The 71267-nt window shown below is 47.3% G+C and overlaps 4 protein-coding genes across 4 annotated transcripts in view; 3 read left to right on the top strand and 1 right to left on the bottom strand.

The window, feature by feature from the left end:
• The window catches only part of pde12 (phosphodiesterase 12), a 17858-nt gene extending 14872 nt beyond the window's left edge, over positions 1-2986 (top strand). The window contains exons 8-9 of the mRNA XM_056274408.1: positions 730-935; positions 2680-2986. Of these exons, the coding sequence (XP_056130383.1) occupies positions 730-935; positions 2680-2799 (326 nt within the window). The 3' untranslated portion in view covers positions 2800-2986. The remainder of the gene's footprint in view (positions 1-729; positions 936-2679) is intronic.
• A 5781-nt stretch (positions 2987-8767) lies between these two features.
• On the top strand, positions 8768-27289 carry LOC130107714 (zinc finger protein 271-like). Its single transcript, XM_056274438.1, has 2 exons — positions 8768-9170; positions 24401-27289. Exons 1-2 carry the CDS (start codon positions 8858-8860, stop codon positions 27088-27090), a joined length of 3003 nt encoding a protein of 1000 aa, XP_056130413.1. The 5' UTR covers positions 8768-8857; the 3' UTR covers positions 27091-27289.
• Positions 27290-35420: 8131 nt separating this feature from the next.
• Positions 35421-51260, top strand: LOC130107898 (serum amyloid P-component-like). Its single transcript, XM_056274694.1, has 5 exons — positions 35421-35582; positions 43820-44002; positions 45783-46084; positions 47015-47142; positions 49667-51260. The coding sequence occupies exons 1-5, from the start codon at positions 35465-35467 to the stop codon at positions 49863-49865; spliced, it is 930 nt and encodes a 309-aa protein (XP_056130669.1). The 5' UTR covers positions 35421-35464; the 3' UTR covers positions 49866-51260.
• Positions 51261-60443: 9183 nt separating this feature from the next.
• The window catches only part of dennd6aa (DENN/MADD domain containing 6Aa), a 28207-nt gene continuing 17383 nt past the window's right edge, over positions 60444-71267 (bottom strand). The window contains exons 11-19 of the mRNA XM_056274178.1: positions 69714-69809; positions 69329-69423; positions 68543-68608; positions 67779-67843; positions 66837-66926; positions 66359-66522; positions 62792-62894; positions 61992-62066; positions 60444-61011 (exon numbers count right to left, since the gene is read on the bottom strand). Coding sequence (XP_056130153.1) covers positions 60880-61011; positions 61992-62066; positions 62792-62894; positions 66359-66522; positions 66837-66926; positions 67779-67843; positions 68543-68608; positions 69329-69423; positions 69714-69809 — 886 coding nt within the window. The 3' untranslated portion in view covers positions 60444-60879. The remainder of the gene's footprint in view (positions 61012-61991; positions 62067-62791; positions 62895-66358; positions 66523-66836; positions 66927-67778; positions 67844-68542; positions 68609-69328; positions 69424-69713; positions 69810-71267) is intronic.

The following is a 71267-nucleotide window of genomic DNA, read 5'->3' on the forward strand; positions in this document are numbered from 1 at the left end:
CTCCTCATCACGTTCTTTATAGTATATCTTATACATCCAGATAATTTTGTTATCCTGCTTCATTGTTGTGTCCTTCTCTCTCTCTGATGTGCGACTGTTGTCTTTTCTTGTCTCTTCTCCCATGTATGTGACTGGTGTGACGTGAGTCCCCCGTGTGTGTCGGGGTCGTCTGTCCCCCTCATATATTTATTTAAAGCTGCTGTTTGCAGGTTCTGTGGCTCATGCTGCTCTGCACCGCGTTTTTTTTCTTCATGTCAGTAATATTTTATTGAAAGGAACATTGGGTGTCCAAAAAACCCCATACAAATACATCGGAAATGATTGTCCCTCCATATTTTGGTAACCCCCCCCAGCTCCCTCCGACCCAACCCTTACCCATTGCTGATGCAAAAAATTAACAATTAAGATAAACATGGGCGCCTGGGATGTGTAGCGGTCTGTTCCATTGCCTAACAACATGGGGATCCCTGGGTTCTAATCCCAAATTTATTTTTGTTGAGTCTCATTATAGCCACAGAAAAAGACAGATTAAGATTGAAGATTTCCATTTTATATGCTAAATACCATGCTTATGAAATACCATACAATTTACTGGATGTCATGTATGCATCATAGGCTATTTATACACTTTACTGTCTTTTAACCTATTTACTATTTATACTATTATATATTAATCAAGGCTTTCTTTCTTCGTTTCCTGCTCTTCCACCTCCTCTTCCTCACCCCCAGGTGTGTTCCTGTTGGCCGGCCAGGGTCACGTTCCAGAGATCCACCCTGACTGGAACTCAAACGGCCCAGAGGAGGACTGTTGCATGGAGCTGGCTTCCCCCTTCCCCCCCCTGCTCAGCGCCTGTGGGGAACCGGCATACACCAACTACGTGGGCGGCTTCCACGGATGCCTCGACTACATCTTTCTGGAGCCGGGAAAGATGGAGGTAATGATACTCAAGGACAGCAATAGTTAAGATTGCTTTTTGGTAAATGACGTTATAACTTTCACCACTAGAGGGGGTATTGATATTCCTCATTCTTATTGACGAAAGACCCATGAGCGATTCGTTCTTAGTGACTGACTCCTCGTAGATAGTTGGGAGTCGGGACTCGTTCTGACAAAGGAGCTGTCAGCTGATGGCAACGCCTCCACACGTGCCAAACATGTTATAACTGACATGGTTTATTTATGTAGCGTGACTTGTGGACATGCCGATATTTCTCTCTCTTCCCCCTCCACACACCCGACACATCCCGTTCACAGAGACTCAAGTCCCGCAACATTGAATGAGAAATGTTTTTTTGTTTTATTTCCCCGGTTTTTCTCCCCAATTGTACTTGGCCAATTACCCCACTCTTCTGAGCCTTGCCGGTTGCTGCTCCACCCCCTCTGCCGATCCGGGGAGGGCTGCAGACTACCACATCCTCCTCCCATACATGTGGAGTCGCCAGCCGCTTCTTTTCACCTGACAGTGAGGAGTTTCACCAGGGGGACGTAGCGTGTGGGAGGATCACACTATTCCCCTCAGTTTGCCGCCCCCCCCCCAAACGGGCACCCCGATCGACCAGAGGAGGCGCTAGTGCAACGACGAGGACACACACCCACATCCGGCTTTCCACCCGCAGACACAGTCAATTGTGTCTGTAGGGACGCCCGACCAAGCTGGAGGTAACACGAGGATTCGAACCGGCGATCCCCGTGTTGGTAGGCAACGCAATAGACCGCCACGCTATCCGGATGGCCCCTGAATGAGAAATGTTAATCACTTGCTCACCTCTACTGGATTCTTGAGATTGAGATCCACTTTGATGAGGTTCTCTGATGCCATCTAGTGGTTCTTTTCCAGACATGACACTGTTCACAACTCTCCTTATGTTATATCAAGCGAATGAGAATCACATGAAGCCAACTGAGTCTTCTGATTCCCGTTCACTGGAAGTCCTCCCTCCTTGTGTCACCCATACATTTAATAACGATTTGAATCAAACAAACAAAGAGTCAAAACATGAAGTACTTGTTTGACTGAATGAGAATCGACAGTCGTAAAATCAGGAATCGGGAATCTGGAACGTTTATTTGTCATTTCATTACATGCACTTGCATACATGAAATGTATGCAACACAAAAACAAGAACACATATCCAACTACAGGTGTCCGGGTAGTGTAGCGGTCTACTTCATTGCCTACCAACATGGGGATCGCCGGTTCAAATCCCCATGTTACCTCCAGCTTGGTTGGGCGTCCCTACAGACACAATTGGCCGTGTCTGCAGGTGGGAAGCCGGATGTGGGTATGTGTCCTGGTCGCTGCACTAGCGCCTCCTCTGGTCGGTCAGGGCGCCTGTTCGGGGGGGGGGGACTGGGGGAATAGCGTGATCCTCCCACGCGCTACGTCTCCCTGGCGAAACTCCTCACTGTCAGGTGAAAAGAAGCGGCTGGCGACTCCACATGTATGGGAGGAGGCATGTGGTAGTCTGCAGCCCTCCCCGGATCGGCAGAGGGGGTGGAGCAGCGACCGGGACGGCCTCGGAAGAGTGGGGTAATTAGCCGGGTACAATTGAGGAGGAAAGGGGTGGGGGGGGTAGTCTAAGTACTCCTAACTCGTTACTTTGAGCACTGTTGGTGGCCTGCGCATGCTGGCTATGAAACTGCATGCGGCTAACGACCTCTCGCGTGTGACCCCACAGGTGGATCAGGTGATTCCTCTGCCCAGCCACCAGGAAGTGACCACACACCAGGCGCTGCCCAGTGTGGCGCATCCCTCTGACCACATCGCGCTGGTCTGTGACCTACGCTGGAAACTGTGACCTCTGACCTCGGCCTAACCATCCCCCTAAACAAACTGCCATCACACGAGGCGCTTCACCCCACCCCCCCCACCCCGCCCCCGTAGAGCCGCCCGGTGGCCGACAGTAGAAGGCTGTGGTGCCTGCTGTGTGCTCAGTAAACGCTTCCTTTGTGAAGGATAAAAGATATTAATAAAAAGAATTTTTATTCCCATTTCGCTGACGTGTGGTTGTGTGGAACTGCAGGACTATAAGGTTGCAGCTTGACAACATTTTTTTTTTTTTAATGATCCTTTAAGTGTTGCCTCGTCCAGACGCCAGCCCTGGTGATGTGTCGGCGAAGACGTCCTCTCACTAATACTCTTATCTGACGTTTCCTATACAAGAATGTTGACTGGCAGATTCCAAAGTAAACGTGTCGTGAGAGTCGAGACATTGTCCTCCGATCTCGAAGATGAGAAAACGCCGATCACGATGGCGTGATCGGCGTTTTCTCAGGCGGCGAGTAGTAGAAAGTAGAAAAGTTACCGACGGGACATGAGGCGTTTCTTTTTTCTCCAGCTGTTATTGCCTTAATCACCCGGTTGATTCCAGCTGCTGGAAATCTCTGCTGATAACCTGCACACTGTCCCAGACTCTGGAACACAACTTCATGTGTACTGTTATGGAATAAAGCACATCTGGGGCCTAATTTCACTCACTCGGTTGTTACAAGTTCTACCGAGTGAAACTAGTTTAATGAGCCTTCAGTGAACTAGTTATTTATTTTTCTTCCAAGAAACAAGGTTTGATATATCACCAGAGACTACTCAGGGGGCATCCGGGTGGCGTGGCGGTCTATTCTGTTGCCTACCAACACGGCGATCAGAGGTTTGAATCCCGTGTCACCTCCGGCTTGGTCGGGCGTCCCTACAGATACAATTGGCCGTGTCTGCGGGTGGGAAGCCTGATGTGGGTATGTGTTCTGGTCGCTGCACTAGCGCCTCCTCTGGTCGGTCAGGGGGCCTGTTCGAGGGGGAGGGGGAACTGGGGGGAATGGTGTGATCCTCCCATGTGCTACATCCCCCCCTGGTGAAACTCCTCACTGTCAGGTGAAAAGAAGTGGCTGGTGACTCCACATGTGTGGGAGGAGGCATGTGGTATTCTGCAGCCCTCCCCGGATCAGCAGAGGGGGTGGAGCAGCGACCGGGATGCTCGGAAGAGGAGGGTAATTGGCCAAGTATAATTGGGGAGAAAAAGGGGGGAAATCCTTTAAAAAATAAAAAAAAAGATGAATCAGAAACAACTACTACTACCGCTTCCAGCTGCTTCCGTTAGGGGGCGCCACAGCGGATCATCCGTTTCCATCTCTTCCTGTCCTCTGCATCTTCCTCTGTCACACCAGCCACCTGCATGTCCTCCCTCACCACATCCATAAACCTCCTCTTTGGCCTTCCTCTTCTCCTCTTCCCTGGCAGCTCCATATTCAGCATCCTTCTCCCAATATACCCAGCATCTCTCCTCCACACATGTCCAAACCATCTCAATCTTGTCTCTCTTGCTTTGTCTCCAAACCGTCCAACCTGAGCTGTCCCTCTAATATACTCCTTCCTAATCCTGTCCTTCTTCATCACTCCCAGTGAAAATCTTATCATCTTCATCTCTGCCACCTCCAGCTCCGCCTCCTGTCTTTTCATCAGTGCCACTGTCTCCAAACCATACAACATAGCTGGTCTCACTACCATCTTGTAAACCTTCCCTTTAACTCTTGCTGGTACCCTTCTGTCACACATCACTCCTGACACTCTTCTCCACCCACTCCACCCTGCCTGCACTCTCTTCTTCACCTCTCTTCTGCACTCCCCTTTACTTTGGACAGTTGACCCCAAGTATTTAAACTTGTCCACCTTTGTCACCTCCACTCCTTGCATCCTCACCATTCCTCTTATTCACACATAGGTATTCCATCTTGCTCCTACTGACTTTCATTCCTCTTCTCTCCAGTGCATACCTCCACCTCTCCAGGCTCTCCTCAACCTGCACCCTACTCTCGCTACAGATCACAAGGTCATCCGCAAACATCATCGTCCATGGAGACTCCTGCCTGATCTCGTCCATCTTCCATCACCATTGCAAACAAGAAAGGGCTCAGAACTGATCCTTGATGTAATCCCACCTCCACCTTGAACCCATCTGTCATTCCTACCACACACCTCACCACTGTCACACTGCCCTCACACATATCCTGCACCACTCCTACCTACCCCTCTGCCACTCCTGACTTCCTCATACAATACCACACCTCCTCTCTCGTCACCCTGTCATATGCTTTCTATAAAACTACAAAGACACAATGTACCTCCTTCTGGCCTCCTCTATACTTCTCCATCAACATTCTCAAAGCAAACATCACATCTGTGGTGCTCTTTCCTGGCATGAAACCATACTGCTGCTGCTGATCATCACCTCTCCTCTTAACCTAGCTTCTATTACTCTTTCCCATATCTTCATGCTATGGCTGATCAACTTTATACCTCTGTGCAGTTGCTACAGTTCTGCACATCGCCATTATTCTTATTTCTCAGAAACAAGAAAAGACAAAAACAGTCCCTCATTATTTTGAAGCTGAAAGAAGTAAAGACATTACCATAGTTTAATTCCAGACTAACCTTGCAAGCAAAAACCTCGACGTCCGGTTACATAGAAGTTAATCATATAAAATCAGTGGTACTCAAAGAAACGGTACATTTCCTACATCATCAAAGTGCAATGTGCCTTCCACGAAGTGAAAATGCACCAGTTAAGAGAAGGAACTGATAAAAGATGAAAACGGACAAAGAAATCACCTGGCCTCCGTAGGACGATGTCTTTCTCATCTGGGGTATGTGGTCACGTCACCTCTGAGACTCAAACCCAGATTTCTTGAGGTGGGACTCAAAGAACCATATGTATGGTTTTCATTTCAACCCAACAATAGCCAAGTCATATTTATTTGTATAGTGCAATGTCACAAACACAAATTTGCCTCAGGGGGCTTTACAGCAACACAACATCCTGTCCTTAGACCCTCACATTGGATAAGGAACAACTCCGTAAAAAAAAAAACCTTTAACAGGGAGAAAAAATAGGAGGAAACCTCAGGGAGAGCAACAGAGGAGGGATCTCCCTCCAAAGACAGACAACGTGCAGTGGATGTTGTGTTTACACAATTTACACAACACAACATTGAAAGAGGATAAACAGAATTATAATGGAATTATAAAGTCCGTTCAGTTCAGTCCATTCAAGACAAAATATCCAGTGCAGGTTGTTTTGGTAGCTGAGAGACGGATACTTTATCTCAACCCTCTTCGCCCTGACGGTTTTGGAGATGAGGCCTGAAGAATCATATTTAGGTTGACTAAAAACAATTTACCGGCCTTGTTCTATGGCCAAGCCTCCTCTCTGGCTACAAATTGAACACGAAGCCTTGTTCTCGGGCTACAAGTAGAACAGGAAGCCTTGTTCTCAGGCTACAAGTTCAACAGGAAGCCTTGTTCTCGGGTTACAAGTAGAACAGGAAGCCTTGTTCTCGGGCTATAAGTTGAACAGGAAGCCTTGTTCTCGGGCTACAAGTTAAACAGGAAGTCTTGTTCTCGGCTACAAGTTGAACAGGAAGCCTCTTTCTCGGGCTACAAGTAGAACAGGAAGCCTTGTTCTCAGGCTACAAGTTGAACAGGAAGCGTTGTTCTCGGGCTAGAAGTAGATCAGGAAGCCTTGTTCTCGAGCTACAAGGTCAACAGGAAGCCTTGTTCTCTGGCTACAAGTTGAACAGGAAGCCTTGTTCTCGGGCTACAAGTAGAATAGGAAGCCTTGTTCTCGGGCTACAAGTTGAACAGGAAGCCTTGTTCTCGGGCTACAAGTTGAACAGGGAGCCTTGTTCTCGGGCTACAAATTCAACAGGAAGCCTTGTTCTCGGGCTACAAGTAGAACAGGAAGCCTTGTTCTCAGGCTACAAGTTCAACAGGAAGCCTTGTTCTCGGGCTACAAGTAGAACAGGAAGCCTTGTTCTTGGGATATAAGTTCAACAGGAAGCCTTGTTCTCGGGCTACAAGTTCAACAGGAAGTCTTGTTCTCGGCTACAAGTAGAACAGGAAGCCTTGTTCTCGGGCTACAAGTAGAACAGGAAGCCTTGTTCTCGGGCTACAAGTTGAACAGGAAGCCTTGTTCTTGGGCTACAAGTTCAACAGGAAGCCTTGTTCTCGGGCTACAAGTAGAACAGGAAGCCTTGTTCTTGGGCTACAAGTTCAACAGGAAGCCTTGTTCTCAGGCTACAAGTTGAACAGGAAGCCTTGTTCCCAGGCTACAAGTAGAACAGGAAGCCTTGTTCTTGGGCTACAAGTTCAACAGGAAGCCTTGTTCTCGGGCTACAAGTAGAAAAGGAAGCCTTGTTCTCGGGCTACAAGTTGAACAGGAAGCCTTGTTCTTGGGCTACAAGTAGAACAGGAAGCCTTGTTCTTGGGATATAAGTTCAACAGGAAGCCTTGTTCTCGGGCTACAAGTTCAACAGGAAGTCTTGTTCTCGGCTACAAGTAGAACAGGAAGCCTTGTTCTCGGGCTACAAGTAGAACAGGAAGCCTTGTTCTCGGGCTACAAGTTGAACAGGAAGCCTTGTTCTTGGGCTACAAGTTCAACAGGAAGCCTTGTTCTCGGGCTACAAGTAGAACAGGAAGCCTTGTTCTTGGGCTACAAGTTCAACAGGAAGCCTTGTTCTCAGGCTACAAGTTGAACAGGAAGCCTTGTTCCCAGGCTACAAGTAGAACAGGAAGCCTTGTTCTTGGGCTACAAGTTCAACAGGAAGCCTTGTTCTCGGGCTACAAGTAGAAAAGGAAGCCTTGTTCTCGGGCTACAAGTTGAACAGGAAGCCTTGTTCTTGGGCTACAAGTAGAACAGGAATCCTTGTTCTCGAGCTACAAGTTCAACAGGAAGCCTTGTTCTCTGGCTACAAGTTGAACAGGAAGCCTTGTTCTCGGGCTACAAGTAGAACAGGAAGCCTTGTTCTCGGGCTGCAAGTTGAACAGGAAGCCTTGTTCTTGGGCTACAAGTAGAACAGGAAGCCTTGTTCTCGGGCTACAAGTTGAACAGGAAGCCTTGTTCTGGGGCTACAAGTAGAACAAGGAGCCTTGTTCTCGGGCTACAAGTTGAACAGGGAGCCTTGTTCTCGGGCTACAAGTTGAACAGGGAGCCTTGTTCTCAGATAACCCAAATAACATTTCCCACCCAAATTCTTCCCTCTGGCAAGTAAGAAAAAAAAGAAAAAGGGGGGGCATCTAGTTGTCATGTGGGTGAATGGTAGCCATCTTCAAATATTCGTTAAAGGGCTCCCAGGTCATGTCAAATGATTTACTGGGGGTTTTAAGTGAAAATCTAAATTTTTCAACTTTGATGTGAGGTAGTATCTCCTTGAGCAGCTATTGTGTGTGTGTGGGGGGGGGGGGGGGACACACGTTTCCACTTAAATAAAACGAGGCGCCTCGCTGAAGGAGTTGTAAAGGCCAACACACGCTGTTTTATCAAAGACAAATTGGGTGCTGTAGAGGGTGGGACTCCAAAGAGAGGCTCAGGCTTAAGGTTCATACCAAATACTGTCCCAAGTGTGTTACAAATTGTAAAATATTATTTAGTCTGTTTTATTTGTCATTATTCTGGTGTCTAAGTATTATGGTCACGCAATTGTACTGTGCCATCATTTCCACCATTGCTGATTTATTTCCATCCTTCATTTCGTATCTATTCCCAGGCTTGTTGTGTACGTTTTCCTTGTTTTAATAAAATAAGAAAAAGAATAATAATAATAATGACGACGACGATGACGGAAAAATAACAAGAAACAAAGGAAGTAGACGCATTCCCGCACTTCCGCTGAACGACTCGGGGTTCCGGTACGGATCGGGTGACGACAGCCAGACGAGCGATTCCTATTGGCCCGAACGGGCGCCGCCATCTTTGTTTCCTGTGTCCATTTCTCATAACAAACCCACGCCGTCAACGTCGGGACCGTTCAAGACTTTCGAGTTTGTCGTCGTCTTGGGATGTTTTTGCCAAACCTCCGGGTTCGGTGATGGCTCAGCCGGGTTCGGTGACGGCTCAGCCTGGCTCGGTGACGGCTCAGCCGGGTTCGGTGACGCCGGGCTCAGTGATGGCTCAGCCGGGTTCGGTGACGGCTCAGCCGGGCTCGGTGACAGCTCAGCCGGGTTCGGTGACGGCTCAGCCGGGCTCGGTGATGGCTCAGCACGTCATCGAAGTCTTCTTGGAGCGTGAGCGGAGGATCGCGGGTTACGAGGCTGAGATATGGCGTCTCCGGAGGGAGAACCGGCGGCAGAGGAAGCTGCTGGACGCCGTTTACAAACCCGAAGTGCGGCTCTACAAGTCAGGTTTGTGACCGGCCGGGTTAGCCTGTTAGCTCCTCTCAGCAGCCTGGTTTAAGTTAGCAGGGTGGCTTCTGCCCTTAGCAGGGTGGCTTCTGCCCTTAAATCAGGATGGCTTCTGCCCTTAGCAGGGTGGCTTCTGCCCTTAAATCAGGATGGCTTCTGCCCTTAGCAGGGTGGCTCTGCCCTTAAATCAGGATGGCTTCTGCCCTTAGCAGGGTGGCTTCTGCCCTTAAATCAGGATGGCTTCTGCCCTTAGCAGGGTGGCTTCTGCCCTTAAATCAGGATGGCTTCTGTCCTTAGCAGGGTGGCTTCTGCCCTTAAATCAGGATGGCTTCTGCCCTTAGCAGGGTGGCTTCTGCCCTTAAATCAGGATGGCTTCTGCCCTTAGCAGGGTGGCTTCTGCCCTTAAATCAGGATGGCTTCTGCCCTTAGCAGGGTGGCTTCTGCCCTTAGCAGGGTGGCTTCTGACCTTAAATCAGGATGGCTTCTGCCCTTAGCAGGGTGGCTCTGCCCTTAAATCAGGATGGCTTCTGCCCTTAACAGGGTGGCTTCTGCCCTTAAATCAGGATGGCTTCTGCCCTTAGCAGGGTGGCTTCTGCCCTTAAATCAGGACGGCTTCTGCCCTTAGCAGGGTGGCTTCTGCCCTTAAATCAGGATGGCTTCTGCCTTTAAATCAGGATGGCTTCTGCCCTTAGCAGGGTGGCTTCTGACCTTAGCAGGGTGGCTTCTGCCCTTAGCAGGGTGGCTTCTGCCCTTAAATCAGGATGGCTTCTGCCCTTAGCAGGATGGCTTCTGCCCTTAGCACGGTGGCTTCTGCCCTTAAATCAGGATGCTTCTGCCCTTAGCAGGGTGGCTTCTGCCCTTAAATCAGGATGGCTTCTGCCCTTAGCAGGGTGGCTTCTGCCCTTAAATCAGGATGGCTTCTGCCCTTAGCAGGGTGGCTTCTGCCCTTAAATCAGGATGGCTTCAGCCCTTAGCAGGGTGGCTTCTGCCCTTAAATCAGGATGGCTTCTGCCCTTAAATTAGGATGGCTTCTGCCCTTAGCAGGGTGGCTTCTGACCTTAGCAGGGTGGCTTCTGCCCTTAAATCAGGATGGCTTCTGCCCTTAAATCAGGATGGCTTCTGCCCTTAGCAGGGTGGCTTCTGCCCTTAAATAAGGATGGCTTCTGCCCTTAGCAGGGTGGCTTCTGCCCTTAAATCAGGATGACTTCTGCCCTTAGCAGGGTGGCTTCTGCCCTTAGCAGGGTGGCTTCTGCCCTTAAATCAGGATGGCTTCTGCCCTTAGCAGGGTGGCTTCTGCCCTTAAATCAGGATGGCTTCTGCCCTTAGCAGGGTGGCTTCTGCCCTTAAATCAGGATGGCTTCTGCCCTTAAATCAGGACAGCTTCTGCCCTTAGCAGGGTGGCTTCTGCCCTTAAATCAGGATGGCTTCTGCCCCTAGCAGGGTGGCTTCTGCCCTTAAATCATCTAATGTACGTGTGGTCGTGAGAGTTGTGGCCGGCGGACCCGGACTACAAGGCTGAGGAAGAACACTACAAGTTTCAAAAAAGCTTATTTTCTTTTTTTAGTGAATCTTTTTTTCCTTACATAAGTTTTCAAAAAGATATGAACAGAACAGTACAACAACATCAACACAAAAAAAGAATACAGTAAAGTTTACAAACAAAGTAATTTAAAAACAAAACAATAAATAGTTGTCTGGAAATATTCAGTACTCAAAACAAATATGTTCATTAGGCCTTCATGTAGTCGGCGTCTCTCCCCATATAAATGTTCCATTTTGTCTCCAGTTCTTTTTACATATGTTCTTGAAATGTATGTCCACTTCTCCATAAGAGAGACGCCTTGGACAGTTTCCACCCACAGTTCCTGTGAGTCTTACTCCAGTCTCCACTCCTCTGCAGAGCTACCAATCACCTGGTTTTGTCTTCTTTAGTCATCACGTTTACAAAGAAGACACGAGTAAGAGTCACTAAATAAGAAAATAAACTTATCATAAAAACTTGTGGTGTTTTTTTGTTTTGTTTTAGTCAGTCTAGTCCGTGTCCACTGACCTCAACACTGACCGTGTGTCACTCCATCATTTCATATCCGATTTAGAATCCAAAATCAGAAAATCAATCACGGGCTGTTTTTTCCATTGTTAGTTCTCCTCCTCCTCCTCCTCCTCCTCAATAACGAGCTGTTATTCATTGTTTTGATTTTGTTTTTGTTTTTCATTTAAAGTTTTTATTGTGTTTTGCAACAGTATAAAACAAAAATATAAATAAAAACCCATACAGGCAGTGTGGCGGCGCAGTGGTTAACGCGGTCGCCTCACAGCAAGAAGGTCCTGGGTTCGAGCCCCGGGGTAGTACAACTTTGGGGGTCATCCCGGGTCATCCTCTGTGTGGAGTTTGCATGTTCTCCCCGTGTCTGTGGTGGGTTTTCTGCGGGTGCTCCTGTTTCCCCCACCATCAAAAAGACATGCGTGTTAGGGTTAATACTCCTGTCTGTGCCCCTGATCAAGGCATGGCAAGACGAACTGGAGTTGGTCCCCGGGCGCTGCACGGCGGCTGCCCACTGCTGCTAGCTACACAGCTAGGGTGGGTCAAATGCAGAGAGGAATTTCCCCACGGGGATCATGAAGTATGCCAAATCAAATCATTTGTTCCCTCCACATTTTCAGTGTAGGAGTTTGAGGTTCCTTCTAACAACAAAGAATCATCCTGGCACTTGTTATTAACACTCTAAATGCAGATTTATTCAACTGTGGTACTACAGATTTATCCCCAAGGAGACATAATTCAGGTGATCTGGGCAATTCAGTCTGTCCATTCCCCCATATATTCCAGAACATTTCTCCATAAAGGGGAAACCATGAGACGCTCCCACAATGCGTGCATATAGTACGTACCTTGTTCTATTTTGCATTTCCAACATAATCTATCTTTAATCAGACCCATTTTATCGAGTTTTGTTGGGGTATGATAATATCTATGAAGTAATTTACATAGAATAAATTTGCCTCGGGCTTCTCTGATATATTTCCTATTGTTGGAAAGTATCCTCTCCCACCTTCCTTCAATCAAATGAACAATCCAAGTCTCTTTCCCATATCCCCCCGAGGCTTTTACAACCATTGTTATTTACCCACGGACATATCGCGCACCGTATTGATGCTTTATGACACATTGTTGGTGATGGTAGGTAGTACTCTATTGGGGTTTCTTCTTGGGGAAAGTGAATATTATCTTTAATACAGTGTCTGATTTGCAAATATTTCCAAAAATGGCCACGTCCCTCCGGATTGAATTTTCCTCTTATTCTGTTCAAATAGGTCATTCCGTGTTCCGATAGCTTTTCTTAACCATTGAGCCCAATAAATTGTCTGTTCATCTGTTTTTATTTTGGGGTTGGGCCATATAGATGCATATGTTTTGAATACTGTGAGAGGTCTTACACTTTTTATGTACTTCTTGCCAGACTATTTTTGAGTGAACTAGAATGGGATTCATCCCATTATTTTCCCCCTTTTGTGATGTTTGTGCTCGCACCTCGGTAGATTTAAAAGGAGACGTGAGCTCATGTTCAGCCTGTATCCAATCCAGTTCAGAGTCATGTCTGGCAAGCGTAGCCATTTCAAGAGATATTGTAATATTTAATGTTTGGCAATGACAGTCCTCCTCTCTCCCTTGGCTGACAGTTTGTCCATATGAATTCTAGGCTTTCTCCCATCCCAAAGGAAGTGTTTTATCATGTTGTTATGTCTTAGTAATAATTGTTGTGGGATATGCGTTGGTATCATTCCAGTCTTGTAATTTATCTGTGGGACTGTGACCATCCTTATTATGTTCACTTTCCCCCATAACGTCGGGCGTAGCTTGCTCCAGTTATTCAGATTCATTTCAATTTTATCTGATAGGGTTTCCAAATTGGGCAGCATGGCGGCGCAGTGGTTAGCGCAGTCGCCTCACAGCAGGAAGGTCCTGGGTTCAGGCCCCAGGGTAGTCCAGCCTTGGGGGTCGTCCCAGTTCGTCCTCTGTGTGGAGTTTGCATGTTCTGTCTGCATGGGTTTCCTCCGGAGGCTCCGGTTTCCTCCCACAGTCCAAAGACATGTAGGTCAGGTGAATTGGCCGTACTAAATTGTCCCTAGGTATGAATGTGTGTGTGTGTATGGCGGCCCTGTGTGATGGTCCGGCGGCCTGTCCAGGGTGTCTCCCCGCCTGCCGCCCAATGACTGCTGGGATAGGCTCCAGCATCCCTGCGACCCTGAGAGCAGGATAAGCGGTTTGGATAATGGATGGACCTTATCTAGCCTCAGTGCTAGTATCTTAATATTTTACAGTCAACATTTTATTAAGCTTGTCGTGGTACTGATTTAATTCCACTCTGACATTAAATGAGGAGCGAGATAAAAATCTCGTACAGTATTCCATCCATCCATCCATTATCTGAACTGCTTATCCTGCTCTCAGGGTCTCGGGGGATGCTGGAGAGCCTATCTCAGCAGTCATTGGGCCGCAGGCGGGGAGACACCCTGGACAGGCCGACACACTCACACACACACACCCATTCATACCTAGGGACAATTTAATACAGCCAATTCACCTGACCTACATGTCTTTGGACTGTGGGAAGAAACCGGAGCACCCGGAGGAACCCACGCAGGCTCGGGGAGAACATGCAAACTCCACACAGAGGACGACCCGGGACGACCCACCAAGGTTGGACTACCCCGGGGCTTGAACCCAGGACCTTCTTGCTGTGAGGCGACCGCGCTAACCACTGCGCCACCGTGCCGCCTCTCTTACAGTATTTTCACACGATTTTAATATACATGTTCAATGAACAGACGCACAAGCTCAGGTGCTTGTGTGTGCCCCGATCTCAGAGTGCACCGTCTTTATACCATGTAGTAGAACAACGCCCACTGGTTTGATCCCAATGATATGTACCCAGAGTCTCTTCTGACATGGAGAGAAGGTGGTGTCTATCACAACGGTGCATACTTAGAGTCTCTCCCCCATCCTGTCTTGGAGGAGACAACTTCTCTCTGTGAACTCCTGCTGGGTAACAAGAGTTTTTTTATTGTTCCAAGAGGTCATCTCCTTTGTCCTCATCTTCTGCCAGGACCCTCCAGGACCGCTTCCCGTGACACTCAAATGGCTTTCATACCTCCCTCTGTTATCAGGCCCTTACCATTTGGCATTAGAAGAGGCATATTTAAACCCCCTCCTTGTCCTACTACATATGAATCCCCAGACATCTCTTCAAACAGTGTAACCATAGTATAGCTGATCTGTGAACAAAGATTAAAAGTAAGCAACATACATATGTGGATTGGCCTCACAATCCCCCCTTTGATTACTTTTAATCGACAACAAATCATCTAGCTAGAGCATCAAAGAAAACACAACAATGGGTATCGGGAATTAGGAACACTTTATTTGTCACCTCATGTGCTTGGACACATGAAATGAAACTAAATGCCTGTCTGTGAATGTTCTCATTCATCCAGGTCATGGTTATCCAAAGGAGTTGAATCCAGTGCAACTGGACTTGGTATATATCCGTAGTTCGCCTCTCATTTCGCCTCTTGGATGAGAGGCGAAACGTCTTCACGGATATATACCAAGTCCAGTTGCACTTGATTCAACTCCTTTGGAAAACTAAATGCCGTTTCCCCCAGCCCACAGCAGTGCAACATACAGACAAAAACACATTCAAGAACTACAAGAACATACATATCCAAACTAACACATATTCAAACTAAAAAAAAAATAATCACTGTCCGAGGGAACAGACACCAGCCAGGATGACTGTCGGAACCGCCGGTCTGCATGGGCTAGCAGTTAGCCTAGTTTGCCCCGATTACGCGCCCTGTCAGACCGCCCTCCGTGTTTCGGCTCTAGCTCCAGGCAGGGGCCGTGGTCCCTGTGGCAACTGGACAAAGCAGACCAAACCCTCCCAGCCGATCCAGCGCCAACTCTCCCAGCCAGAAACCCCTCCCTGCACTCCACACGACAACATTGAAAACACCACAGTCAACGCCTGGTGAGGCCGCCGCCAGACCACTCTCGGTGTTATCGGAACTGCCGGTCTGCATGATCTAGCAGTTAGCTTAGTCTTCCGTGTCCTGTCAGACCGCCCTCGGTGTTACCTCCTCGGGTGCAGCTCCGGGCAAGGCTATGGTCCCTGGGCCCACAGCGCAGCAGACCAACCTCTCGCAGCCGATCCAGCGCCAGCTCTTCCAGCCAACAAACGAAGACAAAAACTTACACAGATGTGGACAAAGACACTGCATCGACGGTACTGATTTAGGCCGCTGCAAATGTGAATTCGTGCCACCATCTTCCCACACCGGAAGCAGATATAAATCTTGGGGAAAATCTTACCTCACACAGAATGACTGTGAGGTCTGTCTGTCAGTTATAAGCCAACTGAATGCATCAGATTTACATCAACACACTCCATATGAACTCAGCAGTCAGACAGAAGTCACAATCATCCCATGTCCTCTCGAGCCAAACATCTCACCTCACTCTTAACTACAAATGAGTAAAAGACTCCAGAAGTTATCATCTACACTAATCTGAGCAGCCATATCACAACAACAACAAAAAAACCCCAGTGTTGACATTTGGGAAAAGCTTATGTGAATGCTCAAACTCCATCTAAAACACAACATAGTCCCCAGTAACATTAAACAATGAATAAAGGACAAAACAATAAATGGGAGATATATTCATAACACACATGTAGATTGGTTTCAACATAAGGAAAGGAAAAGAAACCAATTACTCTAAATAAACTATCAAGTGAGGTGACTGCAGACACTTGCTAAAAATCCTTATTATCGTTGTCATCATCACAATTATATGGTGGGACCCAGGGATCAGGAGAATATTTAACTTGTACAGCGTTAGGTTTTAATACAATATTTATGGATCACCCAAATCATACAAGTAATGACAAAAACAATAACAAAAAACAGAAGGATACCCAAAATCAGAATACCCATAATGACGCAGCCACAGATACCAAGGGGCCAAACACCCTTGTTCAGTATCATGTCTCAATTCTGATATTTCAGCATCATTGCTAGTAATATATGCACAGCATACGGTAGAGGTCATTTTACATACACCACCCTGTGAGGCTAACAGAAGATCCAGTGCCATCCTATTTCCAGTTACTACGTGTCCAACATCATCTAAGCGTCCCGCCGTGGCCATGACGGCAGCTGTAGAGATGTTCATGTGACGTTCTAACACAGTAGAGAGTGACTTGATCTCCTCCTGCGCTGCATAGTATATACCATAGAAGGAAACAACTATAAGCCTGATCACCACAAATCAGATAGCCCTCTTCAGGCAGTACAGGTTGCTTACTGCATGTTATCTTTACTTTCCTATTACGACTACCATCTGCGGTAATTTCATAACTGGGGTCCTGTACACACAAAGAAACATCAGGCAGGGCATGGATACACAGAGTAGGCCAAGTAAATGACCGGTTGCGAGCTAAAGACTTAGTAGAGAATATAGGCCTAGAGCAATTATACACAGTAAACCCTAGAAATGCCGACTGTATTTGCAAATTCCATGGAGCTGAATGCACCCCAGCTGCAGTACAATAGGTGTATTCTGGTTTAGTCATAGGCTTACATTCTATATCATTATCGCAGTTAGCAGGCACAGCCAGAAACTCGACACGATATCGAAGCATTGCATTTACCGCTGTTTCAAATCTGGATACCTGCCATAATACTGCATAGTTCAACTCACGCGGCCTGTAGCCTTTATTTGAACTCAGACAAGGCAAATGAGATTATATGTACCTCACCATTGGGTAGATCATTATGAATAAATCAAATCAAATCAAAATCAAATCAATTTTATTTGTATAGCCCAATATCACAAATTTGCCTCAGTGGGCTTAACAGCAACACAACATCCTGTCCTTAGACCCTCTCATCGGACAAGGAACAACTCCCTAAAAAAACAACCTTTAACAGGGAGAAAAAATAGGAAGCCCTGAAACATAACAGACTGAGGAGGTGTCAAATAGGTTAATATCGAACACCAAGTCCACTGCAGACAACGGCGCTGAAACTACCATAGGTGATTGAGATGATGTAGGTAGTTTCTAACAAATCCAACAATTAGTAAAGTTATAAGAGGTGGCCCATTCTTTTATCATAGTTATAGCCAGATTTCCCCTATAGGTATCAATATGTCTTACATGCATTAGAGGGGTTCTAACAGTCTTGGTGGCTACTGTGGAATTAGCAATATCTTTACATATCTGTGATTGATGCCTTGGTGGCCGATCTGCCTCTATACGGCATGTGGATTTCCATCTTTTTGGCACCAGACCGCAGACTGTTTCAAGCCCTCAACTGTAAGTCGGTCTGTAACTAGTACTTTACACTGTTCTGTTCCACATATAGTGACATGATAGTAATTATCACTTATCCATGACCAATAAACTGCGCCTACTTCGACCAAACTTAAACTTCAACCAGAACTTCAACCAAACTTTGACCAGGGTGAGCTGTAGGGTCAATGGTTAGTAAACAGCTGTCTCCACCACACATATCTCTCCTGCACAAAAAGACATTGATCTCCTGTCATCTTGGCAATTTGGCTATGGTGGGTGTGAAAGGTGTTGAATGAGAATGTATCGGGGGTTGTTGTTACAACATTGTTATCTTGCAGAGAACCAAAACCCATAACATAGGACTGACAATCACAAGTTATAATGCAAGACAACACATTGTTCTCCTGAGACTAAACCCCATTCTCCTAAAAGGATGCCAGGGTACTGGTCTCATCACTAAAAATTACTTCAATGGTGCCCTATTGTTATCAGGCTCCATTAGATAAAGAATGCTTTTCCCTATAGTGTCAGGCTCCATTGGCTCTCAGTAGGTTTTTAACCCCAGTGAGAGCTGGCCACGTCTACTTCTCGTCCTCGGTTGTGAGCAAAGCGGGTCTTTCACCCTGGACCTCCATCTCTAGTGGTGACACTTTCTTGCAGTGGCTGGCATGTGTCTGGCTGATTCTCCCCTCCACCGCTGTAGGTGTGGTCAAGAGTACTTGGTGGGGCCCCGCCCACAGGGCTTCCTCCAATGTTTTCTCTTTAGGTCCTTTATCAGCGCCCAGTCTCTTGTCTTCAGGTTATGCAGATGACCCTCTATTGTCTGTGGAAGTGCCGATCTCACCTGCATATGAATAGAACTCAGCATTTTGTTTAGTTGCATTCAATAGTTAAGCATTACATCCTACATGAGGTCTGAGCTGAGGACCCTTTTTTGCAGGGGAAGGGCTATTCCAGTATTCATGGGTCTGCCTGTGAGAAATTCAAAGGTGACAGACCTGTTGTAGCCCACCCTCTTGCTCTCATAGTCATCAGCTCTAATGGTAGTGCTTTTATCCATGTCCTGTCTCATCTCTTGCTCATCTCATGCTCTTAAACAGCAGCCAGACGTCCTCTGTCCCAGCCCACACAGTGTTTGCACACTTGACAGCTGATTTCTTCCTCCATGCCGTCCAGGAAACAGTTCTTGAACTGCCATTCATACAGGGAGTAATTTCGTTGGTTCAGCAGCGCTGGTGGTGCTAGACCACTGTTTTCCCTGAAAACTTTAGTCAGTCTGACTAAAGTTTTCCCTGAAAACTTTAGTCAGACTGACTAAAAAGTCAAACACAGTCTCTCCAGGCTGCTGCTGCTGTCTACGGACCTTTATTGTCCCCCATCTCATGGTGGCCAGGAAACTGTCTCTCGTTCTGCCACATAGTCCCTCTACATGGCACCAATAATTGGCATTGTCTGCCAGTTATAACGGTCAGTTTCATCCTGGCTGTACCCGCCTGGTGTGGAGGCGGAACGGTCGCTAGGCTCTGCGTGACGGGCTCCGCTGCTGCAGCCAGCGGTTCTCGGGCCTCTGGATATAGACGGGCAGGCTGCCCTCGGCCTGCGGCTCTCTGATGAGTGGCTGAGACGGGGAAGAGATCCAGATCCTTCTGTGAAAGCTGAGGACAGTGATTAATTGCCCCCCCAATCCTTATATCTCTTCTCTTTTTGTCTCTCTCCTCATTTAATGTCAGAGTGGAATTAAGTAATTGCCATGACAAGCTAATAGGTCTATAATTAGCTGGGTCTATTACATTTTTGTCTTTTTTTGGTATAAGTGATATGATATAGCTACGTTGATCCATATTGGATCAATGTAGCTATATTGATCCATATTGCCATGCTTCTTGAAAATTTTCAGTCAATATTGGACATAATATATCTATATATTTCTGATAGTATTCAGCTGGGAAGCCATCTAAACCAGTTGACTTCCCAGTTTTCATATTCATAATTGCAGTTCTTACTTCATCTTCTGTTAAAGGAGCGCCAAGATGATCGTTTTCCATTTGGGAAAGTGTTGGCAACGCCACTTTTAAAAAAAAAAAAAAAAAGTGTTCAGTTCTTCAGAACTAGTTGTACACGTAGATGTATATAGGTCTAGATAGAATTTTTGAGAAACTGCAATAATCGCTTTAGATGATGTAATTAGATAATGTAATGAGTTTAAAACTTAACTTACCAGCAGTAACAGCTGCACAGTGTCTGACAGCAGTGGCATGGTGGGGTTCTACTGCCAGGAACATTCTGTGGCTCCCCATCTTTCAGGATCTTGACATAAACTCCCTCAAGGTCATGGATGCTCACATTTCTCCCTGTATCTGCATGGGTTTCCTCCAGGTGCTCTGGTTTCCTTCCACCATCAAAAAGACATGCATGTTAGGGTTAATACTCCTAAGAACCACATCCAAGGATGTAGGGTAGCACTCATCAAATTTCAAAAAGGACAGGGACAGTGCCTCATTTCCACCAGTTTATTTTGGCCATTACATTACATTACAGTCATTTAGCCGACGCTTTTACCCAAAGCGACTTACAATAAGTGCATTTAACATAGGAAATCAGGAGAGCTACTAGTCATCAGAGGTCATAAGTGCATCGAAACAAGCATCTAAGAGCAAAATAGGTGCTAAAGTAAAAGCGCAAGAACGAGATTTTTTTTTTAATGAGTGAATACAATAAGTGCTAAGAACAAGTAACAGCGTAGTAGTTCTTGACGAGTTGAGTTTTCAACCTGCGCCAAAAGATGGGCAGCGACTCCCCTGTCCTGACATCAGTGGGGAGTTCATTCCATCACTGTTGGGCCAGGACAGAAAAGAGCTGTGACCGGGTTGATCGGCAGCAGGGGCCTCTGAGCGATGGGGCAACCAGGCGTCCCGAGGCAGCAGAGCGAAGTGGTCAGGCGGGGGTTTAGGGCTTGGCATGGCCTGGAGTTAGGAAGGAGCTGTTCCTTTCACTGCCCTGCAGGCTAGCACCAGAGTCTTAAACTGGATGCGAGCAGCTACTGGGAGCCAGTGAAGGGACATGAGAAGGGGAGTTGTGTGGGAGAACTTAGGCTGGTTGAACACCAGACGAGCTGCAGCTTCTGAACAAGCTCCAGAGATCTGATGGCCAACACCGGGGCGCCAGCAAGGAAGAAGTTGCCGTAGTCCAGCCGGGAGATGACTAGAGCCTGGATGAGCACCTGTGCCATCTCGTCGGTGAGGAATGGACGAATCCTCCTGATGTTATAGAGGAGAAATCTGTAGGAGCGAGCAACCGATGCAACGTTTTCAGCAAATGACAGTTGGTCGTCCAGGATCACACTCAGATTCCTCGCAGTCTGAGTTGGCGTCACCACGGTGTTGTCAATGGTGATGGCCAGGTCTTGGTGCGGGCAACCTTTCCCCGGGAGGAACATCAGCTCTGTCTTGTCCAGATTGAGCTTCAGGTGGTGTGTTGCCATCCACTCCGAGATGTCAGTCAAGCACGCAGCAATGCGTGTCTCTACTTGTGTGTCAGATGGAGGAAAGGACAAGATCAGCCGGGTGTCATCGGCATAACAATGGTTAAGAGAAGTCATGCGAGCGAATAACAGAACCCAGGGATGTTGTGTACAGGGAGAAAAGGAGAGGACCCAGAACCGAACCCTGTGGAACGCCTGTAGTAAGTCTGCAAGGCTCCGACACAGATCCCCTCCATGTCATCTGGTAGGAGCGACCCATCAGATAGGATGCAAACATTGAGAGTGCAGAGCCTGTGACACCCAGCCCCTCGAGGGTAGAGAGGAGGATCTGGTGGTTCACTGTGTCGAACGCAGCTGACAGGTCCAGGAGTATCAGGACAGAGGAGAGAGAGTTTGCTCTCGCAGAATACAGCGATTCTGTCACGGCAAGGAGAGCCGTCTCTGTCGAGTGACCCACCCTGAACCCAGACTGGTTGGGGTCCAGGAGGTTGTTCTGGTGGAGGTACAAAGAAAGTTGGTTAAAGGCAGCACGTTCGAAATTTTGGATAGAAAGGTTAGAAGAGAAACCGGGCTGTAGTTTTTGATGTCAGAGGGGTTAAGTGATGGTTTCTTTAAAAGGGGGGTGACTCTAGCAGTCTTGAAGGCAGATGGATCCTGCCTGGAGGGAGGTGTTGATGAGGTGGGTTAGAAAGGGAACGAGTTCAGGTGCTATAGACTGAAGAAGAGGGGAGGGGACCGGGTCAAGGAAGCATGTGGTGTGGCGACTGGATGTGATGAGGTTGAGGATCTCGTCGGGGGAGAGGGGAGCGAGGTGGGATAGGGTGGGACGTGGAGAGGTGAGGGAGGGTGTAGAGGGTGGGATAGTGCAAGCAGCACTAACTGGGTGGTGAGAAAAGGAGGATCTGATGTCATTTACCTTCTTGTCAAAGAAGTTCGCGAAGTCATCAGGGGGAAGGGAGGAAGTAGGAGAAGGAGGTGGGGGTTGAAGAAGTGTAGACAAGGTTTCAAAGAGTTTCTTAGGATTAGAGGCAGAGGATAGGATTTTAGAGTGATAGAAGGCAGCCTTAGCAGCAGAAAGGGAGGAGGAGAAAGTGGAAAGAAGAGACTAGAAGTTGAGAAGGTCCTCTGGGAGTTTGCCTTTTCTCCATTTGTGCTCTGCCACTCTTAGGCTCCATCTGTCAGTATGTACTGAGTTGGACAGCCAAGGGGCAGGTGGAGTTTGGCATGCAAGCCTGGAGGTGAGGGGACAGAGTGTCTAGAGAAGAGGAGAGGGTAGAGAGAAGATCAGTAGCAGTGTTGGGGGGTAGGAGAGAGAAAGATTCAGGTGTAGGGAGGATAGAGGTAAAAGAGGAAGAAAGATCAGTGGCGGAGAGAGAGCGGAGGTGTCTACGGGGAGAAACCATGTGGGTAGGGGAAGGGGCTGAGGGGAGTGAAGAGAGGGAGAGAGAGTAGGACATGAAATAGTGGTCAGAGAGCTGGAGGGGAGAAACAGAGAGATTGGAAATAGGACAGTGTCTAGTAAAGATAAGGTCCAGCTGGTTGCCGGCCTTGTGGGTAGGAGGAGAGGGTGAGAGGTGAAGGTCAAAGGAGGAGAGGAAAGAGAGAAGAGGATCTAGCTTGTCAATATGGATGTTGAAGTCACCGAGAAGGATAAGTGCAGAGTCATCGACAGGGAAGTGCGAGACAAGTGTGTCAAGCTCCTCCAGAAACTCACCAAGGGGGCCTGGTGGGCGGTACACAACCACAGTGGTGAGTTTGACTGGATAAGAGACAGTAACAGCATGAAATTCAAAAGAGGGCAGAGAAAATTGTGGAATGGAAACAAGAGAGTATTTCCATTTCGGGGAGATTAGCAGGCCAGTACCACCACCTCGCCTCCCAGCTCTGGGAGTGTGAGAAAAAGAGTACACATCAGACAGAGCTGTGGGTGTAGTAGTGTTTTCTGGCATGATCCAGGTCTCAGTTAGAGCAAAAAAGTTGAGGGAGAGCAAGGATGCGTAGCCTGAGATAAACTCAGCTTTCGGCACCTCAGGCAGGCAATTCCAGAGCCCTCCCGTCACCACTTGCTCAACGTGAGTGGAGAGAGTGGGATAGATGAGATTGGTAAGGTCGCAGCACCTAGGAGTGACCCAACGTCTATGCCAGCCCTGGGAAGAGGAAAGGACAGGAATGCGAAGGAAACACGTTGTCTATACTAGGTACACAAAATACAGATGACTGACCGGATCTAAAAAGAGCAGTCCTTGCTTGACGAAGTCTTGGCTTGAAAAAGTCGCACTTGCCTTTGTTCACTCTAGCCTTCGTTCAACCTAGACCTGTTTGCCTGATGCTTGGAAGCTGATGCTTCCAAGTAGCAACAGTGATTTAAATAACACTGATTGCTAATTGTCTGCCAGGAGTGCAGGCCACACCCTGGCCACTTAACACCCAATTGGCCAAGGAGGTACACTGAAAATAGGCCTATTGCCCAGAAATTGGTCACTTATGTAAAACTCTATCAAACCTCACACAATACAATTAAAACTGCGAACAGCAAGTTACCAAGGAATATATTTATAAGCTAAAAGGATAACTAAGTCAAAACAGCTAGGCAACAATAAATATTTAAGGACACACTAGCTGAAAAACAGCTACAGCTAGAATAAGACAGCTACGGCAAGAATAAAATCCCACTAGTTCCCACTAGGAACCAGCAACAGATGTATAGAGAAAAGGACTAATACTCAAGCAGCTGGAATAAGACTAATAGCAACTTGTTAAGCAAGAAAGATGATACTTACTCTATTCTAGATGAACCAGCGATTCAGAATCACTCCAGAAGTTAAAATGCACACCATCAAAACATGCTAACGTTTCGGCCTATTGCTACAGGCCTTCATCAGAGCTCCTGTCTGTGCCCCTGACAAAGGCAATGGAAAGAAGAACTGAAGTTAGTCCCCGGGCGCTGCAGCTACCCACTGCTCCTTTACAATAAGATGGGTTAAACGCAGAGAACAAATTCATTGTAAGACTATAATTCGTTGTAAGAATACAATGTCAAATAAAATGGCTTTCATTCATTCTTTCATGTAATACATCAACACAATGTTTCTGTTCATATTTTGCATGTTTCGCTCAAAAATTCTTCTGAAACATTACTGTGTCTGCTTGCGCTCTGATGCCCACTTCTCCATACAATTACATTACAAGTAAAAAAAACATGTTAGACATTACATTATTACTCATTACATTAAATTTAAACTCGCCTACATTTCTTTTTCAAATATCAAAAAGAATTTTGTTAGGTATTGCCCTAAAGGAAATCACTTAATATTTCATTGCCCATGATTTTATTTAATGTGTCCAGTTATAGTTTCCCTTAATGTTTATATTTTGTCTCTCCCCACTAGACCTCCAGCAGCTCTTAGTTTCTAAAGAGGAGGTTCCCTCTGGGGAGCCAGAGCCACCACACATTAAAGAGGAAGAGGAGGAACTGTGGAGCAGTGAGGAGGAAGAACAACTTCAAGGACTGGAGGAGACGGCTGACTTTACCAAGTTGTCATTCTCTCCTGTCTCTGTGAGGAGTAGAAATGATGATGAGAAAACTCTTTCCTCTCAGCTTCATCGAAGCCAAATCAAGGAGGAAAGAGAGGCAGAGCCTCCAGCAAGCACCTCAACTGAGCAGATGAAACCAGAACCTGATGGAGAGGACTTTGGATCATCAGAACTAGCCAGTAACCTAGATCAAGATGGCGATTTACAAACAACTAGTGATGGACAACTATCTTCAGATTGTTGTGAAAGTGAGACAGAAGACAGTGATGATGGTCGGAACAAGACTAGAGAAACTCAGTCAGGTTTGGATACAACAGAGAATCATGAAATGAGTTATCAGAGATCTGAGAATAAACCCTTCGGTTGCTCAGTCTGTGGTAAAGGATTTACTAGAAGAGGAAACATGCAGACACACATGATAATACATAGAGGAGAGAAACCTTTCAGTTGCTCAGTCTGCGGTAAAGAGTTTTCTCAAAAACAAACTATGCAAAGACACATGAGAGTACATACAGGAAAGAAACCTTCCAGTCACTCAGTCTGCAGTGAATGGTTTTCTCAAAGAGGACATATGCAGTCATACATGATGATAAATACAGAAGAAAGCTCCTTTAGTTGCTCGGTTTGCAGTGAAGTGTTTTCTCAAAGACGAACTCTACAAAGACACATGAGAATACATACAGGAGACAAAACCTTTAGAGGCTTGCTCTGCGGTGAAGTGTTTTCTCTGAGAGGACATACGCAGACACACATGAGAAAACATAAAGTAAAGAACCCTTTCAGTTGCTCATTATGCGGTAAAAGGATTTATCAGGAAGGAAATATACAAAGACACATGAGAATACATACAGGAGACAAACCCTTTAGTTGTTCAGTCTGCGGTAAAGTGTTTTCTCAAAGAGGAAATATGCTTTTACACATGAGAACACATACAGGAGAGAAACCATTTCCCTGCTCAATCTGCTGTAAAGAGTTTTCTAGAAAAGCACATATGCAGTCACACATGAGAACCCATACAGGAAAGGAACGTTTCAGTTGCTCAGTCTGCAGTAAAGGGTTTTCTCAAAGAGGGACTATGAATAGACACATGAAAATACATACAGGAGACAAACCCTTTAGTTGCTCAGTGTGCGGTAAAGGGTTTTCTCAAAGTGGAAATTTGCAGTTACACTTGAGAATACATACAGGAGAGAAACCATTTGCCTGCTCAATCTGCTTTAAAGAGTTTTCCAGAAAAGAGCATATGCAGTCACACATGAGAACCCATGCAGGAAAGAAACATTTCAGTTGTTCAGTCTGCAGTAAAGGGTTTTCTTACAAGCAAACTGTGCACAGGCACATGAGAATACATACAGGAGAGAAACCCTTTGGTTGCTTATTCTGTGGTAAAGTGTTTTCTCAAAGAGCAACTATGCAAAGACACATGAGAATACATACAGGAGAAAAAGCATTTAATTGCTCAGTCTGTGGTAAAGGGTTTTCTCAAAGAGAAAATATGCAGTCGCACATGAGATTACATACAGGAAAGAAACCTTTCAGTTGCTCGGTCTGCAGTAAAAGGTTTTATCAAAGAGCAACGATGCAAATACACATGAGAACTCATACAGGAGAAAAACCCTTTAGTTGCTCAGTCTGCGGTAAAGGGTTTTCTCAAAGTGGAAATTTGCAGTTACACATGAGAATACATACAGGAGAGAAACCATTTGCCTGCTCAATCTGCTGTAAAGCGTTTTCTAGAAAAAAATATCTGAAGCCACACATGAGAACCCATACAGGAAAGAAACCTTTCAGTTGCTCAGTCTGCGGTAAAGGGTTTTCTCAAAGAGGAACTATGAATAGACACATGAGAATACATACAGAAGACAAACCCTTTATTTGCTCAGTCTGTGGTAAAGTGTTTTCTCAAAGAGGAACTATGAATAGACACATGAGAATACATACAGGAGACAAACCCTTTAGTTGCTCAGTCTGTGGTAAAGTGTTTTCTCAAAGAGGAAATATGCAAAAACACATGAGAATACATACAGGAGAAAAAGTGTTCAGTTGCTCAGTCTGTGATAAAGGGTTTTCTCAAAGAGAAAATATGCAGTCGCACATGAGAAAACATACAGGAAAGAAACCTTTCAGTTGCTCGGTCTGCAGTAAAGGGTTCTCTCAAAGAGCAACTATGCAAAGGCACATGAGAACTCATACTGGAGACAAACCCTTTAGTTGCTCAATCTGCCGTCAAGTGTTTTCTCAGAGTGGAAATTTGCAGTTACACATGAGAATACATACAGGAGAGAAACCATTTGCCTGCTCGGTCTGCTGTAAAGCGTTTTCTAGAAAAGAAAATCTGAAGTCACACATGAGAACCCATACAGGAAAGAAACCTTTCAGTTGCTCAGTCTGCGGTAGAGAGTTTTCTGTAAAACAAAATGTTAAAGTACACATGAGAGTACATACAGGAGACAAAACCTTTGGTTGCTCAGTCTGTGGTAAACTGTTTTCTCAAAGAGGAAATATGCAAAGACACATGAGAACACATACAGGAGACAGCGGTTAGTTGCTCAGTCTGTGGTAAAGCGTTTTCTAGAACGGGAGGTTTGTTTTCACACATGAGAGTACATGCAGGAGATAAAGCCTTCAGATGCTCAGTCTGCGGTTAAGTGTTTTCTCAAAGGAAATATGCTATCACACATGATAGAAGCCATTTCCTGGCTCAATCTGCTGTAAAGGGTTTTCTAGAAGAGGACACACGAGCATGCACATGACAATATATACAGAAGAGGGAATGGGAAGGGGTTAGGGACCTTTAAGCTTTCGTGATTCCGTACATTTTTATCAGAATATGTTATATAACAACACTAGTAGGCATGGTTCCCATTAAAAGAGCAAATAAGATTTATTATCTTAGATGCACCCTTGTCTCAAATATATTAAACCCGGGGACCACCATCGACAGCAGGATGACCTTCAATTACAACATAATGAGTAATGTTAAGAGGTGCCAGCAGAGAACCTACCTACGTGCTATAGAGCCTGAGTTGTCTGGGTGTAGCCCCTCCCATCTTCTGCAGATTTTACATCTGCCACATTGAGTGTTTCCTTAAGGTGCAGACACACTGGATGGATCCTATTTATTTTCTATGGAAAGCAGGAGATCCGGACCGCACGGTGCATGATGGATGTGGCATGGCGAGTTGACCGACCATTTGCCTTAACTGAATTTGTATAAACATGACTCGACCTCAACTTTATGGAAATAAGTCCATCCAGCGCAACGCACCCGGCTCACGAAACTCAGATCAAACTGTCAATCTAGGCAGTGCTGGTCAAAAAGGAATCAAGATTCTGTTAACTGCATTGTCTATTTCTCGCATCACATGTTTACAGAAGCATTTTAGTGCACTGTTCAGCTGTAAAATGAGAAAATTTGTGACCCAGCCACTGTGTTGAAAACGGACAAACCAAGCACCGCCCATTGGCTGGAGTATTCACTGGTCCAGTGCGTCCAGATGCGTCCTCACCGGATTCTGTGTGGCTGCACCTTTTCTTTCTGTTTCTTGGCCTGGTACGGAGGGCTCTCTGAGGCCAACAAGAGCAAGCTGTGCAGGGTGACCACCCTGGGGTCTAAGCTCTGCGGACAATGGTTCTCAGGCCTCCAACTGCTGCCCGACCAGAGGGCAGTGAGGAAAGCAGGAATGATTGCCAGGGACACAATCGCAACACCTGCTTAATGAGAGGCGAAACGTCTTCACGGATATATACCAAGTCCAGTTGCACTTGATTCAACTCCTTTGGATAACCATGACCTGGATGAATGAGAACATTCACAGACACCGCTTAAAGGTGTGACCCTCTGGCAAGAGATATAACGTTCCCTACTTAAAGAACAGTAGAAGTAGAGACAGCTTCCTCCCCTCTGCCATATGATTGCTAAGCAAGCACAGACACTTTGAACCCCATCCCGCCTTTTCCCTTGCCCCAGAAGACCTAAACCTCCACCTTCACCCTCCACCATACCCACCCTCCCCAGGACTGTATTAATCTTACCCTTGCTTTTTTTTAACACCAACTTCTAGCTGATACCTAATGTTTTATGTTTATCTAAGTTGTCTATGTGTTACTCTATACTGTCTGACCTGAATAAAACACATTTCCGTTGTGGATAATTCAATTCAATTTATTGTCATTAAAAACCATGTGCATGGACGTGTAAAACAAAATCAGGGCTGCGGCTTTGCCAAACTGCAAGACGGACATAGACAAACAGTATAGGATATATACAGATGAAGACTAAAAGCTAAAGATAAATTTTAAAAAAGCACGAGTATAAACATATTTACAGACATTCAGTGGGTAGCCAGGTTCAGGTGGGCAACAGCTTGGGGAAAGAAGCTGTTTTTGAGCCTGGTATTGTGGGCTCTGAGGCTGCTGTAGCGCCTCCCAGAGCACAGGGGGGAGAACAGTCCATGGTTGGGGTGGGTGGGATCTCTGCTGATGCTCAGACCCCTTCGAAGGCAGCATTTGTGATAAATGTCTTTTATGGCTGGGAGCTGGGTACCGGTGATATGCTGGGCCGCCTTGACGACCCGCTGCAGAGCTTTCTGGTCTACTGAGGTGCAGTTGCCGTACCACACTGAGATGCAGCTGGTCAGGATGCTCTCTATGGTGCAGTGGTAGAAGTTGGTGAGAATTTTGGGGGTTAGACAGGCGCTCCTCAGGAAATGCAGGCATTGTTGGGCCTTTTTCACAAGGGCCTGGGTGTTTGATGTCCAGGAGAGGTCCTTGCTGATGTGGACTCCAAGGAATTTAAAGCTGGAGACAAGCTCCACTTCCACCCCATATGGGGGAGTGGCTGCAGCTTCTAGACCTCCTGAAGTCCACAATCAGCTCCTTCATTTTCTGCACATTGAGGACAAGATTGTTGGTGGTGCACCATAATGTGAAGTGCTGAATCTCGTCCCTGTGTAGGCCATCTCGTCATCGTGGGTGATGCGACCTATCCTAGGGTTTCCACTTAAATACGAATGAAGCTGGGTATGCATGTGGTTTGTTTGTGCATCTTTTAAGTGATCTTTTCATGCTCATTCCAGCTCTTATGTTTTTATTCTGGGACGCCACTATAGTAGCTTTGCGTGACTACTACTACTACTATTACTACTACCTTCTGTTGCTCCTGTTAGGGGGCACCACAGCGGATCATCCGTTTCCATCTCTTCCTGTCCTCTGCATCTTCCTCTTTCACACCAGCCACCTGCATGTCCTCCCTCACCACATCCATAAACCTCCTCTTTGGCCTTCCTCTTCTCCTCTTCCCTGGCAGCTCCATATTCAGCATCCCTCTCCCAATATACCCAGCATCTCTCCTCCACACATGTCCAAACCATCTCAGTCTTGTCTCTCTTGCTTTGTCTCCAAACCGTCCAACCTGAGCTGTCCCTCTAATATACTCGTTCCTAATCCTGTCCTTCTTCATCACTCCCAATGAAAATCTTATCATCTTCATCTCTGCCACCTCCAGCTCCACCTCCTGTCTTTTCATCAGTGCCACTGTCTCCAAACCATACAACATATAGCTGGTCTCACAACCATCTTGTAAACCTTCCCTTTAACTCTTGCTGGTACCCTTCTGTCACAAATCACTCCTGACACTCTTCTCCACCCACTCCACCCTGCCTGCACTCTCTTCTTCACCTCTCTTCTGCACTCCCCGTTACTTTGAACAGTCGATCCCAAGTATTTAAACTTGTCCACCTTCGTCACCTCTACTCCTTGCCTCCCCACCATTCCACTGTCCTCCCTCTCATTCACGCATAGGTACTCCGTCTCGCTCCTACGGACTTTCATTCCTCTTCTCTCCAGTGCATACCTCCACCTCTCCAGGCTCTCCTCCACTTGCACCCTACTCTCACTACAGATCACAATGTCATCCGCAAACATCATAGTCCACGGAGACTCCTGCCTGATCTGATGTAGGTTTGCATGACTCACAGTTTAAAGAAAAATCCTTACTAATCTTATACTGGCCCTTTTGCTGCGCCTCAGCTCATCCTCTGTCTGAAACAGGCTGTTTGAGCTATTTTCTCTATAAGGCTGCCCTCCCTAAACCTACTTCCTTTCTTCTGATTAGCCAACTTCCGGAAGCCTGCCGAGGGCGCTGCGCCCAATGCTCGTGAGCAGCGCCTCATCCTCTTGCCGGTGTAGGTATGGGAGGTTCCCGCGGCGAACTATAAACCTACTAAGTAAACTGCATAATTTCTCGTTCTTGATTGGAAATGGCAACTTCTCATATCCATCCGTACGTGTTCGAGCGCAAACCCCATCCGGAATATGAGAGTGGAGAGTGTCATATATGTAGCGTTAATTAGCTTAACAATGATGTGACACAATAACTCAGACGGAGAGCAGGTTGATTCAGCAAACCCTTTCCCCCCGCCCCCAACTTAATGCCTTCTTCTGTGGTGTTACAAGCCATTCAACAGGTACGTAACAGCGGCAGCGCCACCACAGGCTAAGCCTAGTTACTGCACATCGCAGACCACTAACAGCAACAAAGATTACAGCAGGACGTCTCTGGTAAATATTACGCTCCACTGCCTTCTTATTGGGTGACATAAGGACGGATTTAGGCTTTCAATCACAAGCCTGACATAACTCTTTTCTAGATATGCCCCTGTTAGTTGGTGTACGTGTGGGAAATGCATTAAAATGGCAACTAAAGCGAAAAAGTCTGCTGTCAGAAGATAACAAAGGTTACGTGGCTAGGATGATGTTACTCTGCTGTTGCCAAACGTCAGCTATTTGTGTGCTGCGGTACATTAAATGCGTATACAACTGAAGTAGACTGTTTTGGGAGAATGTGTACATTTACCAAGAAACCCACAGCTTGGCAGGGTTTTGGCTTGGAATCTTCTCTTGAGCCTAACTGCTTTTGGTATTATAAAAAGGATTGTTGATTGCTTATTGCTTGAATAAAATCTGTGTTTGGGGGGTGGTGACATTTATCCTCTGCGGTTGTGAAAATAATGTCATGGTTTTTAGCGGATATGGTTGAATTTAAGGCACATCTCTTGACTACTCGGTGCACGGCTGTATTGTTTTGTGCAAAATCACCGTTGGCTTCCTAAATAACTTCAGCTTCATTGTATGCGCCCATTGTCCGCACCGAATCTGTATTTGCAAACCATTTGGTCCGATACAAGACGAACATTTCAGTGGTATAATGTTACTTACAGCTCGCGCTTCCGGCTCCTCAGCATGGCCCTCCACAGGTGGAACAGCCCCATCTCTCAGCGCTGGCGTAGCCAAAAGCCCAGCTTTCAGATTTTAGGCTCTGGTGACAAGAGGCGAAACTTCTGAACAGGCAAACCAGGCAACCGCTTGGAGCCCCAGGCAGTAGGGGGCCCCCGACGGATGACAGAAGTTACTCCAAAAGAGGTGACCGCAACCCCCCCTCCGCCTTAAACAACCAATGGACGATTTGCAATGACATGACATCACAATAGGAAACCTCCCTTGTAGGGCCCCCATGTATTTGCAATGACATGACATCACAATAGGAAACCTCCCTTGTAGGGGCCCCATGTCATTCGCGTTGCACGTGCACTGCCTGCGCTCTTTTGTCGTGAGTGGCAGCATTTAAGCTAGCCTTATAATTTATATGTTTATAGTGTGACAACGCTCTGGTTTTTATTGTTCTTTATATTTTGAAAGTTGCATTATGTGCACATTTGGAATCAAAAAAGTTTATATTTTGTATATTTTTTGCTGGTGTCAGATTATTTATAACATAATGGCGATGAACGCTGGTTGGGGGCCCCTGCTGAGAATGTTTGCCCAGGGCCCCAACAGACCCTAGCATCGCCCCTGTCTGCTGAGGAAAGAGTCGTCTGTTAGGTGGCGTGAACAAACAAACACATCGCCATATGACTGTTGTTGGCCCCAAAAAAGAAACTTTATCCAATGTTGTCTGGTGCCTTCTTCGTTAGGAGAGGTAAACAAATGGAAAATCCAGCATTAAACTGTGCCTGATTCAGGAAGCAGTCCTTGGTCAAATGAAGGGGACACAATAAAATGTTGGGGTTTTACTGTTGAAGAATATTGTTGTAACTGGTTATGTTCTTGCCCGGTGCGGGATTCGATACGGGGTGTACTGCGCCACAAGGCGACATCGCTAACCGCTCGGCTAAAGGGTCAGATCTGTTAGCTAGGGGCTAACGTGTCTTATTACTAGTTTACAGTGTTAAAAATGAATTTAAACGCTGATTATTTATTTCGTCTTCTTTTGGAAGTCCATGGGCAGTGCGATACGCACTAACCTTCCCGCCTCCTATACCCAACTTTGTTTGAGGGCGGGCCAAAGTAGCCGCTGGGCAGGCGTTATGAAAATGTGTTACGTAGTGACGTAATAAGCAACGGAAACAAACGCGGGATTACAAACGAGACGCATCTGGCTGCATACAAGATGGCGGACCTCCGCAAGAGGCATCTCCGCGGCTGGCAGGACCATCACGTGACGTCCGCGGTTGACAGAAAACCGGACGTTGGTCTTCTTCGTGTTGTTTTTAAGATTGCAATCCGCCATAAAACGGAAAGAAGAAGTGGGAAATACTGCGACAGCGGTAATAAGATACTTTAAACGGTTAGCTGTCTTTTCTAAGGTTTTATTCAATGTTGTCTATCAATGCGTTAGCTAGCAATCGCTATTGTTGCTAGCTAGCTAACATATCGCTATTGCTCTTGCGCATGCTCCTGTCAACTGCGGAGGTCACGTGATGGTCCTGTCAACTGCGGAGGTGCCTCTTGCGGAGGTCCGCCATTTTGTCTGCAGTCAGCTACTCTTGCTACAAACGGGGCATTTCGGGCGGGGTTTCCTGTCGGAGAGAGTAACTCCCTTTGGCGTGGACTTGGGGCTTCGTAACGCTGCAGACGTTTTACATGCACCTCCCAGCTGCATGACACGCTAAAGGAACGGGAACAACCCCAAAAGCAAGGTATGGCCTCTTTAATGTGAAACAGTTGGATTTTGAAGCTAGCGTTCATTTTTGAACAGCTTTCTCGTTTGTATTGTTGTAACTGTAACCTACAGAAAGACCCACTGGCCGATCGTCTGGGGGGGAGGAGGGGTCGGCCCCCCTTTAGTCGAGCGGTTAGCGACGTCCCCTCGTGGTGCGGGCTGTTCTCAGTCCCTGGTCGTAGTAAGACGTACGAAAAGCAATGCACACAAAATCGTATGTGACGCACGTCAGGCACCTCACCTTAACCCCTAGGGTTGGGGGGGGCGCCCCCGCGTTAAAGTCCCAGGGGTGGGCACAATGGCGCCCCCAGAAATTTTTCATAGGGGTGGCCAAATGGGGCCACTGAAAATCTTGGGGTGGCACACCAAAACCAAAAGCCATGACTGAATTTGGGGAATTCTATGCTGCTGTTGTAGTGTACTGTACTATAGGCTAGTGGAAAACTGTCAATATGAGAGTTAAGAAAAATATACATTATTGATTTACATGAACAGCACCTAATGTAAGATATCAGATAGAAGCATATTCTGCATATGCGACTGGTGGCTGGGGGGGGGGGCAGGGATAGTATCAGGGTGGCCGTGGCCCCCCTGGCCCCCCCTTGGGGGCGCCACTGGGTGGGCAGTCTATCCAGACAGGGCCGGTGTGGGGGAAGGTTTCTGTTCCAACCAAGCAGTTACACACCTGATCCCATACACTCATCAAGCAGTAGAGTCTCTGATGAGGAACTTGATTGGGAGACACAGGTGTGTAACTGCTTGGCTGGAACTAAAACCCTCACCCACACCGGCCCCCTCTGGATAAGACTGCCCACCCCTGGGACTCTAACGTAATGAGGAAGGCAGCGAGGAGGAGGAGAACAGGCTGAAGTGCGCAATTCTCTTAACTACGGTAGCTTCATGAGGATTACTTGAGGCCGTACAAGACCCCCCCCCCTTTTTTTCTCCCAAATTGCACTTCGCCAATTACCCCACCCTTTCGAACGGTCCCGGTCTCTGCTCCACCCCCTCTGCTGGTCCGGGGAGGGCTGCAGACCACCACGTGCCTCCTCCCATACATGTGGAGTCACCAGCTGCTTCTTTTCACCTGACAGTGAGGAGTTTCACCAGGGGGACGTAGCGCGTGAGAGGATCACGCTATTCCCCCCAGTTCCCCCTCCCCCCCTGAACAGGCGCCCTAACCGACCAGAGGGGGCGCTAGTGCAGCGACCAGGACGCATACCCACGTCCGGTTTCCCACCCGCAGACACGGCCAGCTGTGTGTGTAGGGACGCCCGACCAAGCCGGAGGGAACACGGGGGTTCCCGAGTGGGGAAGAGTGGGGAAGAGTGGGGTAACTGGCCAAGTGCAATTGGGGGGGGGGGAAAGGGGGGAAACAAACAAACACAAAACAATAAAGGAGGCGAGCAGACAGACAACGCCCATCACGGTTTTCACTATGGAGTGACAAGTCAAGTCCATTTTATTTGCCCGTTATCACACGGTGGGCTTCTCCCTAAAAAAAACTTTAACAGGGAGGAGAGAAAACATATGAGGAGACCTCGAGGAGGGCAACAGAGGAACCGTGGAAAGACTTGTTCCCCATCCTTACTTCAAAATGTCTCGTTGGCTTCTTTGGTCTTACAGAAGAAAGACTGACTCAGCTTGTTTACTGTGTGTGTGTGTGTGTGTGTGTGTGTGTGTGTGTGTGTGTGTGTTTAGGGTGCGGGGGGGGGGATGGGGGGAGGGATCCAAGAGGAAGAGACCACGTGTGACGACAGAAACGAAACTTAAGGGGAGTGTGCAGGCTGCGCCTCAAGGAACCGAAAGTTGGCTCACGAGGACGAGCGCGTCGGGAAACAGGACGACCAGACTCCTCTGTCAATCAATCAATCAATCAGACAGACAGACAGACAGACAGACAGACCTTCGGTAAGCGATGTCCAAAACGAAGGGCGGTGTGACTGTGCTGCCGGCGTTGGTACTGGCCGGAGTGGTGCTGACCACGGGGGCGATCGCAGCTGACGCTGACTCCACAGCCTGGCCATGGACCACAGGTAGGACGCACACGCCAGCATGGCGCAGGACTCGGCTCGGTCCACAACCCTGCTGCAGACTCGGGGTCCGTAACAGACAAAGACAAATAGGGGGAAAAAGACAAACCCCCAGACAACACACAGAGTAAACACAACAAATTAACCTAAACGGAACAAATCAGGGTCTTATAAGAAGGCAGCTACACCAGTGGTCCCACTGCCGGGATTGGTGGCGCGTGGCGCTGATGATTACATTATCAGAGTCATTAAGCCGGCAGATACATTTATACATGAGATGTCTGAGAAGAGCCTGAAAGGTAGTGACTCCTGCAGCCACTAACATCCCACTAGCACTACCCCATCTAGGTCTTTTTAGTCATGTTCTCATAGCATCATTATAAACTACTCGAAGCCTCTGTGAGCTTGCTTTTTTGTAGTTTGACCACAGGTGTGCAGTATAAAGTGGTGTACAATATGTAGTTTGACCACAGGGGGGCAGTATAAAGTGGTGTACAATATGTAGTGTGACCACAGGGGAGCAGTATAAAGTGGAGTACAATATGTAGTTTGACCACAGGGGAGCAGTATAAAGTGGTGTACAATATGTAGTTTACTACAGGTGTGCAGTATAAAGTGGTGTACAATATGTAGTTTACCACAGGTGTGCAGTATAAAGTGGTGTACAATATGTAGTGTGACCACAGGTGTGCAGTATAAGTGGTGTACAATATGTAGTTTGACAACAGGTGTGCAGTATAAGTTGTGTACAATATGTAGTTTGACAACAGGTGTGCAGTATAAGTGGTGTACAATATGTAGTTTGACCACAGGGGAGCAGTATAGAGTGGTGTACAACATGTAGTTTGACCACAGGGGGGCAGTATAAAGTCGTGTACAATATATAGTTTGACCACAGGGGAGCTGTATAAAGTGGAGTACAATATGTAGTTTACCACAGGTGTGCAGTATAAGTGGTGTACAATATGTAGTTTGACCACAGGGGGGCAGTATAAAGTGGAGTACAATATGTAGTTTGACTACAGGGGAGCAGTATAAAGTGGTGTACAATATGTAGTTTGACCACAAGGGAGCAGTATAAAGTGGAGTACAATATGTAGTTTGACCACAGGGGAGCAGTATAAAGTGGTGTACAATATATAGTTTGACCACAGGGGAGCTGTATAAAGTGGAGTACAATATGTAGTTTGACCACAGGGGAGCAGTATAGAGTGGTGTACAGTATGTAGTTTGACCACAGGGGGGCAGTATAAAGTGGTGTACAATATGTAGTTTGACCACAGGGGAGCAGTATAAAGTGGTGTACAATATGTAGTTTGACCACAGGTGTGCAGTATAAAGTGGAGTACAATATGTAGTTTGACAACAGGTGTGCAGTATAAGTGGTGTACAACATGTAGTTTGACCACAGGGGGGCAGTATAAAGTCGTGTACAATATATAGTTTGACCACAGGGGAGCTGTATAAAGTGGAGTACAATATGTAGTTTACCACAGGTGTGCAGTATAAGTGGTGTACAATATGTAGTTTGACCACAGGGGGGCAGTATAAAGTGGTGTACAATATATAGTTTGACCACAGGGGAGCCGTATAAAGTGGAGTACAATATGTAGTTTGACCACAGGGGAGCAGTATAAAGTGGAGTACAATATGTAGTTTGACTACAGGGGAGCAGTATAAAGTGGTGTACAATATGTAGTTTGACCACAGGGGAGCAGTATAAAGTGGAGTACAATATGTAGTTTGACCACAGGGGAGCAGTATAAAGTGGTGTACAATATGTAGTTTGACCACAGGTGTGCAGTATAAAGTGGAGTACAATATGTAGTTTGACTACAGGTGTGCAGGATAAAGTGGTGTACAATATGTAGTTTGACCACAGGTGTGCAGTATAAAGTGGTGTACAATATGTAGTTTGACCACAGGGGAGCAGTATAAAGTGGTGTATAATGTGTAGTTTGACCACAGGGGAGCAGTATAAAGTGGTGTATAATATGTAGTTTGACCACAGGGGAGCAGTATAAAGTGGTGTATAATATGTAGTTTGACCACAGGGGAGTAGTATAAAGTGGTGTATAATATGTAGTTTGACCACAGGGGAGCAGTATAAAGTGGTGTACAATATGTAGTTTGACCACAGGGGAGCAGTATAAAGTGTTGTACAATATGTAGTTTGACTACAGGTGTGCAGTATAAAGTGGTGTACAATATATAGTTTGACCACAGGGGAGCAGTATAAAGTAGTGTACAATATGCAGTTTGACCACAGGGGGGCAGTATAAAGTGGTGTACAATATGCTCTGAACAGAGACATTTGTTCAGTAATATAATGTCCAGGATATTTCACCTTATTACACACCCCAAGACTATTATCTGACAATTTAAAATCAAGAAATTTTTAGATGATTGACCTCTTTGGTTCTGCAGACCATGACAACACTCTTACTAGCATTGTATTTGATTTCGTGCTCCACACCGTACACACAACATATATCAAGGAGCTGCTGGAAATCTGAAAATAAGGAGTCTTGCAAGTGTAATAGATTAAATAGAAATTTAATGAGCTTTCTGCAGAAAGGATCAGGCACAGAATAGCTAGGCAATCTGCAAGGTCTGATGATGAGGGGTTGGAATGTGTATGCTTTATAGAGGAGGTTGCAGGCAGCTAGCCGATAAGCAGGATGCTTGTAGCTGTCCGCTACCCAGAGCAGGCTGGTTAGTGTCGGTTTGAGCGACGTAGGATGGTGTATTATCTGGGTGCGTCAAGGACAGGTCAGTAACAAAAGATGTTTGTGCTGAGGATCCGTGGAGTACGAAAGACTAGATAGAGGCGTGGTGGCTGGGTGCATTAGGTTAAAGGATACATTAGTATAAGGATACATTAGGTTAAAGGATACATTAGGTTAAGGATACATTAGGTTAAAGGATACATTAGTATAAGGATACATTAGTATAAGGATACATTAGGTCAAAGGATACATTAGTATAAGGATACATTAGGTTAAAGGATACATTAGTATAAGGATGCATTAGGTTAAAGGATACATTAGTATAAGGATACATTAGGTCAAAGGATACATTAGGTTAAAGGATACATTAGGTTAAAGGATACATTAGTATAAGGATACATTAGTATAAGGATACATTAGGTCAAAGGATACATTAGTATAAGGATACATTAGGTTAAAGGATACATTAGTATAAGGATACATTAGGTCAAAGGATACATTAGTATAAGGATACATTAGGTTAAAGGATACATTAGTATAAGGATACATTAGGTTAAAGGATACATTAGGTTAAATGATAACTGGTTTCTGTCACGCAGCGCTACAGGGACTAAGGAGGACAAGGTCATCTGCATACATAAGAAATGGAGTCATGCCATTATTGAGTGACTCTTCAATTAAGGGAGTTTTTCTGTCCCTAGGGTAGATTTTCAAGAAAAACACATTTTTAAAAAAATAGTTATTGTATTTGTTAGTTATGTTGTGTTAGCTATGAAAAAAAAAGATTTGCGTGTAAGTGATGACATTTTACTACTTTTTTCAGTGTGCTGAAAATTCAGACGTGACAGAATTTCACTGTTCTGGGCTTGTCCCCAACCCAGACTTTTAACTTCCCCTCTATAATAATGCAATAAGAAAAGGTTAAATTCATCAAAGCTTGACTTTGCATTTTCTCATAATAATTTCAAAAGACATATTTCAAATTCATATGGTTTATATAGGGGCAATCTGCACATTTTTATAGTTAAATAGCGCTGTTACATCTGTCATCACCATCACACCCAACATTTTAGAGCAGCGTTTGTTCAAACAACAACAACGTGGTTGCCATGGAAACGAGAAGTGCCACATGAGCGGTCGTGGCAGAAGCGTGACTTCTGTCCACAAATGTAACGTTAAGATTTACATGTCCTGATCCGAGAGCATGTTTATTACCGGACAAGTGACTAACTGAGTATTTTAGTTCAGAAATAAGAAATTTCCCTTTATCCACGTATATTCATTGTACGCTAGCTAACAAGTTAGCTTAGCAAGTGTAAGACTTAGCCACCTTTTCCTCCAAACTGAAAATTGTCACGACCATCACGTGTCATTAGCATCACGTGTCATTACATCACGTGTCATGACCATCACGTGTCATTAGCATCACGTGTTATTACATCACGTGTCATGACCATCACCTGTCGTTACATCACATTCTGCTGTTACAACTTTGAAAAAAGCATCACAATATCAAACTTGTTTTGGAGGACGGTCCAAGCTATGCTACGATATTTGTTCCACACCACTTAACAGAGCTTTTGAAAAAAAAAATTTTTTTAAGAAATTTATTCTTTATTTTTTCAAAATTTCAAAAATCAGAAGTGCCCCAAATTGAAGAATGACTCTAAAATGCAGACAAAGCAAAGCTCTTGTTATCAGACCAGAAAACTGGTCAAAGGCTCTGTAACGTATTGGGACTTATGTTAATGCGCATGCTCCCCGGTTAGTCTTTGATGGGGGGCTCTCGCGAGGCGAGACTAGGAAGTGATGTTAAGTATGAGCTGAACTAGAGGGAACGCAGATGTAGCCTGATGGCTGAGTATCCTGACTTTGCTAAGTTCTAAGTAAAGAGTTCGTTTACAACCAATGTCTCTCTCGTCTCTAAGTCGAATCCTGCACTGGCGACGAAGCAGATCCGAACTCCAACAGTTCTGAACAGCTGATTGATGGAAATCAGCAACCTCCGATATTCTACTACAGCTTTGAGGAATCTGTGAGTAGCCTAACGAGATCACCATGACCACGCTGGGTCGCATAGGAGAGTTTGATGAAGGCTCCGGCCGTCACCTATGAAAACTTAGTAGCGGCCTTGAAGCACCACTATAGCCCTCCTCCATCACAAATCGTTCCGTGTTTTCAGTTTCACAATTGCAAACCAAAGCAAGGCCAAGGAATCTCCAGCTACACCGCTGAACTCCGTAAACTCTCAGTGCATTGCGCTTTTGGGTCTGTGGGGTGCTAGATGAAGCGCTGCAGCGCCGCCTGCTGGCTGAAAAGGAACTCGCATTCAAAGCAGCAGAGGAGAAAGCCTCTTGCAGCGGAAAGAGCCACGTTAAATGCGCGAATACTACAACCAAACCAGCTGGGACCACCACAGCCAGCAGAAGTTCATCAGACTGCACAAAGTCAAACCGTTTTGAAAGTGAAACAAACAGTAGCAGAAGGTGGTGCAAAGCCATGTTTTCGTTGTGGAGGCACACACAACCAACAACATTGCAAATTTACCTCTGCTGTACGCCACTATTGCAAAAAAAAGGGGGCACATTTCTCGTGTTTGTTTTAAAAAGAGCAGGGATGTCGCATCAGCGGATTCTTCTGACACAGTTCCTCAAGCCGAACAACACACACACACTGTTAGGCAACAAGAAGAGGAATGTGACATTTACACCATGGGCAGGCAGCTGTATGCTCATGTAAAAAAGCCATATCAAGCCACTGTGATCCTGAATAACAAGACACATGTAATGGAGGTGGACTCTGGAGCCGCATGCTCCTTGATCAGTGAGGGCAGTTACAACACCTTGTGGCCTGACCAGCCGCCTTTACTGCTCAAGGACAGTAGTGCGCTTAGACAATGGTCACAAGCAGAACTACAAGTTAATGGGAAGATTTTTGTGGATGTGCAGTATCAAGGCAATCACAAGACCTTGCCACTGATTATTGTTCGAGGTCAGGGGGCAAGTCTACTGGGCAGGGACTGGTTTGAGGCACTGGGCATTTCTGTAATGGGGGTGCGCCGAGTATGCTTACAATCCGTGGAGTCCATCTTAACGGAATATGCAGAAGTCTTCCAGGACCTCGGGGCTTCACGAACCCCTCCAATTGCTATTGATATTGACACGACAGCATCACCCAAGTTTTTTAAAGCACGTTCGGTGGCCTTTGCCCTTCGGCCAAAGCTAGACAAGGAGCTTGGCAAGCTAGTAGCTCAGGGTATTTTCGAACCCGCGAGACACTCAAGGTGGGCCACACCCATCGTACCAGTAGTTAAAAAGGATGGCAGTTTAAGAATTTGCGGTGACTATCGCTGCACTGTGAATACAGTTGTGAAACCTGATGTATACCCCATTCCTACGGTGGCGGAAATGTTTTCCAGACTGGCAGGGGGGGGGTGCTTTTCAGTACATTGGACCTCAAACAAGCTTACCAGCAGCTGGTGCTGGACGACGAGGCTGCAGAGCCTCTCACTATAAACACCCATCGCGGGCTGTTTCGGGCCCGCCGCCTGCAGTTTGGAGTATCGACAGCTGTGTCCATATTTCAGCGTTTCATGGATACACTCCTCGCCGGTATACCAGGCGTGCAACCGTACCTGGATGATGTCTTAATAGCGGGAAAGACTGTTGCCCAGCACAATGACCGTCTTTGTGAAGTGCTGGAGCGATTCGCAGAAGCAGGATTGTGGATACAGAAGGAGAAGAGTGCGTTTGCTGCTGACCAAGCTTAATTTTTAGTTTTCCGTGTGGACAAGGATGGCGTGCGGCCGACCATGGAGAAAGTTGAGGCTATTCAGAAGGCGCCTTCACCCCGGAACAAAAAGGAGCTTCAGTCATTCCTAGGCCTACTCAATTTTTACAGCTGTTTTTTTTCAAACAAGGCTACCATCTTAGAACTACTAATGAGACACGTTAGTCCCTAGCTAACGGGTCTGACCCTTTAGCCGAGCGGTTAGAGATGTCGCCTTGTGGTGCAGTACACCTCGTATCGAATCCCGCACCGGGCAAGAAAGTAACCGCTTACACGAATAAGTTCCATTTCTTCCTTTCCGCTGAGAACCATTAAAATCGGACGTACCCTGTCTTTCGAGGACATCCATCCATTATCTTAACCGCTTATCCTGCTCTCAGGGTCGCGGGGATGCTGGAGCCTATCCCAGCAGCCATTGGGCGGCAGGCGGGGAGACACCCAGGACAGGCCGCCAGGCCATCACAGGGCGCAGAGGAAGTTAACTATCCACGCATTAGAGGTGTAAACTACTAATAAGACACATTAGTCCCTAGCTAACGGGGGTGGGATCGGCAGTGGGATCCGGAAGTGCGCAGATCCTCAGAAGTCTCTTCGAAGCGCGGGAATAACAAAGCGCGAGGGCGCGCTTCCGGGGAGGGTGACGACTGTAAACTAGTAATAAGACACGTTAGCACCTAACTAACGGGTCTGACCCTTTAGCGGAGCGGTTAGGGATGTCGCCTTGTGGTGCAGTACACCCCGGATCGAATCCCGCCCCGGGCAACAAAATAACCGCTTACAGAGGTCTATCAGGATGTGCGTTAGTCATGCTGCCGTCCTGGGTCGAGTTTCTCTTCACAGGCTTCCACTGAATTCTACATCTTGTGTTTAAAATTATTTTACGTCTCATACAAAGCACTGCATGGCCATTCCCGAATAGATCCCTGAATTACGCTGCACTCACTGGTCCTCCAACCGAGCACTTCGTCTTTCCCCGGCCTGGATTCAGACGGAAGTCAAACAGATCCTGGTTTGAAGCCCCGCCCATTTCTCCTCCCACACGGCCTCCCTGCGTCTGACGTCAGTTTAAAGAGGACAACAGGAAACCGGAAGCTGATGGGAGTCTGGTTATGACTGGCTGACCTTTAACGTGTCTCCTGTTGACGCTCCTGTGTAGTTTCTGTGTTTTACTGCGTTTCTCAGTGTTTTAGTTCGGCATAGGGAAACAACACATGAAGATTTTTTTAACAGTCATTATATTAATAAAATCAAAGCAAGAGAGGCAAGATGGAGATGGTGTGGACATGTGTGGAGGAGAGATGCTGGGTATACTGGGAGAAGGATGCTGAATATGGAGCTGCCAGGGAAGAGGAGAAGAGGAAGGCCAAAGAGGAGGTTTATGGATGTGGTGAGGGAGGACATGCAGGTGGCTGGTGTGACAGAGGAAGACGCAGAAGACAGGAAGAAATGGAAACGGATGATCCGCTGTGGCGCCCCCTAACGGGAGCAGCCGAAAGTAGTAGTAGTAGTAGTATATTAATAAAATATCACTTCCATAAAATACCATTAATAAAATACTCAGTACATGTTGTATTTATTTGCCTTATGTTTTCTGTGGAGTGTTTGTGTGTTTGAATGTTGCTGCTGCTACACAACAATTGCCCCTCTGGGGACAAATAAAAACCTACTTTACTTCCATTCTCATTCTCTCTCCCTCCTCTCTCTCTCTCTCTCTCTCTCCAGCACCGGTACATAAAGGATTGAACCTGCGTGGAAAGATGTTCACTCTGACTCAGCAAAGTGGAATCGTTCTCTACTCTCCCTCCTTCTCTCCCTCCCCCTCCCCTTCTTATTCAACCCACCCCTACCCCTCCCCTTCTTATTCAACCTCCTCTTACCCCTGGAGCACACCGACCCCCACTAGAGGTGAGAGTTGCTCGGCAGCATTAAAGGTGCAGCGTGACCTTTCTAACTGAATGCTGCCCCCTACTGTTCAGAGAAACGAATAACTGACAAGTCATCCATCCATCTCCATTATCCAAACTGCTTATCCCAATTGGGGTCGTGGGATAACTGACGATTCAAAAATGATTAAAAAAAACACATATTGACAAGACACACTGAAGGCGTGTGTGCGCGTGTGAAGAGGAAGGCGTTTTGTGTGTGGTTCAGGACTCCCTAACACTGTGGACGTAGAATGTGGTTCTGGTTACTGGTGCCTCTTCCCTCTGAGCAACGTGTCCGGTTCATCTCATCAGGGTTAATAAAAAAGAGGCTATTTTGGAGTTACACTATAACTTAGTTTAAAGCAGTTGCACCACACAAATGGGTTCCAACTGTTGTATATTGTACTGATTGTAAAGCCCTCTGGGACTACCTTGTGAATTTGAGCCATACAAATATACTTGACTTATAGTAACTTAAAATGTACACATACCCCATGAAGTTGGTGGAACGATTGGAACGATGGGCGAGCCCTCGACATGTCGGCAACTCAGATGTCAAACACTGGAAGTTGCACATACGACCTGGCTGATGATCAAGTGCCTTGTTTGGAACTATGGGGCAACCTGATATCAATGGACTTGGAGAAGGCTTACGACCGTGTACCCCGGGGCACCCTGTGGGGGGTACCGCGGGAGTATGGGGTACCCGGGCAGTTGCTACAAGCCATCCGGTCCTTGTATAACCAAAGTGAGAGCTGTGTCCGCATTCTCGGCATAAAGTCAAACACGTCTTCGGTGGGTGTGGGACTCCGCCAGGGTTGCCCCTTGTCTCCAATTCTGTTTCTGATATTGATGGACAGGATCTCAAGGTGCAGCCAAGGTGAGGAGTGTGTCCGTTTTGGGAACCTCAGAGCTGCATCTCTGCTCTTCGCAGATGATGTGGTTTTGTTGGCTTCATCAGAATGTGACCTCCAGCTCCCACTAGGGCGGTTTGCAGCTGAGTGAGAAACGGCCGGGATGAGAGTCAGCACCATGGTTCTCTACCGGAACATGGTGGACTGCTCCCTCCGGGTTGGGGATGAGTTGTTGCCTCGCGTGACAGAGTTTAATGGAACATAAACCTGTTTTTCCTGTGGGAATTAAAAGCAAATATTGAACGGCTGCTTTTTACTTCAGCAGCAGCACGAAGCGCAGTGAACGTGCATCGGGTGTATGTTCTTCTTCATGTTTAATTTACTGAATTGTCAGCGTTACTGAGCACACGTTAGCCAGTTTACTCACTATCGACATTAGTCGTCGCAAAAATATCAGGAAGCTTGCTTGTTGCACTGAATAAGTGATCAAACTGAAATACAGAATGAGAGATTGTTGAAGTAGTATGTTGTTACCATCAACTGGTCACATTCTCCCCTCTTTCCACCATTTTTACTGACGTCAAACAACACAACTCAGAAACTAAAGTGTCATCGATATGCGCCTGTGTTTTCGAGGAGGCGAGCTGTCGAAACACTGCTGGGACCTATGGCAAAGCCCCACGGGGCACCTCGACATAGGCCACAAATCACCCCTGGGTGCCAACTGTAAAACTAAACAAAGAAACACCCCTGAAGTTGAACTAGCTAGTTACAACTTCAGATTTGGTCCCGACTTCACATTCAAACGTGTGTTCGAATTCGTGTTGTGCTGTTGCAACCAGAACAGAAGGATCCAACAGAGCAGAGCTAATCTGTTACTTCCTCTGTGACCTCTGACCCCTACAGGAGTCTCTATGTGTCTGCGTTACATCACCGAGGAACAGTACAACCAACACATCTTCACCCTCAGTCCGTACAGCGGCTCCTCCAGGCTGGCCCTTTCAGTCACCTCCGCTACCGAGTACCAGCTGACCCTGGGAGAGGGGTACTACTACTCAACCGTCACCTTCAGGTCCCTCAGGCGCTTCTGGTCCACCGTTGACCCCGACTTTTGGACCAGCGTGTGTGTCATCGTGGACAGCGTGAAGGGGGTCGCCCAGATATTTAACGGCAGATACATAAGCATCAGAAAGAGGCTGCCGGTGAAGGTGAGGAGAGCGGCTGCAGCGTTTCCCCTGGCATGTTTTTCAGGTCCGGTGGTATGAACCCCAAACCCCTCAGCAGGTACTGCATGCATGTAGGATGGCAGATTGGAGCAGTCTGCTTCCGTCAGATAAAGGGCGGAAAATCAGCGTCTGGGTAGCACAGCGGCCCATTCCGTCGCCTGGCAACACGGAGATCGCCGGATCGAATCCCCGGGTTGCCTCCGGCTTGGTCAAACCCCCCCCCCCCATCCCCATTTTATTGTTTTTCACGAAAATGTAGAGAGGTTTCACCTGTCTGGAGACATCTCAGCCAGCCTCACACAGCGTGGTCATGTTGTTGCCCCGGTGGTGGATGTTTTAGGACTGGTGGTGCAGCAGCAGGCCTGCATGGCTGGAGGGGAAACACTGGGGAACGAGGAGAGAGGAGGGCAGCAGCGGGAAGGGAGGACAGGAGAGGGGAGAGAGGAAGGAAAGGCGGCGAGAAGAGAAATGTTGAGAGGTGAGGTGAGGAAAGAGAGAGGAGGGGGAAAGACAGGAGGGGAAAAGAGAGCGGAGGAGGAGAGGAGGGGGTGAGAGGAGGAGAGGAGGGGGTGAGAGGATGGGGTGAGAGGAGGAGAGGAGGGGAGGAGAGGATGGGGTGAGAGGAGGAGAGGAGGGGGTGAGAGGAGGAGAGGAGGGGGTGAGAGGAGGAGAGGAGGGGGTGAGAGGAGGAGAGGAGGGGGTGAGAGGATGGGGTGAGAGGAGGAGAGGAGGGGGTGAGAGGAGGAGAGGAGGGGGTGAGAGGAGGAAAACTGGAGGATTTTAAACGTAATCTGGGTTTGTCTCTTTCTCTGTGTTTTTGTGGATCTTTTACATTTTTGTGGCTCTGTCTCTTTGTGCGTGTGTGCGTGTGTGTGTGTGTGTGTGTGTGTGTGTGTGTGTGTGTGTGTGTAGTATGTGTGGACAGGTCCCCCTGTGGTGGACATTTCACAGTTTGAGGGTCAGCTGACCGACGTCCAGGTGTGGGACTATCCTCTACCTTATGGAGACATAAGGAACTACATGCGCCACGGCTTCTACCGGTAGGACCCTGTGTGTGTGTGTGTGTGTGTGTGTGTGTGTGTGTGTGTGTGTGTGTGTGTGTGTGTGTGGTGTGTGTGTGCGCGCACACACACACACACACACACACACACACACATTGTATTCATCAGCTTCATGTTGGAGATTTTGGACATGGGCCCCCTGCTGGACACAGCTTTAACTGCGCGTTATCCTTAAATCATCATCCTCAGCAGTGGCGGCTGGCCAGTAGAGGGCGCTGGGGCGCCGCCCCCTCAAACATCAGAGATGAAATCTGCTTAAACATGATAAATATAATTGTTGTATAATGCAAAAAATGATGAAATAAATGTGGTTTCAGTCTGTGAGCGCCTGTCGGCAGCCATGAAATATTGGTTCAAATAAACGGGATGAATATAAAACATGGCATCCGGAATAACAGACCAATATAAAACATGGCATCCGGAATAACAGACAAATATAAAACATGGCATCCGGAATAACAGACCAATATAAAACATGGCATCCGGAATAACAGACCAGTATAAAACATGGCATCCGGGAGTAACAGACCAATATAAAACATGGCATTTGGAATAACAGACCAATATAAAACCTGGCATCCGGGAGTAACAGACCAATATAAAACATGGCATCTGGAATAACAGACCAATATAAAACATGGCATCCGGGAATAACAGACCAATATAAAAACATGGTCTCTGGAATAACAGACCAATATAAAACATGGCATCCGGGAGTAACAGACCAGTATAAAACATGGCATCCGGAATAACAGACCAATACAAAACCTGGCATCCAGAATAACAGACCAATATAAAACCTGGCGTCCAGAATAACAGACCAATATAAAAACATGGCATCTGGAATAACAGACCAATCTAAAACATGGCATCCGGGTGTAACAGACCATTATAAAACCTGGCATCCGGAATAACAGACCAATATAAAACCTGGCATCTGGAATAACAGACCAATATAAAACATGGCATCCGGGAGTAACAGACCAATATAAAACCTGGCATCGGGAGTAACAGACCAATATAAAACATGGCATCCGGGAGTAACAGACCAATATAAAACCTGGCATCGGGAGTAACAGACCAATATAAAACATGGCATCCGGGTGTAACAGACCAATATAAAACATGGCATCCGGAATAACAGACCAATATAAAACATGGCATCCGGAATAACAGACCAATATAAAACCTGGCATCCGGAATAACAGACCAATATAAAACCTGGCGTCTGGAATAACAGACCAATATAAAAACATGGCATCTGGAATAACAGACCAATATAAAACATGGCATCCGGGTGTAACAGACCAATATAAAACATGTCATCTGGAATAACAGACCAATATAAAACATGGCATCCGGAATAACAGACCAATATAAAAACATGGCATCTGGAATAACAGACCAATATAAAACATGGCATCCGGGAGTAACAGACCAATATAAAACCTGGCATCCGGGAATAACAGACCAATATAAAACCTGGCGTCTGGAATAACAGACCAATATAAAAACATGGCATCTGGAATAACAGACCAATATAAAACATGGCATCCGGGTGTAACAGACCAATATAAAACATGTCATCTGGAATAACAGACCAATATAAAACATGGCATCCGGAATAACAGACCAATATAAAAACATGGCATCTGGAATAACAGACCAATATAAAACATGGCATCCGGGAGTAACAGACCAATATAAAACCTGGCATCCGGGAATAACAGACCAATATAAAACATGGCATCTGGAATAACAGACCAATATAAAACATGGCATCCGGGAATAACAGACCAATATAAAACCTGGCATCGGGAATAACAGACCAATATAAAACATGGCATCCGGGAGTTACAGACCAATATAAAACCTGGCATCCGGGAGTAACAGACCAATGTAAAACCTGGCATCCGGGAGTTACAGACCAATATAAAACCTGGCATCCGGGAGTAACAGACCAATGTAAAACCTGGCATCCGGGAGTAACAGACCAATATAAAACATGGCATCCGGGAGTAACAGACCAATGTAAAACCTGGCATCCGAGAGTAACAGACCAATATAAAACCTGGCATCCGGGAGTTACAGACCGGGCTAAAAACGAAACACAACAGAAGTCAGGGGTGGGGGATCTATAAAAAGTCCAAAGATTCAGTGAATCTCATGGACTGGGGTGATTATTCCAGAGGCTTGGGGGTAAAACTGCGAAGGTGCGGTCACCTGTTGTTCTGCAGTTGGAGTGGGGGGGGGTGGACAGAAGGCCGAGGTTCGAGGATCGGAGTGGCCAGGAAGTGGAATGAGAAGATCAGAAATATAACGGGGGGCAAGCTCATGCAGCTTTAAATGTAATCAGTCAGATCTTCTAGATTATTCTGAATTTTACAGGCAGCCAACGGAGGGATGCAAGGACGGGGTGATATGGGACCAGTTCAGCGTATAAAACACCCCACCTAATAACCAGGACGTATGTGTGTGTGTGTGTGTGTGTGTGTGTCTCCAGGTCTTACCAGGGCTCTGCCCTCACCTGGTTCCAGATCAGCTACACCCCCAACAGAGACGTGCTGCTGGAGGACGTCTACGACAACTTGGAGGTGCAGTCAGCGGGGAGGGGGGACAGGCCACTGGAGGAGAGGAGGAGGAGGAGGAGGAAGTTTTTCTGCGAGGATGAGAAGAAGTGCAGGGAGGGAGGAAGGCTTTAGGAAGACAGAACAATTCGTCATAGAGAAACAGAAGGAGAGAAAGTTGGAGAATCTTTTTTTTTTTTTGTGTAGCATTTTTAGCAGTCAGTTGAAACCACCGGTTTGGCAGACACAAAGTTTGTTGGATGAAAAACACAAACTGATGGAAATAGTGACTCAACACATATCTACTTTAGCACAGAAGCGTTAGTCATTAGTTTCTATTTCATGTTCAAAACGAGATGGTTTTCCGGTTGTGAGTTGTAACGCACAAAACCTGTGTGGTCATGAAGACTTGCTGTCGAGGAGAAACTCACATGAGGGTCAGTCTGAACAGTTACAGCAAACAGCTACACGATAAGATGAGATGAGAGGAGCTGAGCTGAGCTTTATTCATCTCCGAAGGGAAAATCAGGTGTAGATAGCAGCAAGGAGGGTAAAACAAGACATTAACAGGGCAGAGTAACACAGATAGATAGATAGATAGATAGATAGATAGATGGACAGATAGATCGATAGATAGATAGATAGATAGATAGATAGATAGATAGATAGATAGATAGATAGATAGATAGATAGATAGATAGATAGATAGATAGATAGATGGACAGATGGACGGATAGATGGATGGATGGATGGATGGATAGATAGATAGATAGATAGATAGATAGATAGATAGATAGATAGATAGATAGATAGATAGATAGATAGATAGATAGATAGATAGATAGATAGATAGATAGATGGATGGATGGATGGATGGATGGATAGATAGATAGATAGTAGAGGTCAGTCGCCTCGGGATCAGAACAGTACTAAACCTAACATTAATACTAACAATACTAAACAACATCATAGATGAGATCAGCATCTACACATATACTCTGCATATATATGCACACACACACACACATATGTATAATATATGTATATATATATATGTTGTATATATATACATATATGTGCAGAATATATGCATATAAATACATATACATACATATATATGCACACACACGTATAATATATGTATATATACATTGTATATATACATATATATGCATATAAATAATACATATATATGCATATTTATGCAGAAGATATGCATATGCATATATGTGTGTGTGTGTGTGTGTGTGTGTGTGTGTGTGTTTGTGTATACACACATGACATAGCATATACAGCACATACACTCTACGGGCACTATTCCTTATCATCAGTTCCATAGATACAAAGCAACTTGTACGTTTTAAGTAGGACGCAATGTGCAATATGCAAGGTGACGTGTCGTGTGCAATACGCAATATGTGAACAGCAGCAGCTTGTACGCTGAGCTCAGAGAACAGAACTAAATGAATTGATTATCGATCAGCATGTATGTTCACATTCCATTAAAAACAAATTCAGTGCAACGATTAGAGCGGGGCTGTGTTTGTGTGAGCGTGTGTTATTGTCTCAGCTCGTGCGTGTGAGAACGAAGCTCCGCCCCTCTGGAACCGCCGAAAAGGTAAAACCAGGAAACAGGATGTCGTCCTAACGGTCACTCCGCAGTGTCTCGAATGAGGCCACGCCGTGCACACACAACCCCTTCCGTCTGCTGCATTTCTTCTTCTTCTTCTTTTTTTAAAGAACAGTACAGCAAGTACAGCAAGCTGCTGCCGCTCAACGTGCCTTAACCCCACCATCATCCCAGTGCCCAAAATACATCTGTGAAGTGTCTGACTCACCACCACCCTGTGGCACTAACACCCATTGCTTCGAGAAACGTGTACTTTCACACATCAGAACCATCATCCCACCTGATCCGGACGAGCGCCAGTTTGCCTGCTGGACAAACCGTCCACAGAGGATGTCATTACAACGGCTCTCAAGACCGCTCTGACCCGTTTGGAATAACCCAACAGTTATGTGAGGATGCCATCCCTAGACTCTATCCCCGCATTTAACCCTGTCGTCCCCCGCAAACTGGGCATCAAACTGAACAACCCGGGCCTTGGTTCCTCACTATGCTCCTGGGTCATGGACTTCCTCACAGGCTGACCACAGCAGCTCAGGATTGGTAAACACGCCTCCTCCATACCTCATCCTAAACACAGGAACCCCACGGGGCCGTACGCTGAGCCCTGAGGCTCTTCACACTCTTCACCCATGACTGCACCTCCATCCACACTTCCAACTCCATAAGGACATTTGCGGATGACACCGCCATAGCCGGGCCGATTTCGGACGAGGAGACGGCCTTTAGGCCAGTGTTTCTCAACCCAGTCCTCAAGGACCCCCCATCCTGCATATTTTCTTTGCAACCCTGAATAGGCACCTGTTTGTAGTTATTCAACCAATCAGCAATGAATTTTGTCAGATGTTGCACACCTTGCATAATTAAGTGCTGCGAGATGATTGGTCGAGTAAGTACAAGCAGGGCTACCTATGCAGGGTTACAATGAAAACCTGCAGGATAGGGGGTCCTTGAGGACTGGGTTGAGAAACACTGGCCTAAAGGCTTGAGGTGGAACATCTGGCTGAGCGGTGTAAGGACAACAACCTGGTCATTAACACCTTGAAGACAAAGGAGGTAAGCCGCTGATTTCAGAAGGACAAAGGAGAGAGTCTACCCCCCCCCCCTCCACATACATGGAGAAGCAGGTGGAAAATCTTAAGTTCCTCGGAGTGACGGTGTCAAAACGGCTGACACGGGGCATCCATGTAGCGTAGCGGTCTATAGACGTGTTCTCTTGTTGACATGCGCCAAATGTGCGTGCGCAGGTTGTGAGGCAGGAAGGGGCCACGGGTCTTGTGTTTGTAAACGTTACCGCGTTCATTTCGAAGAGCTCATCGCGGAGAAACTGATTTAAAACGAAACGAAACGCCTCACAGTTGCTGCGCTGTCGGTTGTACAAATCGTAAAGATGGTTAAAAACAAGCTGCTGGCGTTTTTATCGCACGCCGGAAGGGAAAACTCCAATCGCAAAGCGAAGAAGACGGGGTGGATTCATGCGATCCGGCGGGAGGACTGGAACACGTGGTCAGAAGAGCACATATCAAACGCGAAGACTTGGGGAGAACATCTCATATCTGGTATGTGTCCGTTTCTTACACAAATAAGTGTTGTGATTGAACATACGTTACGTAACAACTCCAAATGTGATGCTGTCCTACTAGAGCGACCGCCAAACCAAAGTGTGAGTTGTTAATGCCGAGCCTTCCTCAAGTCTGACAACGACTCCATCAGCTTTCTGGTGTCACGATGTTTGAGGTCATAAATTGGCTCCAGCCTCGATCTCATAACCCTACAAACAACCGTACAAACAAACCACGAGGGCTTACCTTGGATATGATCAAGCAAAACTTGTTTTCCTTCGGTCACGGGTGGTGAAAGCAGTCTCTTCTCCTCTTCCCTGGCAGCTCCATATTCAGCATCCTTCTCCCAGTATACCCAGCATCTCTCCTCCACACATGTCCAAACCATCTCAACCTTGTCTCTGTTGGTTTGTCTCCAAACCGTCCAACCTGAGCGGTCCCTCTAATATACTCGTTCCTAATCCTGTCCTTCTTCGTCACTCCCAATGAAAATCTTATCATCTTCATCTCTGCCACCTCCAGCTCCTCCTCCTGTCTTTTCATCAGGGCCACTGTCTCCAAATCATACAACATAGCTGGTCTCACTACCATCTTGTAAACCTTCCCTTTAACTCTTGCTGGTACCCTTCTGTCACAAATCACTCCTGACACTCTTCCCCACCCACTCCACCCTGCCTGCACTCTCTTCTTCACCTCTCTCCTGCACTCCCCGTTACTTTGGACAGTTGACCCCAAGTATTTAAACTCATCCACCTTCGTCACCTCCACTCCTTGCATCCTCACCATTCCACTGTCCTCCCTCTCATTCACGCATAGGTATTCCATCTTGCTCCTACTGACTTTCATTCCTCTTCTCTCCAGTGCATACCTCCACCTCTCCAGGCTCTCCTCCACCTGCACCCTACTCTCACTACAGACCACAATGTCATCCATGAACATCATAGTACACGGAGACTCCTGCCTGATCTCGTCCATCAACCTGTCCATCAGCACTGCAAACAAGAAAGGGCTCAGAGCCGATCCTTGATGTAATCCCACCTCTACCTTGAAGCCATCTGTCACTACAACCACACACCTCACCACTGTCACACTGCCCTCATACATATCCTGCACCACTCCTACATACTTCTCTACCACTCCTGCCTTCCTCATACAATACCACACCTCCTCTCTCGGCACCCTGTCATATGCTTTCTCTAAATCTACAAAGACACAATGTACCTCCTTCCGGCCTCCTCCATACTTCTCCATCAACATTCTCAAAGCAAACATCACATCTGTGTTGTACTGCTGAGGGAAAGGGCATTTCAAAGTGTTCCTGACATCTTTAGTGCTCTTTCCTGGCATGAAACCCATATTATGGCAGTAAAAGAGAAGGACAACAGCTGCCTAAGTGTAAACCAGTGGTGATTCCGTATGTGGCAGGAGTGTTGGAAAAGCTGAGACGCGTAATTTCCAAACACTGCGTCTCAGTTGCTTTCAAACCCCAAAACACGCTGAGTCATAAATTGTTCCACCCCAAGGATCGGGTCCCCCGGCACAAACAGAGCAATATAGTATACGCTGTTAAGTGCCAGGAGGATTGTCATAACTTGTACATCGGGGAAACTAAACAGACGCTGGCCAAGAGGATGGCACGACACAGGAGAGCTAACACGTCAGGCCAGGACTCCACAGTCTACACCATCTACACAGTCTGCACAGTCTGCACCATCTACACAGTCTGCACCATCTACACAGTCTGCACCAGTGTTTCTCAAACCAGTCCTCGAGGACCCCCTATCCTGCAGATTTTCATTGTAACCCTGCATATGTAGCCCTGCTTGTACTTAACCAATCATCTCAACGCACTTAATTATGCAAGATGTGCAAACTCTGACATTCATTGCTGATTGGTTGAATAACTATAAACAGGTACCCATTCAGGGTTGCAAAGAAAATCTGCAGGATAGGGGGTCCTTGAGGACTGGGTTGAGAAACACTGGTCTACACCATCTACAGGCCACTGGCCACTCTTTCAAGGATGAGGATGTGCACATCCTTGATAGGGAGGAACGCTGGTTTGAACGGGGAGTCAAAGAGGCCATCTATGTGGAGAGGGAACGACCATCCCTGAACCGGGGGGAGGGGGGGGTAAGAGTACATCTGTCACCATCTTACAATGCTGTGATTGCAAACGTTCCCCAATCCTGTGAATAGTACACATGGCCACTGAAGCTCTAGGTAATGGTCACGCCCATATTTGCATATGAAACTGGTCGTTGGTTTGGGTCCTTATGCTACTGTACTGTTTAGAAGGGTGGGGACACCTGCAGTCAGTTGAGACTGAAGATAGACGAGTGATGAAACGTTTCTCTCAATATACGTTGAGTCCGGATGAACTGATTCAACCTCATGTAATGTAGATAGAGTAGAAATCAAAGCTCACAAAATTAAAACTAAATTATGGTGTGTGTAATTTAAATATTAGAATGACAAGCGATGCTCTCGTCATGCAGATACGCATGTGATGCAGGATAATGAAACATGGGCATGTTAAATTCCACGACTGAAAGAACAGAAGAAAAACTCAAAATGGAGAAATCTTTATTGTATGCAGAACTTTGTATTTAATAAGACATCATCAGCAATAGTAAAATAATTACATTACTGTATCTGGGCCACAACTGATTATTTTACATTATGTACAACATGATTAGTTCTCTGGTAGTGTGACATGACAATAGCCCTCCATACAAAATTTAAAATGGTTAAAATAATTTTTTTTTACATATATAAAACGTCGATGGTTGCCCAACAACCAGATGTCACAGGTTTTTTCGAACCATTTCTTTTTTTGTACAATTATACCAAAAAAGGCAATTTCCAAAGGAATTGTCACATTTTTGTTACATTACAGAAATGAAGAAAAAAAATAACTACACATCTTTAGACCGGAAACCAGAAAAGTCCATTTGACGTTTTCAAACATCCGCATCAATCACGGGAAGTTGGCAGTGCAGTGTGCGTCCACAGATTTTGTTTTCGGCTGAAAAAAAACACACGTCTTTGTATAAAACGTAAATAATTTTCTAGCTGAAAACTCCCAAAAGCAAGATTAATTTGGTTAGTTTAACGAGCTCCCATAACACCGTGGGAGTTCGGTTAGTTTATTTGCTGGCGCTGGAGCTGTACTCAGGGTTATTGCTGGGCTTTAATGGTCTCCAACAAGGCCGGCAGTGGCGTTATTCTCTTCGCGGGCCCAATCTGTTCTAGGTCAAATCTTTATGTTTCATTAAGCTTCCGGAAACTTCTAGCCACTGCAAATCCAGCACCTATTCAGATCAGGAGATTTGATCAAATGGACTTTGATGGTTTCTCATCCGAAGGCAACGAAGTCAACAGAGTGCTGGGTGGACCTGACTGGTTCCATGGTAGTGGTTCTTAACTAGGTTCGGACTCAAAACTCATCTGGAGAAAGCCCTCCCCCCCCCTTTTAGTTTAATAAAGGACCCCGCTGTCTTAACCTCCATACCCCATTTGGCCCTTGACCCACAGTTGAAGAAACTTTTGCATATGACAGAGCTAAAAGTCCATCAATAACGGCTCAAGAGTGGTTCTGCTGTGGAAGGAATGAGAGAGTGTCTTTGGTAACGCTCCAATTTGTTTTAGTTTCATGATATCCCATAAGGCACCAGCATCCTTCTACCATCTGGTTAAACAGAGCCAGCCCCCGTCATCCCGCAGTTCCTTCTCTGTTAGAACAGACTCGGTGTATGTAAAGGGTAGGAGGTTTTCTGGGTGAGAAGGGACCACCGGCTATCGGCTAGATTCTGGAGAATTTAGGCTGTGGCAAGTCTGCACTGACAGGTGACCAACCATTACGTTCCAATCCTGAAGATCCATCCATCCATCTATTATCCAAGCCGCTTATCCGAACTCGGGTCACAGGGATGCTGGAGCCTATCCCAGCAGGCATTGGGCGGCAGGTGGGTAGACACCCTGGACAGGGACAATTTAGTACGGCCGATTCAACTGACCTACATGTCTTTGGACTGTGGGAGGAAACCGGAGCACTCGGGGGAAACCCACGCAGACACAGGGAGAACATGCAAACTCCACACAGAGGACGACCCAGGACGACCCCCGAGGTTGGACCACCCTGGGGCTCGAACCCAAGACCATCTTGCTGTGAGGCGACTGCGCTAACCACTGCGCCAAAGTGCCACCCAATCCTGAAGACTTACATTTGAAAAAAAGCTAACTCTTCCCTACAGACACAATTGTCCACGTCTGCAGGGATGGAGGTATGGGTCCTGGTCGCTGCACTAGCACCTCCTCTGGTTGGTCAGGGCGCCTGTTTACGGGGGAGGGAGGGGGAACTGGGGGGAATAGCATGATCCTCCCACGCGCTACGTCCCCCTGGCGAAACTCCTCACTGTCAGGTGAAAAGAAGCAGCGGGTGACTCCACATGTATCGGAGGAGGCATGTGGTAGTCTGCAGCCCTCCCCGGATCAGCAGAGGGGGTTTAGTTTAGGGACGATACACATTAATCAACACTCGAAACAAAGGTAAATGCACCCAAGTTAGCTAATGGGCTAGTTTCCATCGCCAGTCCCTTTGCCTGATGTTGTTAGGTGGAGCAGCGACCAGGACGGATCGCAGGAGTGGGGTAATTGGCCAGGTACAATTGAGGAGGAAAAAAAAAAGGGGGGGCTAACCTACAAATATCCAAATCATCAATGCTTTTATAGTTGTTCATTTTGCTGGTTTTCCAGGAAAAATGACAGGGTGCATAGTGATCTCCATCTTCATCATTGCAGCCAAATGAGGAAGTAGAGGGTAGGTAGTGTTGAGTTAGAAGAAGCGAAGGTGTTGTGTCCAACCAGCAGATATGACAGAACAAGCTGGTAGAAGACCTTAACCAACACACAGTACACCATCAGTAAGTAAAGCTCGGGTTCCAGCAGGTTTTATGTGTTTCTGACACAATAGCCCTGCTGACTCTCATTCAGTCTGGATGGAGCTAAGACACCACCCACCTCACCACCACATAGGAGACAGAGTTAAACTAAAGAGAAAATCTTCAGGGTTGCAACGGTTTCCTATATCTTCTGGTCTGGGCTGGTGGGAAGTCAGGCTGACCATACGATGAGAGCAAACCGGATCGAGATGACAGTCGAAATCTCTCAACAAACGCAGCACAAAAAACCCCTCCGTCATTGAATGACGAACTTAAGTCAGAACCAAAGGCCCGGTTTCCCGTTTTGATCGTGATTTTACTGATATCATTTCCAGATATCATCATCATCTCTATCAGTTCCGTAACCTGTGGCAGTCGAAGGAGCACAGCTGATGCCTCAACAGGTTGAGTCATCATTGTGTTTCAGTAGGGGGAGTACCTGGTGGTCCCTATGGATGGCTGTTGGTTCACAGAGGGACTCATCCGCCCTTTGACAGGTTTTGTTTTTAGTCCTGCTGGGTGTCCACACACCCTCCTCACAACAACCCAAGGGTTAAAGTGGGGGTGCTGGTTTAGACGCCGACGACCCGACGGTTGTAGTATAACGTGGTACCCAGATATGATACTTTTTAAAGTCTGCTGGTCCTTGGTTGACAAAACCAGGTCCAACTGGATCTTTGGGATTTTGAACAGACTGAATTGTCAGTTTCTGGTGATATAATTTTATAAATCTAAAATAGATCTTCAATGTTTGGGAGGTGAAGTTCTTTGGGAGTTTTTCAGGTTATCTCTTCATATTTAAAAATTTGAGGTCGGGCGTCCGGGTGGCGTAGTGGTCTATTGCATTGCCTACCAACACGGGGATCGCCGGATCGAATCCCCGCGTTACCTCCGGCTTGGTCAGGCGTCCCTACAGACACAGTTGGCTGTGTCTGTGGGTGGGAAGCCGGATGTAGGTGTGTGTCCTGGTTGCTGCACTAGTGCCTCCTCTGGTCGGTTGGGGCGCCTGTTTGGGAGGGGGGGGACTGGGGGGATAGCATGATCCTCCTACGTGCTAGGTCCCCCTGGTGAAACTCCTCACTGCCAGGTGAAAAGAAGCGGCTGGTGACTCCACATGTATTGGAGGAGGCATGTGGTAGTCTGCAGCCCTCCCCGGATCGGCAGAGGGGGTGGAGCAGCAACTGGGACGGCTTGGAGGAGTGGGGTAATTGGCCAGACACAATTGGGGGGGGGAAGGGGGAAAATAACCCCCCCCCCCCCAAACAAAAATGTTTTTGAGGTCAACTTAATTATGGCCAATGAAGCTGAAATCTGTGATTTTTCTCCCTCAATAAATGTTTATGTCCTCCATGTGTGCGGTGGAGTCAGGCTCCATAACACCACCAGTCATCTCCACCATGGTTGGAGACACTGTCCAGTCTCCGTACACCGCTGCTGAGATGTTGTGACCAGGCAGCAGCAAACACGTACATGTTGGAAAAGAGACTGAGACGTGACGCTGATGTTTCCATGACAACCAACATGACTGTACAACAGTGTTCCCATATATTGTGGTGTAGTGTCTAATACATCACACCATCTGTGTTAGCTTTGGTCCCAGGATCCGTTTTTACAACGGTGGGAACTGTTTACTGCTGGGCTGACGGCACACCAGCCACAATGGCCGCTGCACCTGGTTTGTAGTCCCACTGTCGGCGAGAGGGACAGATCAGAGAAATCCCGGATTTCAGCTTTACGTTGTGGACGCAGAACTCAAATTACACAACTCCTGGGATAATGGGTTTTTTGTTTTCCATTCACACTTAAAACTAATAAGATTTCCGCTCTCTCCATTTAGAATACGTCCCTGGTATGTTTCTGGTACTGACAGCAGGTTACACAAAGATCACCTGACCTTAACGCAGGAATCTGATTGGCTCTTAAGGCACTGCTCCACACTAACAGCCAGCAGCCACGAGCTGCCCTGTGGGTAGCAACACGCGTGCTTTAAAAATCAAAAAGGAGGAAATACTCATAGTAAAACGGTGGCTGGTGCTTAATGCTGTGTGCACGCACGCGGGTATTTGTGTATGTTTGTGTTACTGAGTGTGTATTTGGTGTTAATGTGTGCGTTTTTTTGTGTTTGCGCCTCTGTGAGCATTTACAGTATTATAAGGTAATGCACTGCTTGGCTCTACCTTAATCATGTCCTGTGTATGTGTGTGTGTGTGTGTTCGTGATGCCGGTGGAGTGATGAGGAGGGTACACAGGTCCTTGCAGGGCTGAAGTACACTTGAATAAAAAACAAAAGGTAAAATGAGTCAGTCCAGTAAATAAGGTCAGCCCGCCTGGTGAAACTAAGGTCCAGAGTTTCAAAGGTTCCAAAATAAAAACATATAAAAGCTCAAGAGCCGAGGCTCTGACTCTGTGGTCAGGAGAGTGTCATCAGCTAACAGTCACATCCTCCCGATGTCCACAGCTCTTGACATGGAGCATTGTTGACCCACATGTGGTGTGGGTGGTGCGTTGTGGGCCAGAGGAAAGACCTGCCAGAGGATTTGGGTCCCGTGTTGTGCTTGATATGATGCACTGTGACAAGGACAATTATTTAAAACAAACGTAAGGCAAAAATGTAACTCCATCAAAAACACAAACACCCCCGCATCACAAAGTGTTTGTGAAGGGCCGTGTCCGGACCGCAGACCACAGGGGGCGTTGCTCCTCGATGGCTGATGATGGAACAGACACCAGGGATGAGGTGGGAATGAAACCACTGAGCTTCTGTTGAGACCAGTTCTGGGGGGGGGGGGGGGGTAATTCTGTGCTGACCAACGCTCGTCTCGTGAAGATCCAGAAGAATGGACCGGTGTTAAGAATCTCTGTGTATGTGGGCTGTGAGGTCCCTCTCCTCCCTATCCTGAGACCCAAACAGAGAACATGTCCTCTCTCCTCCTCGGGGCCCGGCTCGTGCAGGGACCCACTTGAACTACACCTGTGACCACGAGCTTTCCAGGGCTCAGGCCCGTGGCGGTTAAAGGTCACGGTGTGGCGGGTTTGTGGAGGATGCCCTGCAGGTCCTCCGGTAAGGCCAGGATGACGCCTTCGATGTGGGCCCTGAGTTTGGTCAGGGTCCCTGGACGCACCGGGAGCTGCTCTCTCTCCGCCTGGCTCTGAGATGCAGAGGGTACACATCACTTAATCAGCATTTACTGTTTATGATCCATTAACCTCGTTAACTGATCATTAGCGGCAAGTATTAACTAGAAGATGAGTTGCAGTCAACCTGTTTTCACTCAGTTTTTGAATGGCTTCAATTCCAAAGTGCTACAAACCCAGTTTAGCAACACTTGGCAGCTTTGAATTCTTGAACATTACCATAGTTAGTCATCCATCCATCCATTAACCGCTTATCCGGCTCTCAGGGTCACGGGGATGCTGGAGCGTATCCCAGCAGTCATTGGGCTGCAGGCGGGGAGACACCCTGGACAGGCCGCCAGACCATCACAGGGCGCCCCCACACACACATATTCACACCTAGGGACAATTTAGTATGGCCGAGTCACCTGACCTACATGTCTTTGGACTGTGGAAGAAACCGGAGCACCCAGAGGAAACCCTAGCAGACACGGGAGAACATGCAAACTCCACACAGAGGACGACCTGGGACGACCCCCAACGTCGGAAGACCCCGGGGCTCGAACCCAGGACCTCCTTGCTGTGAGGCGACCGCGCTAACCGCTGTGCCACCATGCTGCCCTGATGATGTCACCGATCTATGTATACGTCCAGTTTAAACTAGTTTAATCCGCTGGGACCACCTTAACAAAGTTTTGAACTACAAAACACATTTTCTCCAGGAAGTGAACCTTCTAGTAATTAGAAGGAGACGGTGGCTGTGGGATGTCCTCTGTACAGCCTGCATAAAGGTTTACTCTCTCAGGCTCCTTCTGAGTGAGCCCTTCCATCTTCCACTTCCCTTTCAGTGTCTCATTCTGGTTTATATGTGTATTTATGTGTTATGTGTATTCGTGTGTGATGTGTATTTATGTGTTGTTGGTACGGCAGCTGTGGATGGATGTTGTGAGTCGTCCCCGTGTCTTCTTGTTTCGCACATTAAACTTAAGAATACGAGAAAGGGTTTTGGACTGACCAGTTTATCCTTTAGCTTCAGAACCAGGTCCACTGTCTCTACTTCTGTATGGCTCTGAATCCTCTGCTGGAGATCCTACACACACACACACACACACACACACACACACACACACGGACAGACAGCAGAACAGACAGAGAGACATGTAAACACTCTTGTTGTCTGTGTGTTGCATGACTTAATAGTGGTTTATGTTCATGATGTAGCGAATTCAGGGGGCAGCTGGGAACCGCCACAGCCAGGGCGCGAACCCGGGTCTGCCGCACCATGGGCGGCTGTGCTAACCAGTCGACTAAAGGGTCGGACCTTTTAGTCGACCGCGCTAACCACAACGTCACCATGCCACTCAAACAAACAAACATCATCCATCCATCCATCACCCGAACCGTCTATCCTGCTCTCAGGGTCGCGGGGATGCTGGAGCCTATCCCAGCAGTCACTGGGCGGCAGGCAGGGAGACACCCTGGACAGGCCGCCAGGCCATCACAGGGCCACACACACCAAATATGATCAAATCTGGCAGATTCACACACGGGTTGTATAATCATTAAATTGCCTTCACATCCCTCCATCTACCCATTTAACATTCGTCCATCCACCCACTCTTCTAACGATCCTTCCATCTATCATTCATCCACCCACCCACCCATCCCTCCATCTACCCATTTTAACATTTGTCCATCCACCCATTCTTCTGTCTATTCTACCTACCTACCTACCTACCCACTGACTTGTCTGTCTGTCCATCAGTCTCTCTCTCTCTCTCTTTATCTCTCTCTCGCTCTCTCCCTCCTCCTCACCTCCTCACACAGGGCCTCCAGGTGGAGGGCCTCTAGTTTGTGGGTCATCTCTCTCCTCCTGTTGCGGAACCAGCCGTCAAAGTTGGGAGACTTGAGGAACTGCCTGCAGAGAGTCCACAGAAGCAGAATTTAAACGACAGAAGAAGAAGAAGATGGCAGCAAAATGGTGACACCAATACAAACCACCAAAGAAACTTGAAACGTTTAACCCAAACTCTTCTTTCTGTCACCATGACTACAGTTCCCACATGTTGACAGGATTTGGTGACTTAAGTCGTTTAAATGTGTCCATAAACCAGATTCAGAATTGTGTTCAGTGGACATGTACGTAGGTGTGGACTACATGGACTGGGACTCCGGTTTCGTGACTTGCTCAGTGTACTTAACATAGAATCACAACCCTACCAGGGTGCCAACTTGGGGAACCTAGCTGGAGGGAAACTGTGACACCATGGGCTGAATGACGCCGAGGCACACTTATTCACGCGCACATCTTTGGACTCGATGCACCGTCTGGGTTTTAAAAACGACGCAGCTTAGACACGTGGCGGGCATAAGATTTAAGGATATATAGCCTGACAACGCCACCCCGGGACTTCCACCTAGGAATCACTCACAATTACACAACATTAGACATACTCTAACTCAATAAAGAGCACAGGTTCGTTCACTTATAAAAGTCAAAGACGTGTTGTTTCTAATATCAAAACTATGTTTTATCACACGTTAAGAAGTAATTCTGAGGTTCTGGGAACCTCAGAATTGCATCTCTGCTCTTCACGGATGATGTGGTTTCGTTGGCTTCATCAGAATGCGACCTTGAGCGTGCACTTGGGGCGGTTTGCAGCTGAGTGTGAAATGGTCGGGATGAGAGTCAGCCCCTCCAAGTCTGAGGCCATGGTTCTCTACCGGAAAATGGTACATCGCTCCCTCCGGGTTGGGGATGAGTTTTTGCCTCAAGGGAAGGAGTTCAAGTATCTCGGGGTCTTGTTCACGAGGTAGCGTAGGATGGAGCGGGAGATTGACAGGTGGATTGGTGCAGCATCAGCAGTAATGCGGACGTTGTACCGGACCGTTGTGGTGAAGAGGGAGCTGAGCCGGAAGGCAAAGCTCTCAGTTTACCAGTAGACCTTCGTTTCAAGAGCTTTGGGTAGTGACCGAAAGGATGAGATCGCGGATACAAGCGGCTGAAATGAGTTTCCTCTGTAGGGTGTCTGGGCTCAGCCTTAGAGATAGGGTGAGGAGCTCGGACATCCAGAGGGAGCTCGGACTAGAACCACGGCTCCTTCGCGTCGAAAGGAGCCAGTTGAGATGGTTCGGGCATCTGATTAGGATGCCTCCTGGGCGCCTTCCTTTGGAGGTTTTCCGGGCACGGCCAACTGGGAGGAGACCCCGGGGTAGACCCAGAACTTGCTGGAGGGACTACATGTCCAATCTGGCCTGGGAACGCCTTGGGATCCTCCAGGAGGAGCTGGAGGGCGTTACTAGGGAGAGGGAGGTCTGGAGTGCTCTACTTGGCTTGCTGCCACTGCGACCCGACCCCGGAGAAGCAGCTGAAGATGAGATGAGATGATAAAAGGCTAAAAACGAGGGTTTACAGGAAGAGGAGAATCAGAATGGTAGCAAGAACCACAAATAAACAAAAAGAAACGAATGAACACAAGAACCTATCCTACTCCAGACACAGCAAATACATGAACGCGTGCACACACAGCCAAATCTCACCTCGGCTCGGTTCACGCCAGGTTAGATGGAGTGTGGCTGGCTTGCTTGAACGCTGTTCAAATACAGCTATGAACTTGAGCAGCTGTCCCATCAACATGGAGATAAGCATCGTGCACCAATCAGAGTAATTTAAGATGCGGCTCCACGGAAACACCAATATGAAACACCCAGTTTTCGAATACTCGGCTACCTGCTAGAGTCAAAGTCGTTCTCTTGGTTTAACCATGACTGTACCAGAAAGACTTTGACCATAATGGTCTTCAGACGGGGAGTGACTGATGTGCCTAAGTAATTCATGTTCGATGAGAGGTGAGCGGGTGGGTAGGGAGGCGCGGGCAATCTGTCGGGCGGAGCAACAAATGGGTGCAATCCCGTCAAACTGTCATACTCGTCTCATGCACACGTCCACCTGCTGCCAGAGTTGAATTGTCTTGAACTTTCTTCTATGCAACGTGCACAAAATGGACGAAAGAAAGAAAAAAAAGCCACTTCATTTTCTCACTGTACAGTTACAATGAAATCTGTTCTCTGCATTTAACCCATCGTACTCTACAGCAGCACAGTGGGCAGCTGCAGTGCCCGGGGACCAACTCCACCTATCTTCTTTGCATCACCTTGCTCAGGGGCACAGACAGGAGTATTAACCCTAACATGCATGTCTTTTTTTTCTTGTGGGGGTGCCCCTTTTTTCTCCCCAGTTGAATCCGGCCAATTACCCCACTCTTCCGAGCCCTCCCGCTTGCTGCTCCACCCCCTCTGCCGACCCGGGGAGGGCTGCGGACTACCACATGCCTCCTCCCATACATGTGGCAGCCGCTTCTTTTCACCTGACAGTGAGGAGTTTCACCGGGCGGACGTAGTGAATGGGAGGAACAGGCGCCCCGACTGACCAGAGGAGGCGCTAGTGCAGCGACCAGGACACATACCCCCCCACATCTGGCTTCCCACCCTCAGACACAGCCAGTTGTGTCTGTAGGGACGCCCGACCAAGCCGGAGGTAACTGTTGGTAGGCAACGGAATAGTCCGCTACACCACCTGGATGCCCATGCATGTCTTTTTGATGGTGGGGGGAAACCGGATCATCTGGAGGAAACTCACAGACATGGGGAGAACATGCTAACTCCACACACAAGAAAGAAATCCCTAGTAAACTAACTGACTTAAGTAATATGACAGACTCTTTCAGTATTTCTAGAAGGTATATTTTAATATGTTCCTACAGCCTATAAAGAAAATATTGTTTTCTCAACAGGGATACAGTAGTGCACAGAAGCCGTTTCCATGGTTACCGCACGCAGAGCGCCTGGCATTTACTCGCGGAGCGCTTGTCTGCGGAGTGTCGCTTACCGCCTGGAAAGACCGCATGTTCACCTGTTCGTCTCGGTTGCTGTCGCGGTGTTTTGGCGGGAGAATTGTTCGGGCAGCGTGAGAGCGTGAGGCTGATGGTGAAAGCGTGTGTGACACGCCACAAATGTGAGAGATGGAAACCCTGCATTTCCTGTCGACACCAAGGGTCAAAATCAGTGTGATGTCCCGTGTGTGTGTGTGTTCTTGAACTTCTATCTTCGTGAGTACCAATTTGAGTTTTTACCCATCGGAGTGAGGACATTTATACAAAGTGAGGACATTTTGTCCGGTCCTCACTTCTTTAAGGGTCTATTTTAGGGCTAGGATTTGGGTTGAGGATTCAGATTAGAATCAGGATTAGGTTAAGATCAGGTAAGGGTTAAGGTTAGCCATGCAGTTATGATGGTTAGGGTTAAGGGCTAGGGAATGAATGTAGACAACGAGGGTCCTAACAAGTATGGAAGTACTTGTTAGTGAAGGATGGAGTGTGTTACCTGTACAGTCCTATCCAGTCTCCTTTGAGGCGGGAGGTGAGCTGTGGCCCTGCCCGCTCTAAACTCTTCATGAAGTCACTCTGCAGGAAGGGCCGCAGCTGAGGCGGACTCTTCCACGGAGAGATGGACTTCTGTAAGGGCATCAAACTAACGACGTAACGCTCCTGCACACACACACACACACACACACACACACACAGACGGTCTTAGGGCTACAAGATAATATTTCAAACACAGACACTTCATCAACTTCTCTTATATCTAAAATGTCACACACACCCACCAGCCACTACTTGAGCATCAAACTCACTGCTGAGAGAACAGAGCAGAGCTCCACGTGGTGGGTGGCTCCCTGGTTAAGTGGCTGGTGGAGGAAACTAATTTGCTGCTAATACTAATACTGCTGCTACGTTCTAGCACTGTGGTCGCTGTGTTTCCCGGTGAAAGGCACTATGGGTAAGCGCTGATCGGTTATTACCAGTGGAATAATGAAGCTCTGAGTCAGTTCGAGGAAGTAGCGCCTGAGAATTGCATTCTGGGCAGCTGACGGCCTCTTCTGCTGCACACCCTGAAAGATAAAAAACAAAACAAAACAACATATTGTGATTTGATATAGAAACACACACACACACACACGCACACAGAGTCAATTTCGAGCCGTGTTTTATTTGTTTTATGCATGTTCTTTTTTGGGGGGGATCCCTCCCCCTTTTCTCCCCAGTTGTACCCGTCCAACTACCCCACTCTTCCAAGCCGTCCCGGTCGCTGCTCCACCCCCTCTGCTGATCCAGGGAGGGCTGCAGTCTACCACATGTCTCCTCCCATACATGTGGAGTCACCAGCCGCTTCTTTTCAGCTGACAGTGAGGAGTTTCACCAGGGGGGACGTAGCACGTGGGAGAATCACGCTATTCCCCCCAGTTCCCCCTCCCCCCTGAACAGACGCCCCAACTGACCAGAGGTGCTGGTGCAGCGACCAGGACACATACCCACAGCCGGCTTCCCACCCGCAGACACGGCCAATTGTGTCTGTAGGGATGCCTGACCAATCCGGAGGTAACACGGGGATTCGAACCAACGATCCCGTGTTGGTAGGCAAGGGAATAGACCACTACGCCACCCAGAGGCCCTGTAGAGTCATTTTTTGAGGAAAGAGCAGCTTGGAAAATATGAATGGAAGTTTATGGGAATGATATCAGATGACAAGTGGAGTCCATTCGGGGTAGAACGTCAAACCTACACCATGTTCGATTTCGGTCTGTAGCCAGTCACGAACCAACCAGATAAGAGTAACATGTAAATATCAGATCCAGATCGGTCCCGTCCCCTCTGCTGGCACAGCGTGGACGGGGGCACTCGGAGCAGAACCCGTCTCACCCGCTGTGTGTAAGACAGTTTATGAGAAACAAACAAGTTGTTACCTTCTGAAGCTGTTTGATGATGTCTTCATCTTTGTTAAGGAACGGCTTGTATGCACTGTACACACCTACAACACACACACACACACACACACAAAGACTCTCTTAGTTGAAAAAGTGACATTAAGAGGGAGAGCGAGAGAGAGAGAGATGCAATGTGTGATAGACAGCAAGAAAGACAGATGGACAGAGAGACAGATGGATGCAGGATGATGGAGTGAGAATAAACAGAAAAAAGACTGAGAATAAACTCTTCCCAGCCGTCCCGGTCGCTGCTCCACCCCCTCTGCTGCTCCGGGGGGAGGGCTGCAGACTACCACATGCCTCCTCCCACACATGTGGAGTCACCAGTCGCTTCTTTTCACCTGACAGTGAGGAATTTCACCAGGAGGACGTAGCGCGTGGGAGGATCACGCTACCCCCTCCCCCGAATACACACCCCGACTGACCAGAGGAGGCGCTAGTGCAGCGAGCAGGACACATACCCACATTCGGCTCCCCACCCGCAGACACGGCCAATTGTGCCTGTAGGGTCGCCTGACCAAGCCGGAGGTAACACGGGGATTCGAACCGGCGAGCCCCATGTTGGTAGGCAACGGAATAGACCACTACGCTACCCGGACGCCCCAGACTGAGAATAAAATTGAAGAGAGAAAAAGACAGACAGGCGTGAAGAATCATGGACAGAGTGGTAATGGATTAAATAGGGAGTGAGAAAGACAGAGATGGTAAGAGAGAGAGAGAGAGAGGAGTAAATAAAGAGCTACCAGGTTTAGAGTCCAGAGTTTTTAGGTTCTTTAGTTTCTTGACTTTCATCTGCTTGGTCATCTCTCCTGTAAAAGAAACAAAAGAGAGAATCAAAAAGACCTGGTGGAAGGTAAGACAGAGGTTTGTTTGTTTGTTTGTTTTTTGGAATTTCCCCCCTTTTCTCTCCAGTTGTACCCGTCCAACTACCCCACTCTTCCGAGCCGCCCCGGTCTCTGCTCCACCCCCTCTGCTGATCTGGGGAGGGCTGCGGACTACCACATGCCTCCTCCGATACATGAGGAGTCACCAGCCTCTTCTTTTCACCTGGCAGTGAGGAGTTTCACCAGGGGGGCGTAGCACGTGGGAGGATCACGCTATTCCCCCCAGTTCCCCCTGAACAGGCACCCCGACCGACCAGAGGAGGCGCCGGTGCAGTGACCAGGACACACCCACCCCGACTTCCCACCTGCAGACACGGCCAATTGTGTCTGTAGGGACGCCCGACCAAGCCGGGGGCTTGATGCCGCAAACAACAAAACAAATGACAAAACAACCCTTTCTGTCTTCTTCCTTGTTGAAGGACAACGCTGGTGTGTGTTTGTCTGGACAGCGCGTCACTGTGACGGCGAGCCAGCCGTCATCTGGAGGCGCTGTTCCTGTCCTGCAGCCGAGCTAACGGCGCCTCACGGCTCCGTTAGGACGTGTGCTCGCAGATCTACATCATCATCACCACCACTATTAATTAATTATCATCGTTATCATTGTTCTTAATGTAACTGTTGTTGTGTGTAACTGCTGTTGTGTACCTGCTTGCTTCATGTCTCCGATTCGCACAATGTGTGGCCAGTGCTGCAGCGTTTTAGCAAAGAAAGGATTGGTCACTCCAAGAATGACTGACGGCCTGGGATAGAGAGAGAGAGAGAGAGAGAGAGAGAGAGAGAGAGAGAGAGAGAGAGAGAGCGGGAGAGAGAGAGAGAGAGAGAGAGAGCGGGAGAGAGAGAGAGAGGAATGAAAGGCAAAAGACAGACAGGAAGAGAAAGGGAGAGTCCGGTCACAAACGAAAAAGGGGAAGAAACAAATGAATCACAGACAGTCTGTTGAAGTGGGGCCGAGAGCAGGGCACACGCCCCCCATTTGCTCCGTCAGAGGGTTGTAGTGCCTTGCTCCGGGGCAGCGGTGCGATGTACTCACGGAGCCTGCGTCCTGGTGGTGTACTCCTTAAACTCACTGTCATGGATGGTGAAGTAAGGCCGGAAATCGCTGCAGTACCGCAGGGGAGCTACACAGCTGGAGAGAGAGACACACCCGGTTACACAAAAACAGACACTGACCGATCAGACAACATCACAACATCACCACAGATTCTGACTGGCAGAACGGCATCGCTTCCTTCTTGCAGCTAAACTGTCTCCTCCCCCTCTGCCGATCCGGGGAGGGCTGCAGACTACCACATGCCTCCTCCCATACATGTGGAGTCAGCAGCCGCTTCTTTTCACCTGACAGTGAGGAGTTTCACCAGGGGGATGTAGTGCGTGGGAGGATCATGCTATCCCCCCCCCCGAACGGGTGCCCCAACCAACCAGAGGAGGCGCTAGTGCAGCGACCACAGCACACACCCACATCCAGCTTCCCACCCACAGACATGGCCAACTGTTTCCGTAGGGACGCCTGACCAAGCCGGCGGTAACACGGGGATTCGAACCGGCGATCCCCGTGTTGGTAGGCAACGAAATAGACTGCTAAGTTACCCAGACGCCCATAAGAGTCATTCTTAGACACAGCACTGAATGCAGGAGATGAACATGCATAAAAAACATGATGATGCTCAAGTTGTGTGTGCAAATGAGATGAGTTATAGCAACTCTGAATGTGAAGTTTTAAGAAAAGCACTGAGTTCAGTTCAGTATTTTTCATTAACTGCTGGGGAGTGCAGAAGAGAGGTGAAGAAGAGAGTGCAGGCAGGGTGGAGTGGGTGGAGAAGAGTGTCAGGAGTGATGTGTGACAGAAGGGTACCAGCAAGAGTTAAAGGGAAGGTTTACAAGATGGTTGTGAGACCAGCTATGTTGTATGGTTTGGAGACAGTGGCCCTGATGAAAAGACAGGAGGCGGAGCTGGAGGTGGCAGAGATGAAGATGATAAGATTTTCATTGGGAGTGATGAAGGAGGACAGGATTAGGAACGAGTATATTAGAGGGACAGCTCAGGTTGGACGGTTTGGAGACAAAGCAAGAGAGGCAAGATTGAGATGGTTTGGACATGTGTGGAGGAGAGATGCTGGGTATACTGGGAGAAGGATGCTGAATATGGAGCTGCCAGGGAAGAGGAGAAGAGGAAGGCCAAAGAGGAGGTTTATGGATGTGGTGAGGGAGGACATGCAGGTGGCTGGTGTGACAGAGGAAGATGCAGAGGACAGGAAGAGATGGAGACGGATGATCCACTGTGGCGCCCCCTAACGGGAGCAGCAGAAAGTAGTAGTATTAGTAGTAGTAGTAGTAGCTGGGGTTGTATATTTGTTCTGCATTCAATATCTTCATAGCTAAAATACTACATAATTTTACCATTTCACTGTCAAAACGTCACAACTAGCATGACATCGGTTCATATCACCGCCAGGTACAAATGAGGTTTCCTCCGTCGGGGTGTTGGTTTACATGACGGGGGTCCTGACAGATCCAAAATAGCTCGTGTCACACATCCTCGAGGAGTGAGCTCGTCTGTGTTGGCATGAACGTGGCCGCCGGTTTC

Source organism: Lampris incognitus, chromosome 2 (genome assembly GCF_029633865.1).
Source record: "Lampris incognitus isolate fLamInc1 chromosome 2, fLamInc1.hap2, whole genome shotgun sequence".
NCBI classification, from domain to species: Eukaryota; Metazoa; Chordata; class Actinopteri; order Lampriformes; family Lampridae; genus Lampris; species Lampris incognitus.

What these genes read in the sequence shown, in the direction of transcription:
- LOC130107714 (XM_056274438.1), top strand. Translation starts at nt 8,858, where the DNA reads ATGGCTCAGCCGGGTTCGGTGACGGCTCAGCCTGGCTCGGTGACGGCT. An exon ending in AGTGCGGCTCTACAAGTCAG is followed by an intron (nt 9,171 to 24,400) that starts GTTTGTGACCGG and finishes TCTCCCCACTAG; the next exon opens with ACCTCCAGCAGCTCTTAGTT.
- LOC130107898 (XM_056274694.1), top strand. Translation starts at nt 35,465, where the DNA reads ATGTCCAAAACGAAGGGCGGTGTGACTGTGCTGCCGGCGTTGGTACTG. An exon ending in AGCCTGGCCATGGACCACAG is followed by an intron (nt 35,583 to 43,819) that starts GTAGGACGCACA and finishes CTCTCTCTCCAG; the next exon opens with CACCGGTACATAAAGGATTG. An exon ending in GAAAGAGGCTGCCGGTGAAG is followed by an intron (nt 46,085 to 47,014) that starts GTGAGGAGAGCG and finishes GTGTGTGTGTAG; the next exon opens with TATGTGTGGACAGGTCCCCC.